The 63031-nt window shown below is 36.8% G+C and overlaps 2 protein-coding genes across 6 annotated transcripts; one reads left to right on the top strand and one right to left on the bottom strand.

Annotated features, from left to right (window-relative positions):
• Positions 1–26379: 26379 nt before the first annotated feature.
• Positions 26380–31588, bottom strand: LOC117612724. Of its 5 annotated transcripts, XR_004583533.1 has the most exons (9): positions 31534–31588; positions 30868–30891; positions 30460–30585; positions 29322–29385; positions 29109–29213; positions 28377–28417; positions 27237–27279; positions 27037–27082; positions 26380–26494 (listed from the first exon to the last, which is right to left on the bottom strand). XR_004583533.1 is itself a non-coding variant. In XM_034341387.1 (8 exons), the coding sequence occupies exons 3-7, from the start codon at positions 30550–30552 to the stop codon at positions 27070–27072; spliced, it is 318 nt and encodes a 105-aa protein (XP_034197278.1). In that variant the 5' UTR covers positions 30553–30585; positions 30868–30891; positions 31534–31588; the 3' UTR covers positions 26380–26494; positions 27037–27069. The 5 variants fall into 5 exon arrangements, 1 of the variants encoding a protein (XP_034197278.1); XR_004583532.1 differs by having other exon boundaries at positions 27037–27279; XM_034341387.1 differs by lacking the exon at positions 28377–28417.
• Positions 31589–32421: 833 nt separating this feature from the next.
• LOC117612725 lies at positions 32422–33993 on the top strand. The gene is made up of 2 exons (XM_034341389.1): positions 32422–32825; positions 33338–33993. Exons 1-2 carry the CDS (start codon positions 32476–32478, stop codon positions 33780–33782), a joined length of 795 nt encoding a protein of 264 aa, XP_034197280.1. The 5' UTR covers positions 32422–32475; the 3' UTR covers positions 33783–33993.
• The last annotated feature ends 29038 nt before the right edge of the window (positions 33994–63031 follow it).

The following is a 63031-nucleotide window of genomic DNA, read 5'->3' as shown; positions in this document are numbered from 1 at the left end:
GGTGGCATTTGGAAGTGCTTAATTTTTTTAAAAAGCAGTTTTAATAAAAATTTGTCATGGGTTGGGTGTTCTAGATAGATTTATAGGACATAGTGATATAACGTGTGTGAATGAACTTCGAATGGATAGAAAAACATTTGGCATGTTATGCGAATTACTTCGTACTCATGGAGGGTTGAAGATGTGTGGTTCAGTGGCCATTGAGGAGCAAGTTTGTATGTTTTTATATATTCTTGCCCATCACGTAAAAAATCGTACAGTTCATGATATGTTCGGTCAATCTGGTGTGACAGTGAGTAGGTACTTCAATTTAGTTCTAAATGCTGTCCTGAGGCTACATGAGATTTTATTAAAAGTGCCAGATCCTGTGCCTAATAATTGCACTGAGGAAAGATGGAAATGGTTTAAGGTATGTTTATAAGTTCATATTGAGGTGTTAATTGCGATCTAGTTTTTGGAATTTTGTTTCATGAATTGAACTATCTATGTTTTGTTTGTACAGAATTGCTTGGGAGCTTTAGATGGGACGTATATAAAAGGTGCATGTGCTCTATGTTGACAAGCCAAGATATCGAACAAGAAAAGGTGACATTGCCACTAATGTATTAGGAGTTTGTTCCCGAGATATGAGGTTCATATTTGTCTTACCAGGTTGGGAAGGTTCAGCATCAGACTCTAGAGTACTTCGAGATGCGATATATAGGCCACATGGGTTAAAGGTTCCGACGGGTAAGATAAATGTAGATTCCATGTAGTGTAGGTGTAAATCATCTTAAATTTGAATTATATTTTTTAATTAGCTCCTATTTATTGTTTAGGATATTATTACCTTGTGGATGCTGGTTACACAAATTGTGAGGGATTTTTTGCGCCCTACAGAGGAACGAGATATCACTTATCGGAATCGAGAGAAGGATGTGCACCCTTGAACCATCGAGAATACTTCAACATGAAGCATGCATCAGCAAGAAATGTGGTGGAACGTTGTTTTGGACTTCTTAAGATGCGTTGGGAAATCTTAAGGAGTCCATCGTTCTATCCAATACAAACACAATGCCGAAGTCTTTTACACAACTTAATTAGGAGAGAGATGTCTATAGATCCAATGGAGCAAGAAATACCATTGTCGCATTCGACCAATGGTCTACATGAAGGGATAATTTGGCTACTGAGATGTTTAATGAGTGGATTGCAAATAGAGCAACATAACATAAGTATTTGTTGATCATTTGAATGTACTTAAAAGAATTTTCGTGTTATTATTAATTTTGTGAATTTTTGGACTATTTTTATGGTTTCTTCATGTGATTTCTTATTTTTAATTTTCTATACATGTTTTTTTATATTAAATATAATTATTTCTGATATTAAATAATTTTAATAAATATTAAAATAAATTTTATTTGAACTCCAATGCTGTCCAATCCATTCTTGTACCAAACAACGGACTGGACTTTAGTCCAGTGTAGCCTAGTCCAACTTAATGTGCCAAACAACTTATTAAAGTCCAACCCAATCCAAGCCAAACCAGTCCAACACTCAAAACCCAATCCTAATCAGTCCAGTCCAGCCCACCAAACAGGGCCTTCAGTTGCTATTAATTCACAGCTTAGGCTGGTATTTAATTATTTTTATATTATATAATAAATGTTGATAATTTTTCAGGTCAACAAATATATACCAACGTTAATTTAGTGAAATAGTTCTTTGCTTTGGAATATTTGCTCAAAGTATGGGGTGTGACAAATTTTTTCCACATGCGTATTATTGGAATTTGACAAGGAATCTAAATTATTGCTTTGCCTACACTCGAACCAAACGAGCACTAAAACCACACAGCTCTGTAAGAGCAACTCCACTCATTTGCCCTTAGCCATGGCAAGGGGGGAGCTAGGGCAGCTACTATTCACGTGAATAGTGGTTGTCCTTGCAAATAGTGTTTTGTGTTTCCACCCATTGCCATGGCTAAGGGCAATTACTATTCATTTTTTTTGTTTTTTCCCCCCTATTTTTTAATGAAAATAATTAATTTGGATAATATTTTCAGATAAGATTTCCGAGTTCCTACGTGTCAAGACTATTCATAATCGGATAAAATTTCTGGATAAGATTTTTGGATTCAAATTTCGGATAAATTTCAAAATTCAAAATTCAGATAAATTTTTGGGTTCAAATTTCGAATGAATTTCAAAATTCAAATTTCAGATAAATTTGGGTTCAAATTTCGGATGAATTTCAAAATTCAAATTTCATACAAATTAGGGTTCAAATTTCGGATGAATTTCAAATTTCAGATAAGATTTTCATCCAATCAAATCAAGCCACATGGCATGTCTATCTTGCCAAAATTTTCTATAAAACCAGGGGCTCAGCTCATACCTCTCACACCACATCTTTCTATATTTTCATTTCTCAGAGTTTAGAATTCATACTTCATTCATTCTCAATGGAAGATTTTAGGAGATGCTTGGAGAGGCAAGAGCGAGAAACAAATGAGAGAAACCATAGAGCAGATGAAATCAATGAGTTGCAGAGACAAGTCGATGAACAAGTTCTTATAGCAGTGGCTTTGCAAGATGAAGAGAACCAAGGTCGCCGCCGTGGTTCACAAGTCGGCTGCCACCGGAATGTGGAAAGACATAGGCATTCTCGAGGTAAGAATCTTTTGGAAGATTATTTTATCCCAACTTCTTTGTACTTTGATGTTGATTTTCGAAGGCGATTTAGAATGCAACCTCATTTGTTCAATAAAGTCATGCATGATATTTGCAATTATGATGCATACTTTGTTCAAAAGTGTGATGCTTCTGGGATTTTGGGGCTTCTTCAGGAGCAAAAGCTTACAGCTGTTATACGAATGTTGGCATATGGAGCATTTGCTGATCAGGTGGATGAAATTGCCCAGATGGGGAAGTCCACTACGTTGGAGGCTTTGGTAAGATTTTGTCAAGCAGTTGAAACTCTGTACACTAGGGACTACCTGCGTAGACCTACTCCCAGGGACCTCCAACGGCTTCTACAAAAAGTCGAAGCTCGAGGATTTCCAGGAATGATTGGTAGCATTGACTGCATGCACTGGCAATGGAAGAATTGCCCAACTGCCTGGCAAAGTGATTACGGAAATAGAAAAGGCCAAAAAAGTATCATCCTTGAAGCCGTTGCTGGCTTCGACACATGGGTTTGGCACGCCTTCTTTGGAGTTGCAGGATCCCAAAATGACCTCAACGTGCTAGGTAAATCCCCGGTCTTCAACGATGTATTGAGAGGCCAGGGCCCCAATATCACCTATCAAGTCAACAATACAGTATACAAGACGGGGTATTATCTAGCTGACGGTATCTACTTGAGGTGGACCACTTTTGTCAAATCCATTCCGAATCCCCGATCCCAGAAGCAAAAATTATTTGCTACCTATCAAGAGGGATACATGAAAGATGTCGAAAGGTGTTTTGGCATCCTTCAAGCTCGGTGGTTGACTATTCGAGGTGCGGCCCGTATGTTTGATGAGGAGATCCTCAGAAGCATTATGATGACTTGCATCATCCTCCATAATATGATTGTGGAGGATGAGTACGATTATGATGCTTTAGAGGTCTACGAATCGGATCCAATGAACACGGCCTTGACACGGATTTATGAAAGGTCCATGGGGCCAAGTGGAGAACCGTTTGAGCCAGAACCGTTGGTGAGGGATGATCATTTGATGACCCGAATGATAGATCGATATACAAAGATGCAATCTTCATATATTCATGAAATGCGTCAAGTTCACTTGATTGAGCATCTATGGGTGGTGAAAGGCAATGAAGATGAATGATGGAGTATAGATGCTTTGGTTATGTTTTATTTAGTTATGGTTAGGTTGTGTTGTATTTTTATTTATTATGGTTTGGTTGTGGTTGGTTATTATTATTGTGCCTTGTTTGTACTTTTTTTTATTTTTATTTTGTTTTGTTTGAAGTATGGAATATGTTGAATAAAAAGGTAATTTATTGAATGCTTTGTTTATTAAATAACGAAATGTAATACAAGTCATTACGAATTACTACTACTAAAATAAAATACATGAATTACAACAACTTTAATAGAAAACATGAAAAATACAAATACATAAAAGGTATGCTAACTAATTTAATGGTTTCCATCATTTAACCAATCCGTGTTGCTAGGCCCATCATCCCGGAAAAGTCTTCTTCTCATAATATCCCTTCGTTCTAGCTTCCAAAATTGTTTTGTTTCAGGAGACATATGACTTGTATCCATCGCCATGGTTTCCCGATCCGTCTTGTCCATATCTTTTTTTTGCGCAAATACTCGCTTTCTTGTGCATACTCAGCTTGAAGGGCCAACTCGTTATCTTGGCGTTTTTGCTCCATTTTTATTCTTATGCCGTTTTGCCTTGCAATTTCCTCCAAAAATTTTGAATTATTATTGCTTGAATTAGCCGCTTTCTTTGCCTTCGCGCCCCGGCTCCTTTTCGATGGGTGAGTCTTGACTCATAGGAGAATCGAGAGGTGAATCCGATGTCATTGAATCATGGAGTGGCGTCTCGTTTAACACAACCTCCGGACCCGTCGGAATAATTATGAAGCGTTTGCAATATTTCACCACCTCCCAACATTCATGATGGTTGAAACTTTTTTTGCCACCCCCGGTTGCACCGAACCACATTTGTGTTTGAATAATCTATTTAACAAAAAAATGGAAATGCAATAAATATTTAAAATATATTGGATATGCAAGTAACAAAAAAAATAATAATGAAAATACAATTAACCTTACAAATAAATTAGAAGTGCAAGAAAATTAAGAAACAAGTGGAAATGCAAGAAATATTAACAACATATTGAAAATGCAAGAAATATTAACAAAATATTGAAAATGCAAGAAATACGAACAAAATATTTAAAATGCAAGAAATATTAACAACATATTGATATTGCAAGAAATATGAACAAAATATTTAAAATGCAAGAAATATTAACAAAATATTGATAATGCAAGAAATATGAACAAAATATTTAAAATGCAAGAAATATTAACAACATATTGATGTTGCAAGAAATATGAACAAAATATTTAAAATGCAAGAAATATTAACAAAATATTGAAAATGCAAGCAATATTAATAAAATATATATATTAGGAGATTAAACTTAATAAAACAAAAATTATAAAATACTTACTTCGTTAGTACGATTTCCCCAGCTTCTATAGTTGTCCATCGCTTTTGCTAGGGCAGCTCTCCATTTTCCCAACTCTTTATTGAGAATTTTCCACATACTGGATAATGCCATCTCTATACGAGTAGACCCCGGAATTTTTTCACAAAATTCGGCATGAATTTTTTTCCACATATAAAAAAATTTCATCTCATCTCATTGCCGGACACGGGACAATGACAAATTTGGAGCCAAGCCTCACACAAGGAAACATCTTTCATGGTGCTCCAAGCCCCTCCGGTTTCGATAGAAGAAGCCATAAAAATATGAAATCAAAATACAAGATGAAAAAGAGGAATGGGGCTCATCTCGCCTTCGGGTTGGCCCGAGTTGGTGGGTCCCACAAGCCCCCCGGGCTTGGGCTAGGCGGTGGAACGAAATTTTTTTTCCCCCCTCGCCTCGTGCTCGGCCCGCCCGTTGGAATCGCTCTAATGTCACTACATCGACCCCTCGGGTTAAAAAAGTCTGTCCGGTCCCTCTTTGATTAGGAAAGAGGGGTCCCTTTTTACAAGACTTCTCCAAGTTTTTTGGGTTTTTGGGTTTTTGCTTGAAAGACTTTCGTGAGTTAATCATTAGGAATATTGCAGATATAACAAAGACTAATAAATAAATCAATTAAGAAAATTATAACAAAACTAAGACAAATACGGAAAACATTCTGTCTTTGAAAATAGGGAAAGAGGAGAAAGGAGGAAGAGAAGATGGAGCAGGGGAGGAAGAACTGCGACTTCCTCCCTCCTAAAAATGAAAATGGCTTTTGGAGTGTTTATTGGACAGAGGGGAGGCTAGGATTTCTTTGATAATAGAGTCTTTTAGAATGCCCCATGATTATTGCAGATATATAAGACATTAACTTTAAAAATCAACTTATTTGAAGTTTCTTTTCATTGGTATCTTTAGGATTGATTTGGTTTGCCTAAGTTTGATTTTGCTTAATTTCTTTTTGGATTGTTAGTTTCTAATTATTTTGTTTTAATTAAATATACTCACACAGTCGAGATTTGAACAAAAAATGAAAATCTTGAACCTTTCTCCACACACACAAATTAAGTCCTTTTTTACAAGACTTTTCCAAGTTTTTAATTTTTTAATTTTTTTTTTTGGCTGGGAAGACTTTTCCAAGTTGATCATTAGGAATATTGCAGATATAAGAGTAATAAATAAATCCATGTATATAATAGTAACTTATTCCATTTTCAAGAGGTGGTCCATGCTCTCTTAGAAACAGACACGTTCAAAACATCTAGTCCCTCTTGCTAGTTGAACATAAGAACTCTACAGAGAGTAGAAGACTTTCTTTTGAGCTTTCATCAATGGCAGGTATGTACTATTATGATTAATATTTTTATTTGATTCAAGATCTTTCCTTGATGCGATTTCTACGTGTGTATAGGGTTTAAGAAATTTATGTAATTAAATAGTAGCTTCCATTTATTGAAAGATTCTCTACCATCTGATTTTGGAGTATTTGCCTCCACTTATTTGAATATCTTTCCATTTTGATCTTTGCATATATGTAAGATGGGTCTCGATTTCAATCTAAAGCTGAACAATTGAACCAAAACCATCAAAAGGGGGAAGAAACTGCTTTATCGTGAGGCAAAAAATACTGATGGAAGCAACGAGACCAACAATATTAATAATAATAATATCTTCGCAATTAACAGCGCAGATGTTGGGATTAGGAATGTTGGCAACAAGTATAACAACTCGAGCGTACCATTTCTTCTTGTTCTTCTTGTTCTAGCTTTATATATATATATATATATATATAGTCCCCTTCTATTGAGGGATCCCTCAAATAATTTTATTTGAGGGACACCCTTTAGGGTCCCCTACGATTTTTTTTTCAACGATCGAAACCATCTATTTTTTAAGTCTATATTCATAGATCATCCTTGAAAAAAATTAGACAAATCGGAAACTGTTTCGATATCCAATTGTGTCATACAAAATCAATGAACACGGTGCTTAAAGAAAGTACTAAAATTTCAATAATTCAATTGAGTGGTCAAATGATATCGGATTCAAGTGATTTTTTGGAGAGATGATCTTTGAATGAGTATCTACAAAAGATACTGTTTGGATTAGTGAAATACAATACAAAGTATGCCCTACAATGGTATCCCTCAAATAAGCTAATTTGAGGGATCCATCAATGAAATCTCTCTGTATATATATATATATTAATGGCGAGTAAGCAAAGCAAAAAATGAAGCAAGCGGCTTGATTGAAAAAGAAGGGACGACCAAGAAGAAAAAGAAGAGAAAAATCAATAAGTGAGAAAGAAAGATTCAGCTTGGAGTTTCCCGTACTATTACGTAGCGGAAGGGCTTGGAGATGTATGGCCACCAGCGCTCCTATACTCAAACTTTTCTTTGCGTTCCTTTCTCTGAATCTGAATCTTATTTCTCTTATATATATATTTATGTATTTCTTCATCTTCTACATGCCATAAGTATATTGATATCTGCTGAGTAAGTATTATTATTATTATTATTTTCTTGTATACATGCCATAAGTATTATTTCTTCTTGTTCTAGCCTTTTTCTTTCATTGCCACTAAAGTATATCAGGAGTAAGAGTAAGCAAAACCAGAAAGAGAGAAAGTTCAAACAGAGAAAGCAAAAAAAAAAAAAAAAAAAAGAGATTAATAAATGTTTATGGTCCGTTTAGATGAAGGAAAATAACTCAGAATTTAACTAAAAAGAGAAATTAACAATTTCCTTGTTTGGCAACTTAAGCAAGAAATTTATTAAATGACAGGCGGAAAAAATGGTAGAAATTGGGACATCAAATTCCTGAGTTTAATTAACTTCCACCAAAATAGGCGTTATTTCACAATTTCCATAGTGACATTTACAAAATTTTGTCATTTACAAAATTCGACATACATAAATCTAAGCACTAGAATTTTCAATTGCCATAAATTGAAATGCTGGAAATCTAAATTCTGTCATTTTAGAATTCAATGTAATTTTCAATTCCTTCATCCAAACGGAGGGTTAAAGTCTCAAACCATATCATTAATTCGTATAAGACAATTAGAGACGGAAGTTGAGTGTTGGAGTCTTGCTTTCCAAGGCAAATGCCCTTTTCTAATTTTGTTCATCAGATGATTTTTGGTTAGATTAACGATTTGATATCTGAAAATGTAGATAAATCATATATATATATATATATATTTCCATATGGATGCAGTGCAGCTAAAATACCTAAAAACTGAAAGTCATTTCCAGTACCATAAACAAAACAAGAAAGTTACAAATCTCTACAAAGAATTCTTGCTCATTCTAAGAAATATCTCATACAAATACAATACCCGCATGATAACTGACTTAAACACATATCAAAACATCATATTAATATACCGAATTTAAAAAAACTAATATCAAAATTCAGTTTTTAAAAAATAAAAAATTTCGAAACGAAGGCCACAACTAAACTATACCATTTATCTCATCTTATCCTTTTAAAAATACAAGTTTTTAAGTTCAGTCTGTTTATTTTCCAATATCAGTTTAACTCTTTAACATGACATATGAAAAATTAAATTTAATGTGTAAATAAATAATTACTCGTACATGAATAAAAGAAATATTGTCAGATCAGTTTTGTCAATAAACTGTCACACAACAAACCAAGGAAAGCAAAAACAAAAACAAAACAAAACAAAAAAAAGAAAGATAGAAAGAAGCAAAACTAGAGCAAAGTGCTCCACCTAACAAACATGGAAATTAACTCCAGCCTCTTTTTTTATTATTGTTTTGAACTACCAAGTAAGACTCTTTTTTTTATTTTTTTATGAGGACTTTTAATTTTATTTTGTTATGAGGACTTTTATTTTTATTTTTATTTGTTTGCGTATGCCTATATATATATGGACATATATTTTTTTATGCCCCTCTCAATTGTGGGCCCCGAAAGATGACCTAGTTGCCCTAGGCTGGCCCTGGTCAACACTGGTGATTATTCAAATTGCTGCTTTCCAAATTTGATGTACAATGTATTGTAGAATTTTTCCACAAGCATGGCCACTTAAAAAAGTCTTTCCTTGATGCATTAGGACAAGAGTGGTCCTTTTTTACAAGACTTTTCCAAGTTTTTTTGGTCTTTGCTGGAAAGACTTTCCCAAGTTGATCATTAGGAATATATTGCAGATATACCAAAGACTAATAAATAAATCCAAGTATATAATAGCAACTTATTCCATTTTCAAGAGGAGGTCCATGCTCTCTTGGACCCACACGTTCAAAATATCTAGTCCCTTTTGCTAATTGAACATAAGAACTCTACAGAGAATAGAAGACTTTGCTTTTGAGCTTCCATCAATGGCAGGTAAGTACTATATATTATGATTAATATTTTTATTTGATTCCAGATCTTTTCCTTGATGTGATTCTATGTGTGTATAGGGTTTAAGGAATTTATGTAATTAGTTTACAATAGTAGCTTCCATTTATTGAAAGATTGTCTTCCATTTGATTTTGGAGTATTTGCCTCCACTTATTTGAATATCTTTCCATTTTGATCTTTGCATATATGTAAGATGGGTCTCGATCTCAATTTAAAGCTGAACAACTCTCAATCTAAAGCTGAACAACTGAACCAAAGCCCCCAAGAGAGGGTAAGAAACCGCTTTCCTGGTCGCCCTAGAATGCTTTTTGAGCAAGATCCCTAAAGAGAAATAACTGAACAAGAGCTCCAGCAAAACAAAAATAGTGAGGCAGAAAATACTGATGACACCAACGTGACCTTCAACATTAATGAGAATAATTTCTACGCAATTGAAAGCACAGATGTTAGGATTCGCGATGCTTACAACGAAGAAGGTGGAGGTGGTGTTGATGTTCATCAACCAAGGAGGGGTAGAAACCACAACATTTGTGGCAATACATTTTATGCAAACAAAGGCGATCGTGTTGGGATTAGCAAAGTTGGTAACAAGTACAATAACAAGTCGAGCGTACCATTTCTTCTTGGTCTTCTTGGTCTTCTTGTTCTTCTTGTTATTGCTTCTTCTTTTTTCTTTTATTATCAATGGTGAGTAAGCAAAACAAAAACTGAAGCAAGCGGCTTGAGTGAAAAAAATGGCACGACTAAGAAGAAGAAAAATAAATAGTTGGCGAAAAACTAGATTTTATGGGGCAGGTCAAGACTCTACCACATGTTATGGGGCAGGAAAAGCTAGATTTCTCTATGGACTTGTTTTGTGGCAATCAATAAGTCAGATTTATTCGTTATTAGTTCTTTCTCATGCTCATAATTAAGCTTTCAGATGTTCATGGCATTCGAATGCAGGAAAGTTTCCTCTTCTCGTTTGCGCAAATTAATAATAAATCCAAATACACACAGATTACTGATGAGTATATGTTAGGGGTTGATCCTTCTATGATTTTGATCCCTACTTTTCTCATGTAGAACGTATTTTTCATGCTGAAAATCAATATATTAAATTCCACAGATCAACTCCAATACTATAACATAACAAACAACATTCAAATAGTAGACACTACAAAGAAACAAAGAACTCCAGCCTCTTTCTTTATTCAGCAGCTGAGCTCCCTTACTTTTTCTCTTATTTATTTTTACCAGAGCTTATATCATGGCTTGCTCGTTCCTTCTTCTTCGCTCGAGCTTCTTGCTTCGTCTTTCCTCGAGTTGTAGTACTTGTTGCCAAATTTGCCAATCCCAACAAACTCCCCATCTTTTGAATCAATCTTGTTGCCATCAATGTTGTAGTCAGTTTTGTTTTGACCCTTCATTCCTTGATGATGATCAACGGCACCACCTTCATGATATTCGTTGTTGAAGTTGAAAATCCCAACGTTTCTGCTTTCTGTTGCCGTAATTACATTCTCACGAATGTTCCAAGTCTGGTTGCTATTTTCTGCCTCACTAGTTCTGTCTTGCGGGAGCTGCGATTCAGTTTCTTTTTGTGGGAGCTCTGTTTCAGTTTCTTTTCGTGGGAGCTCTGTTTGAGTTTCATTAAGTTTTCTAGAGGAACCAGTAAAAGGTTTTGTTGCCATCTCCTTGTGCAGGTATTCAGCTTCATTTTTGGAGACCCATCTTGTATAGTGGTAAGGATAAAAATGGAAATAACCAAAAACCAAAACAAAAAAAAAGTCAAATATTAAAAAGGAATTTTATGTGGGTGGGAAAATTTCGTTTTTCCTATTGGTGTTCATGTTTCTTTCACAAGATGTGACAAAAAAAATTTTGTACATCCAAATTGAAATGGTGAAGGCTGCTACTAATATTAAATAAATTATCTTCGCAAAGGTAATCGCATGATGACAAATGCTAATTAATCATAAAAGTACGCACATGGCAGGACCACCCAGATTCCCTACCAAACCCAATATTTAAGAAAGAAGGATGCATGCACAATAGTAAGAAACTATATATCACTAAGATTCCCTAAACCACTGTGCATTATTAATTATACAGCAAAAATAGTGCATTTTGATTTCTAAAATGAAATACTGCGTACTAGACTCCATACCGACAAATCCCCTTTGCAATAGCTGTCAACGACTATAAAAACCCTAAGCAACCTAAGTTGGAAGCAAAAACTCTCCATAATCCTTTTGTTAAGTGACAAGACCCGATTCGAATTCTCCTTTAGAATTTATGTCGAACCCTGTTGTCCGTTTGGTATCTGCCCAATACCAGATTCACCTACTAAATTACCCTCTTTCCGGGGTTCAAGAAGGCATGGGTCAAGACGTCTATCGAAATTTCGGCAAAGTCTTTCTTGAAAAACAGACTTTTACCAATTTATTTTCACCTATAAACAGCACAAATAAAGTATCGCAACAGCAGCACACACAAACTTTAAAATGACCTCTAGCCTCAAATTCAATCCTTTAACAATGTGCCAGAATAAATCAAACGTTCAGCATACAAATTCCGTCCTTACACAAGTTCAAGGCGGTGCTAATGGACCTCGGGCTCATACAACATAATCCAAACACTGATACTCCCTTCGTTAAAAAAATAATAACTAAACAAGTAATCAAAAAATTCCCCAATTTACAAATGTACTACAACTAAACCCAATCAAGCATAACGAAACATGCGTAAAACACTAATCTCTTTGTAGGATGACATGCATTGCTTCATGATATCTTGTATACTTAATATTCATAGTATATATAACAGTTTAACTTAGTAGTATGCATCTCCTCAAGATTTCAACAAGATAAATCACCCTCTGATTATCTCAGGTTAAAAGTACTAACCCACAACCACATACTTGCATAAGATAGTTTTGCGCAAAGTCATATGAATACCAATATTCTGCTGTGTAAAGTGTACCAGATAAGTAATATCTTGAGAACACAACAAAGGACACCTAGGCTAAACTTGGCATAACCAAACCTGACAAATAAGCCTAAACTTGCGGTTGCACCTAGGCTAACCTAGGTCACTTACGTATCTTTATTGAGGGATAAAGCCACACGTAGTTCTTTTACTGATAAACACAATTCCTAAAATATAATATAATGTTGAAACAACCTTACGTTTATAACCCAACTCTTAAATTCTTAAATTTATTATTACAACACAAACCAAATAAAAAATCCACAACTTTTAAATCAAACCTTTTACCTGAAACCATACATGTAACCATATGCATAGCATCCTGCTATTATCCACCAAGGGGTATATGGAACATATAGTTTCATCCGAAGGCAACCGATATATTTTTTGAAGGCAACAATATAATTTTCGAAGGCAACCAATATATATTTTCTAAAGGCAACAGGGGAATGGGGGAAAACTAGCCAACCACCCATGCAGCCAAACCGAGTAGGTGGCTGGGGAAAGATCCTGGTCGGACACTTGCAGAGTAAACTCAATGTAAGTTCAGGCAATACACTGGCCGGACACCTACAGAGTAATCTCCATGTAGGTACATGCAAGGCAACTTAGGAATAGGAAATTGTCCAACCAGCCGTGTAGACAAATCGGGCAGGTGGCTGGGAAAAGATCCTGGCCAAACACCTACGGAGTAAACTCAATGCACTAGTTGGACACCTACAGAGTAATATCTATGTAGGCACAGGCAAACCACTGGTCGGACACTTGTAGTATAGCCTGACCACAGGTACAGGCGATACACTGGCTGGACTCCTACCACCGTAGGTACAGGAAATATTCAATCATGTACACAGACTTTACCGACGGCAACTGTATTCCAAAAAATCCTTTCTTCACTTTTCCTAGAACTTTAACTCACATTAACAACCCCAAATCCTATCAATCCCAACTCAAACTAAACCAGGCTACTCCAACTGTTTCTAACCCATAAGCAATACATTTCCAGATCTGTTCCCAACTGAATTTGAACACGTATAATATACTAATTCGAGACTGGTATTCATACTTCCACTAAGTCCAACCATAATTGAATGATAATAACAATCACAATAATAATAATAATGACAAGATACACACAGAAAAATCTCGTGTCACATGGTAAAGGCCGAAATCAAACCGATAGCACATTTGTATAACCTCATTAACTAAAATATCAATTATCAAACAAGTCAGTTTCCCACCAATATCACCACCATGCCCTATATCACAACATCATAACAAATCCAAGTTTTCAACATAATGCCATAACCACAATTCAAAGTATTTATCATTGGAAATCAACTCTAGTAATACTAACCAGTACTGTAAGGCCACAGTCAAGACATACACACAATCCCATAATCATAAGAAATCACATCATATGGATGTCGTTCAATACTTGGAAAAATAAGGCATCTTAAAAATAAAAGTCCACCCACCAATACTACTCATTAGTCGACCTCAACCGAGAATTTAAATTCAAACCCTACTTCCTGGAAACTTAACGTATGTGCACAACTTTAGAAAGGTCCTAAAGCCATTCTAGTAACTTCCCGTTTTTGGTCAACCAGGACCACCTGGGCCCATAGGGCCCACGACCTCATATTTCTTATCCGAACATTCCTAAAGGTCCCACAAGGTCTACATAACAAGTCTCGAGAATTTGGTCTCGATCGAGCGGTCGAATTGCTCTTGATGGCGTGATCGGAACTGTTTTACTTAATCCTAAACTTAATAATGCGGGGTATCCGAGATTCCGATTCTCAATATGTGAGTTCCAACATGATCCTAGAGGTATAGAGAACAACATGTTTGAAATTAGAACCGATCGAACAGTCCAAACCTATCGAACCCGGATATTGCCTAATAGGCGTAATATCCGTTCGATAGTCAAACGGTACCCAATTTCTAATCCGAGCATACCGTCATGCTCGGGCAATATGGGGAGTATTTTGGGACTCAATGGGTCAGCACGAAGTAGCCCATACGCCTCCACCCACCACGGGGAATGGTGGGTGACTTGAGTAATTTATGGCAATTGGAAAATCTCCAAACAGCCAATCAAGTCCTATACCAAAAGAATCATCTTAACTAGGGGAATGTTTTTTGGTCTTGGTCCCAGGCCAAAACCTAGCCGGAACTACCCAAAAACTTGATAAAAAAGCCGGCCAAATTGAGGGTTGACAATCGATCTCCCAAACTCAAAATCAGTCCACAATACATATACCAATAGCTAGAGCATAAGCAGAGGATGAAGATTGATACTTAGATTGACGGAAATCGTCACCAGAAACGCAGGAAAGAATTTGGTCCTTTATCGAGCTCTAGCACTGCCGTCAGTGGCCGTCGAGACTCGGCTCCAACCCAGACATGATCGCCAGACTCCGGCCGTCAGTTCCCGACTAGTCCCGTGTCTTGGCGTCGTCGGATGGGGCTGATCTCCTCGAAGCCGTCGCCCACCCCACATCGCGTTCGTCGAGAGAGAGAGGTATCGGGGAGAAAGAGATAGAGAGAACTGAGAGGGAACGGGGTCTACTCATGGGCCCAATCGGTTTTACTATTTTTTTTAATACAATTTTTGAAATGACAAAAGTGCCCTTTTCGTTTTTAGACCTCAAAATTGAGCGTGCTGTCTGTCTACGAACTGGTTTCAAAGAGCCGGACACAACGGTGCAACTGAATTCCCCAAATTCTTTCCTGAACAAAAAGTAACTTGAATACCCTTAACTCCAAGGGCAAAACTGTAAATTTAAAAATTAAATAATAATTAATTTGGGTCGGGATGTTACATTAAGATTTCACGGCAGTGTAGAGTTTTATATAAAAGGTCTCGATGCTATTAGTAGTGGAACTACTCATTGTATAGTGTGTTTGATTTCTTCAAGTTTCCAATGTGAGACTTCATATTCTTCAACACTCTTGGCCCTGTATGAATGTCAATATGCTTTCTTACTATCCCAAGTTATACACAAATCCTTGATGTCACCTCAAAATTGTGTCAAAATCCTACCCTCAATCCTGCACATCTCAATTTGAAACCTAGATTTCCCCCAAGGTCATTAATCCCTGAGTGCAAAGGTTTGACCTTAATCTTTTCTTCGAATCATCAAGAGTTAAGCCCTAATTTCCCTAACGGCACGAGGCACATTTACAACTTGACGAAAATTTGACACTACGTACCTAGATTTCTAACAATCATTAACCATTGTAATGAGTTTGTTAGAATTGATAGCATCATAAAGAAAAAGTAATTCAAAAGCCAATAAGTAATTCCTTGCTACTCAGTTAACGGAAGAATATCTTTAGATATTGAAAAAGCGTCCTTTTCCATAAGGGCCTGCAATTGCTTGTCCCTTCTTTTAGTTGACATATCATCCAATTTTCAGGAGTTTATTTTATTTTTTCAAATCATTCTTGACTATTGTTTTACTCTTATCATATAGTTTCTTTTGTTTAATATGAAGCAGTTGCGCATAGTGGCCATCCAGATATGTAGCAAGAGCTCGCAGGAATGTAATCGTCTCGCAAGAAGGCAAAGACTTTGGGATTTTCGACTTCAACAACGAATGTCATGAAAGTGGAGGTGGTGTTGAGATGAGCATCAAGCAAGCAAACAAGGAAGGGTTGAAGCTACAACATTGACGACAATAGAATTCGTTCAAACGGAGGCGAGCACATCATTTCTTGTTCTAGCTTTTTTTCTTTTTTATATGTTAACTGTTAAGGATGAGTAAGCAAAGACGAAAAAGATGAAGAAAGAATAAATAGTCAAGGGAGCTGCTGCAGAAGCTGGCTCGACACTACCACAAAAATCGCAATAGACGACGGGAATCCACCGTCGTGTAGACGGTTCTTAAACCGTCGTGAAATTGACTGCCATCTTTTGCTACATTAAACCACGACGGTAAATTACCGACGTTGTCACAACATACTACGTCATCTCTAAATAAAAACTGATGACTAATTATTATAAAAATAGCAAAAAAAGGCCAACTTTGATATGTGTCGTCTCAAGGAGATAACATGGCACAATTTACCCACGTCCCAGTGTAACACAGAGTAACTACGATTGACTCTAAATATTAACTTACCGCCGTGCAGAATCCCTTCCATGACAGTACATTAAAATAAACCTCTGTGGTGAATGAATATTCCACGACGCTTATAGTCCATGCCGACGTGCAAATGAAGTAGTAATGGCTGCAAATATGGAACGAACGTAGTTATTACTATATATGACGGCACTATTGGTTCACAATCGATGTCTAATTAATATAAAAAACAGCAAAAAAGACAACTTCGATATGCTTAAATGGCGCTTTTTGGAACATGGTGTCGTCTGAAGGAGATATCATATCACAATTTGTCCATGTCTCGTCGTAACATAGAGTAAACATGACCCTAAATATTACATAACCGTTGTTCAAAACGACTGTCACAACGATTATTTAAAATAAACCGTCGTGGTTAATAAGATTCTATGACGGTTTTGGTCATTATCGACTTGTAAACGCTGTAGTAACGACTGTAAATATAGAAGAACATAGTTATTACTATATACTACAACCCTAGTATTTACCTGGGCGTCGTTGTTACTTAACTTACCACGACACAGAGAATATAAATATAGACGTGGTTCCTACGCTACATGGTGCTTGTAACACCAATATCGTCGTGTGTATTTGTTGATGTAAGATCCCACATCAACCAACGGAGAGAGGGTGATGTGCCTTATATGTGCAACCCGCATCCATCTAGCACAAGGCCTTTTGGGAGCTCACTGGCTTCGGAGTCGTAGGAACTCCGAAGTTAAGCGAGTAGGGGGCCAGAGCAATCCCAGGATGGGTAACCCACTGGGAAGTTGCTCGTGAGCTCCCAGAAACAAAACCGTGCGGGCAGAGAGGAGGGCCCAAAGCGGACAATATCGTGTTACGGCGGAGCCGATCTCGGGATGTGACAATTTGGTATCAGAGCCACTCTGCCGTGTAGTGCGAGTGTGCCGACGAGGACGTCGGGCCCTTAAGAGGGGTGGATTGTAAGATCCCACATCAATTAACGGAGAAGGGGTGATGTGCCTTACATATGCACACCCGCATCCATCTAGCACGAGGCCTTTTGGGAGCTCACTGGCTTCGGAGTCATAGGAACTCCGAAATTAAGCGAGTTGGGGGCCAGAGCAATTCCAGGATGGGTGACCTACTGGGAAGTTGCTCGTGAGCTCCCAGAAACAAAACCGTGCGGGCAGAGAGGGGGGCCCAAAGCGGACAATATCGTGCTACGGCGGAGCCGATCCTGGGGTGTAACATTTTGGTATCAGAGCCACTCTGCCATGTAGTGTGAGTGTGCCGACGAGGACGTCGGGCCCTTAAGAGGGGTGTATTGTAAGATCCCACATCAACCAACGGAGAGAGGGTGATGTGCCTTATATGTGCACACCCGCATCCATCTAGCACGAGGCTTTTTGGGAGTTCACTGGCTTCGGAGTCGTAGGAACTCCGAAGTTAAGCGAGTTGGGGGCCAGAGCAATCTCAGGATGGGTGACCCACTGGGAAGCTGCTCGTGAGCTCCCAGAAACAAAACTGTACCGGTAGAGAGGGGGGCCCAAAGCGGACAATATCGTGCTACGGCGGAGTCGATCTCGGGATGTGACAGTTGAGACGACGGTAGGTGTCAGCTTACCAACGTTCAGAGGAACTCTCATGATAGATATTTAAACTGAGAAGCCTTTTGTGGTCCTTTTAGACGACAGTAAATATTTATGGGAGGTTGTAGTGAACTCGTTAAATACGTCGTTTTGTACCATTTACCGCAGTGTTATTACTTTTGAAATGTCGCTTTTATGAACAACACCGTCGTGAATTTTGAGTAGTAACAGCTTAACCTGACCGTCGTTGTTGGTTATTATTTTTTTCAAGGTCGCCTAATTATTATTTAATATCAATTTTAATTAATCGATGTGTTTTTATTTATTTCAAATAGTGGTTTTTATTTATGTACGGTCGTTTACATCGTCCATTCCATAACGTTTGTTAAAAAATGATGTCGGGTATCATTTAGACGTATGTTTTTGCAATTTGTTAACTGGACCATCGTATTTTACATCTTGAACCTAGTATTTTTAATACTGGAATTGTCATGCCCAAAATCCACATAATGAAAAAGCGATAAAAATAATGTCAAACAGAGCCATTTATTGCATAACTAATGTCATACATTACAACCATCAATCAATCCATATATCTTCACACTCATCTCTAATATTTTCACTCCTAAACTCACCCACTAGGTCATCAAATGTGTCAACATTGGGTATCCTTCTAGTAAATAGCTCACACTCAATTCTAACATGACACATCATCACCAATATCATCATTATATTCTCTATTAGGCATTGATAACACTACCGACCAACTATGATTCATTGGGTCGTCAACAAAAAATACTTGTTTGACTTGACAAGCCATAACAAATTGGGCATATCTTTGTCCAATTTTACTCAGATCTACAAGGGTAAATCCAAGTTCGTTGACTACTAGGCCTAAAGTGTTATCTATCCAATCACACCTGAAGACTAAAATTCTAAACTTTTGGTAGCAAAGATCCCAAATTTCTTGAATGACACCATAAAAACTAGGGGTGCGCACACAAACTGGCGAATCGGAAATCCGAGCTAAACCACACTGAACCAAACCGAAAAAAATCAAGTTGACCAAAAAGTCAACAATCCGTCAAAAATCCAACTGGACCGGTTTGGATAGGTTTCGGATCCTATTCCATGTCTTCAAAAACCAGACCGGGCCGAACTGAACCGATCAAATTAAAAAATATATAATTTCAATATATATTTATATTTAATGCTATATTTTTAATTTCACTAAAAAAAACTAATATTTATCCAAATTCAATTTCAAAATATCTCTCTTTTCTAACTTTAATATTTATTTTTATATGAAATTGAATAATTTGTTAATTTTCAAGTAAAAATATAATATTTCATTTGAGAATTGTATTAAAAAACTATTTAAAAAATAATTTTTATAATCCAGTTCAAAACCGAACTAGAACTGGAACCGGTTCAAACCGAACCAGATAGTTTTTGAATTTTTTTATTAAAACCAAACTGAACTAAACCGGATGAATAGTACCTGATCGGTTCTAATTTGAGGCAAAAACGGGTCCAAACTGAACCGTGCCCACCCCTAATAAAAACCTATATTGGAGATAATCGAGTTTTTGTCCTTGACACTAGCAACTTGCATAATATGTGCAAGTAAATAAACTCCACTATTTTGAACAGTTCGCACATCATCTTGTGCCTTGGTGTTAAATTAAACACTATTAATAAGATAGCTCATATATGATGGCACTGCCATGCTTGGACCAGCTACTAACCACCTCAACTTTCCTGATAAGCCATTATTGTCTTTCCCATTGAGTTCACTTTGAACTTGTACATTAATCATATCTTAATTCAATCTAACATAGAAAATAGAAAAATAAAAGTTCAATATGTTATTCAATAATGACCAAAAGCATCATGGAATCTTTCGAATGGATACATCCATCTAAAATAAAATGGCCCACATAGACGAACCTCTCTAACAAGATATACTACTAGATGAACCATGATATTAAAGAATGAAGGGGGAAAGTATTTCTCAAGCAAACATAACCTCACACGACATTATAATAACCGTCGTAGTACAAGAGCACTTCATACGTTGTTAAGACGACAATTACCATTGTGGTTAGGTACAAGTTAATACGTCAATGATGTAGATGAAATGTCATCTTTAGTATCTACGTTGGTTGCTTTATACCCACTGTCGTTATTTAGGGGTCAAGTGTTTACATAATCGGCAACTTCTGTTTAGCATGTTTCATAAGACAACGCTTATGAAGTTGTGGGCATTGTGTTTTAAAAATACCCTAGCGGATCTCGATTTTAAAAGTGTTTAAGTTACTAATCCACGTCGGTTTTCTATCAACGTCGTCTTTCTAAACACAACGACAGTATTTAGTTCTGCCGTCGTCGTTTTACTGTCGTCATTTTCCAACTTTCTAGTAGTGAAGATATGGGTTCTTATATATACGTTGTATATGAAAACCGATAATGAAAGATATAAATATAAAATGAATATAACAATACATATATAATTTATAAAATATATAAATAGCGAAATATTTCCTCCTGAAAATAAATACATATTTTAAAAAAATGGGTCTTTACACAAACAAACAAGCTCAAAAATTTCCATATCTATTTAGGAAGCAGCTCAACTCAGCTTAGCAATACTAACAGCTAGTCTTCATGGTAATAGCAACTTAAGTTTTTCACTCCATGACACCTAGATGCGTAGGTTAGAATCTACTTGGAACAATGAAATATAGATTCAGAAACTAATAAGATTGATGCCTTTAAGATCATACTAAAGGGCACCTTCTATAGTGCACCAGGTGCACCCATGCACCATTTGTCCTTTATAATATTTTCAAAATTTTTAAAAAATTGGTTACCGGTTATACAAGTTATCAAGTTTTCACTTTTTGAAAATGCAATTGCATAAGGGTCATGCAATTATACCTTTTCTGTTTGGCAATTAGCATATGATTAGATAGTGATTTATAGTAGTTTGGATATGAGAGTACCATAACATTGTAAAAGGATCCTAAAACTTATAAGTTACAAGATTTAGGTAGCGATTTACAAGTTTTTGAACAAGGATTACAACATTAGGGTTCACCTAATCCATAATGTTGTAAACGAAGTTATCAAGTTTTCACTTTTTTAACAATGCAATTGCATAAGGGTCATGCAATTATGCCCTTCCTGTTTGGCAATTGGCATATAATTGGATAGTGATTTACAGTAGTTTGGATATGAGAGTACCATAACATTGTAAAAGGATCATAAAACTTATAAGTTACAAGATTTGAGTAGTGATTTACAAGTTTTTGAACAAGGATTACAACATTAGGGTTCACCTAATCCATAATGTTGTAAATACTCATTTATAAGGATATGGATCCACATTATAAGGAATTGGTAACTCCGGATCATAAGGATGTAAATTGGGTCCTTATTCAAGTAAAATGAGGGTTTACAATATTAAGGTCTCGTATTACTCTTTTATGGATAGTTATGCTCTAGAAGATTGTAAAACACATCCTTAATGTTGTAATATTGTCATTTACAAAGAGAATGACGTCTAGTACAATATTAAGGTAACTAGGGACATTAGGAAAGTAAATTGGGTCCTTATAAGTGTAAACACAAATGTTTACAATTTTAAGGTCTTAGATTACTCTGTTTAGGACAGTCATGTTCCACAAGATTGTAAAAGTTATCCTTACTCTTGTAATATCATAATTTACAAAGATGAAGGCATGTAGTACAATTTTAGGGTAAGGGGGAACCTTGGAAACGTAAACTAGGTCCTTACACTTGTAAACTCGGATGTTTACAATATTAAGGTCTCGTATTACTCTTTTATGGATAGTTATGTTCCACAAGATTGTAAAACACATCCTTAATGTTGTAATATTGTCATTTACAAAGAGAATGACTTCTAGTACAATATTAAGGTAACTAGGGACATTAGGAAAGTAAATTGGGTCCTTATAAGTGTAAACACAAATGTTTACAATTTTAAGGTCTTAGATTACTCTGTTTAGGACAGTCATGTTCCACAAGATTGTAAAAGTTATCCTTACTCTTGTAATATCATAATTTACAAAGATGAAGGCATGTAGTACAATTTTAGGGTAAGGGGGAACCTTGGAAACGTAAACTAGGTCCTTACACTTGTAAACTCGGATGTTTACAATTTTAAGGTCTCGTATTACTCTTTTATGGATAGTTATGTTCCACAAGATTGTAAAACACATCCTTAATGTTGTAATATTGTCATTTACAAAGAGAATGACTTCTAGTACAATATTAAGGTAACTAGGGACATTAGGAAAGTAAATTGGGTCCTTATAAGTGTAAACACAAATGTTTACAATTTTAAGGTCTTAGATTACTCTGTTTAGGACAGTCATGTTCCACAACATTGTAAAAGTTATCCTTACTCTTGTAATATCATAATTTACAAAGATGAAGGCATGTAGTACAATTTTAGGGTAAGGGGGAACCTTGGAAACGTAAACTAGGTCCTTACACTTGTAAACTCGGATGTTTACAATTTTAAGGTCTCGTATTACTCTTTTATGGATAGTTATGTTCCACAAGATTGTAAAACACATCCTTAATGTTGTAATATTGTCATTTACAAAGAGAATGACTTCTAGTACAATATTAAGGTAACTAGGGACATTAGGAAAGTAAATTGGGTCCTTATAAGTGTAAACACAAATGTTTACAATTTTAAGGTCTTAGATTACTCTGTTTAGGACAGTCATGTTCCACAACATTGTAAAAGTTATCCTTACTCTTGTAATATCATAATTTACAAAGATGAAGGCATGTAGTACAATTTTAGGGTAAGGGGGAACCTTGGAAACGTAAACTAGGTCCTTACACTTGTAAACTCGGATGTTTACAATATTAAGGTCTCGTATTACTCTTTTATGGATAGTTATGTTCCACAAGATTGTAAAACACATCCTTAATGTTGTAATATTGTCATTTACAAAGAGAATGACTTCTAGTACAATATTAAGGTAACTAGGGACATTAGCAAAGTAAATTGGGTCCTTATAAGTGTAAACACAATTGTTTACAATTTTAAGGTCTTAGATTACTCTGTTTAGGACAGTCATGTTCCACAACATTGTAAAAGTTATCCTTACTCTTGTAATATCATAATTTACAAAGATAAAGGCATGTAGTACAATTTTAGGGTAAAGGGGAACCTTCGAAAGGTAAACTAGGTCCTTCTACTTGTAAACTCGGATGTTTACAATATTAAGGTCTCGTATTACTCTTTTATGGATAGTTATCCATAATGTTGTAAATGAAGTTATCAAGTTTTCATTTTTTTAAAAATGCAATTGCATAAGGGCCATACAATTATCCCTTCCTGTTTGGCAATTGGCATATAATTGGACAGTGATTTACACAAGATTGTAAAACACATCCTTAATGTTGTAATATTGTCATTTACAAAGAGAATGACTTCTAGTACAATATTAAGGTAACTAGGGACATTAGGAAAGTAAATTGGGTCCTTATAAGTGTAAACACAAATTTTTACAATTTTAAGGTCTTAGATTACTCTGTTTAGGACAGTCATGTTCCACAACATTGTAAAAGTTATCCTTACTCTTGTAATATCATAATTTACAAAGATAAAGGCATGTAGTACAATTTTAGGGTAAAGGGAGAACCTTCGAAAGGTAAACTAGGTCCTTCTACTTGTAAACTCGGATGTTTACAATATTAAGGTCTCGTATTACTCTTTTATGGATAGTTATGTTCCACAACATTGTAAAACACATCCTTAATGTTGTAATATTGTCATTTACAAAGAGAATGACTTCTAGTATAATATTAAGGTAACTAGGGACATTAGGAAAGTAAATTGGGTCCTTGTACGTGTAAACACAAATGTTTACAGGTAAGTCCGGACCATGAGGATGTAAATTGGGGTCCTTATTCTAGTAAAATGAGGGTTTACAAGATTAAGGGCCGATTTTACAATTTTGGGATACGACGGTACCTTAACGTCGTAAAGAGAATCCCTAAACTCGTAACTTACAAGTTTTTGGTAACAATTTACAAGGTTTTGCTAATGGATTACAACGTTAGGGTTCACCAAATCCATAATGTTGTAAATCAACCTTTTACAAGGATATGGATCCATATTACAAGGAATTGGTAATGGTGGACCTTAGGGATGTAAAATCCGTCCTTATTCTAGTAAACAATAGTTTACAAGATTAAGGACCGATGGTACCTTAACGTCGTAAGGAGAATCCCTAAACTCGTAACTTACAAGTTTTTGGTAACAATTTACAAGATTTTGCTCCTGGATTACAACGTTAGGGTTCACCAAATCCATATTGTTGTAAATCACAATTTTACAATGTTATGGATCCACATTACAAGGAATTGGTAATGGTGCACCTTAGTGATGTAAAATGGATCCTTATTCTAGTAAAAAAAAATATTTTACAAGATTAAAGACTGAGGGCACCATAACGTCGTAAAAAGAATCCCTAAACTCGTAACTTACAAGTTTTGGTAACAATTTACAAGGTTTTGCTCCTGGATTACAACATTAGGGCTCACCAAATCCATAATATTGTAAATCACCATTTTACAATGTTATGGATCCACATTACAAGATTAGGGATTAAGAAGAACCTTAAAGTTGTAATCATGCTGCAAAACCTCGTAAATCATACATATTTTTTTTCTTTCCTTTTTTTATGGTATCAAAAGCAATTGTCAAACATGAGACAAATTACCCTTAATCAATTCAAATGTTCCTTTTCGGAAATAAACTTATCCAAATATATAGTTTAATTTTATTTTGTATTTTCAAGATAAACTTATAAAGCATGCATTTGTAGGAATAAAATGTTAAACTTATAAAGCATGCATTTCTAGGAATATAATGTATAATATGATTGCAACCACATTTGCAAAAATGTGCATAAAATTCAATTGCAAGGACAGAAATTACGAATTGCATTCTATTAAGCAACGTTTTTATGCATTCTACTAAGTTTTTTGGTCATGGATTACAATCTTTTGAACATACAATTAATTATGAAGGATTTATCATTAGTGAGAAATACTACGTTTCATAATTGAGCAAAGATAATAATAACTGCAAGACTGAAATGCAAATGGGCTACCTTTTTTTTTATATTCCTTTTTATATAAATTTTTTTTTTGGGTCTCAATCGAGTGTCATTCAATAAGGAGGAGAGAGAAAAAGAAAAAGAAAGCACAAGCCAAAAAAAAAAAAATTTGAGGTAGAGATTTGGGAAAGAGAACATAAAAGAAAGAGAGGAGGGGGAGGGGGGACGAAGGAGAGAGGGGGAGAGGGAACCAGAGAAGAAATAAAGGGGGAGAAGAGGGAGAAAAAGCAAAAAAAAAAAAAAAAAGAACCAAAAAGAGGGAGATGAAGGAAGGAAGGGGGGGAAGGGAGGAAATGAGGAACAAGGAGGCAAGAAGGGGAGGGGAGAAGGGTCAATGACCACTTCCCCTCCTAGCGGCCCTAGAAGAGAGGGGGGGGAGGGTTGGGAGCTTTTTTTGCTTTGTAAAAAGCTTATTTTCAATGTCGTTGAGCTGTTAATATTGCCTTAGATGCAAATGGGACTACTTTAGTTCTCAATTGCACTACTAGAATGCAAATTACCCTACCTGTTTGTCAATTGCATTGACATATCACATATTAAATTTAAATTTTCAATTAATTGTGCACAGATAATGGCAATTGCTCGACTGGAATGCAAATAGTACTACTTTCTTTGTCAATTGCACGACTGGAATGCAAATGGCACTACCTGTTTGTCAATTGCATTGACAAATCACATTTTGTGTTTACTTTCTTAAAATAAAAAAGCCTGCCAATAACATGCATACACTAATCTCATAATACAACTTTATGGTACAATGCCCATTCACAATGCTAATGGGAAGATTGTTTCAATTGGCACATAAACTATGATATAACAGTCAAATTTACTTTAAAAGCTTATTCTCAATGGTACTATATCCTCATCAAAGCCAACATAAACTTCATTCATGTAATTGAAAGTATTGTTCAATACATTCACTCTACATAACCAATAATTATAAATCTAAAATCTTAAGTCATTATGTATATTTTTAAATAAAAAAAAAATACAATCTCCAGATACAATGAAAATATTACAAATTCAAGTAGCCAAATAAATAGACTCCAAAATAGTATATTAGTCTTGTACTTGGCCTAATTCTTTACCCCAACCTGAAAAACAATCACGAAACTATCAATAAAATGAATGGAAACATAAAGCAATATGCTAATATGAAAACAATTAGAAATTCATCATTGTAAACAAAAAAAGAACAAACCTACAACATAATTAACTTGAATAGAAAGCAAAATGCCAGTTTGGGGTAGAGATTTGTTCTTTTCTTTTTCCTTTTTTTACTTTTTGGATTGTATAACGATCATCAATCTTATAGGCTTTGAATATCAAACAAAAAAGTGCAACGAAAGCAGCCAAAAGCTGGGACCAGCTTCAACCATATCTCCAATGCAATGTACAATGGCCTGGTGTTTGTCTTTACGTCCTCATTTTGTGATTCCAAACTTAACTATTCTTAGCACTATGCCAAGATTAGGCAAATAATACCACTTCCAATGTAGCATGATAGTTTTTAACATGCAGTTCATATATATATATTCCTCATGCATTACTAAAATAAATAAATAACATCCTCAACCATTCACCAAAATGAAAGACAGAGACAGAGAGATAAATTTGAAGGAAAAAAAAAAATTACCCTTATCAGATGCTGGGAAGGGTGGATGGGCCGCTAGTTGGAATACCTGCAAATCCAAAATCAAAATCAAAACAATACCTAACTGAAAAACATAATCAAAACCAATTTGAAATTAAGAAGCACAAGAAGAAGAGTAAGTCCCTTTCCCATGTAGAAGATATAGAAGTCGTGTAAATTAGGACTCTTCATATGCATGGTACCATTGATTGCAGTGAAGTTTCATGTTCAATGGGTTGGGAAGTCCTGTAAACATGAAAATATACAAGCCAAATAAAACAATAGTTATAGCTAACTGCCCAAATAAGACTTTAGATGATGATAAAAAGAAACAAATAAATATCCAGTCTCGTGTACAAGTTAGTGCCTCAACATTTTCAGGTTTGAGAGCAATACAACCTTATAACTTAAGCAATACCACCTTATAACTTAAGTAAGAGTATATCAGCTAGCAAATGTAGTTTTGTATTGTAACCTGAATATCCATTGCTCTCATTTCCTTCTTTTAATATATATATATATATATATATAACTAACCCTATGATGCATAGGCATTTGTTTACACTGACTCTTTTCTTCTCAGCACTTGAAAGACTTAAAACAAGAGATGCTACAAGAAATCCCTTTTCTAACAGAATTGCTGGATGAACTGAATACAGAGGCGCACATCTCCTTTTTAATAGAATACTTAGACTATAAATCTAAGTCTACTTATCTAGCTTTTCGTTAGCTTCAATTGTATTTCACAAGGTATTTTTTTATCGAATAAAATATTATGAATTCTCCCCAATGTAAAAGCCAGTACCGAGTACTTTCAGTTCATGCTAATGAAGATTACATTTTCAATACCAAGAGATTTGTTGAAGACTAAGCTAACCAATTCCAAAATACTGTAAGATGGTCTTGGATGATAAGTGGCTATTACAAATATGAACTAATGAGAATCTAAAATCAACCCCTAGAAGGCCAGAGAGTTCAATGATTTCACACATTGCCAAATATATATATATATATATATAATATGAGAATCATCTCACACATTCAAATTCATACATAAAAGAAGATAAATTCAAATTCATAAATTCACATCAATGATAGCATTTTTGTTTTTTGTTTTTGTGAATGCAGAGAAAAAGTTGGGAAACAGAGGAGCACATTTGTGATGGTGGACGGCTCACAAGTCGAAGAATTAGACGCATTAAGAGACAATGATCAATTGTTTATCTTTTGAATATGAACATGAAAATGATGTATGAATGATCACTAATCAGTTTCAGTCACTTTATCAATGAAATTCTATAGCGTAATTCATGTCAAATATGAAGATTGGATGAAGAACTTACAGCACATACATTCTATGCTCTGTTGTTGAGCATCTCTAAAACTGCATAAGAAACTAAAGATATTACTCTACAATTCAGACTAAATTATCTCAAGCACAAAAATAATACATTATAAGAAGTCATGGATCTCATGGGTTGTAACGGACACCAATTTGCTCTATTGTCGTGGAGGACAATAAATGTCTCAATCCTATCTCAAGTTCTAGATCATTATTTTAACATTGAGATCTCAAGTAAACAGAGTACATAAAATGTCTCAATCCTATCTCCATCTTCTAGCATCTTCCTTCAAGAACCCAGTGCTTTTGGTTTGAACAATATGCAGTCTCAAGGCCATCAATTTAAAGTCCCATATCATTATCAAGAATGAACAACTCTCAAGCTTCCAACCCTCAAATTCAAATAATAAAAAAGTAAGAAATTAGCAACGATATATCTGAGAGGGAGAAAGGGGAGAGGTGGGAGAGAGAACAATTCGAAAGAAAAAAAAAACATAATTATAATTTCAAAAAATTACCAAATTCCTATATAAATCCAAAATATTACCAAAAAAAAATAAATAAGGACTTGCCATTCAATACCCAAATCATTAAGCCCTAAATTAAAATAGGACATATAAATCATTTTGTTAGAAAGTCTAGACCAAAATTCAAAGTTGAAATACTTTCTGCTATGATGCGAATCATCTAAATCGCACAGTTAGAAAGAGAGGGAGAAAATTAGAGTTCTTACCTGCCACAGAGAGGTTGAGAGAAAGCCAGCCACAGAGAGGTTGAGAGAAAGCCAGCCATAGAGATCCAGATGAGAGTGAGAAAGGGAAATCATAACTATGAAAACCTAAAAAAACAAAACAAAGAAACCAGCGATGAAGCAGCAGCAACAAGGAAGATACCCAGACCAAAAACCCTCGAAAGGAGAACGAAATGAAGAAGGAGCATGACCTACTTGAGAGGAGAGGAGATGTGGTCGCCGGCATCGTCTCGTCGTCACAGAAGGAGGAGAGGAGCTGCTGTAGAAGGAATCAAACTCGAAGATAAAGAAATGAGAAACCCAACCCTAAACTTGAAATGTCTCTGACTGAGAGAGCAAGTATTTTTTTATTTTTTATTTGGTTTTACCTACAGCAACCAATTTAACCGGTAACCAACAATCAACGCTTTAGATTACCCCACATGCCCCAACTACTCATCCAATGGTCTATAATAAGTGGCGCATCAGTGCGCCTGGCGCACTGTAGAATTTTCTCTAATGTACCTTCCAAATGTTCCACTTTACCTGTTTATCAATTGCAATTTTGAACTTACTATTTGTCAATTGCATTATTCAGTTTCAATTTCCCACTAACTGTTTGTCAATTGCATACGAGTCCTTACTATTGTAAACCCTTTGGTTTACAAGGATAAGGACCTAATTTACTTCTCTAATGTCCCACCTTCCCTTTATAAATTTATTTTCTTAATTTTAATATATTTTAAATACATGTTTACAACATATTTACAAAGGCCAAAAATCGCATTTTTTTGACCCAAAAAAAAACTTCTTCACTTTGGGGTTACAAAAGCATTAGGAATGGGGAATGGGAAGTGAAATCATGTGGAAAACGAAGTCAAAAGTGAAGAAAATAGGCACGCATGATAACTGCACGTTTACAATTTCCAACTTATTGTTTGTCAATTGCATTATTCAGTTTCAATTTCCCACTAACTGTTTGTCAATTACAAGATTACGGATGGATTTTACAATTTTATGAAACACAGCTGTCCAAAACAGATGGGTTTTACAATTTTATGGAACACTCAATTACAAGATTACGGATGGGTATTGCAATTTCGAACTTACGATTGCATTATTCTTGTTCAATTTCCAACTCATTGTCTCTCTCAATCACTTCATTGTCCTTCTTTTTCTTTTTCTTTTTTTTTTTGTAATAAGAAACATAATTTCATTAAGAAGAGAACATAACAATACAAGGGACAAGTTGTCCACTGGTCTAGCTATACTAGGTAAACAACTTAACAAAGATACATGGCACTAGACGAACAAAACTTGTAGTTGACAGCAGAATTCTAATAATACAATATACCTTGAAAGGAACAATCCTTAACTTCTGAAGATACCAACGGCCAAAGGGAATCCCAAAAACGAAGCCTATCCCAAATAAGATCCACCTCCACATCCCTTGCTCCGCTCCAAAATTTTCAACATATGCCTACATATTGAAATATGAACTAAGCACTTTTTCAACCACAATCTGGGTCATTACTTTCACTATCTGTTCATCAACAAAAATAATTACAGACCCATGTACCTATACATAGTTCGCAATAAACAACTCGGGGAGGCATTTCCCAGAAGCAGTGGATGAAAGCTTCTAATGGTTATTAAATATTTGTTAACAGGTTCTATTGACCTTGTTGCCAAGCTAATACTAATGAATGTAATAAAGGAAAAGGATAACACAATTGAGTTGAATGATAGGATGGATTCTAACCTGTGACTGAAAGATTGGTCAATCCTACAAAAGAAAAAAATAAAAACCAAACCATGACATATGTTATTATATGAGCAAAAATGAACTCTCAGATTACAATAATTGAAAGAAGATAAGAAAATCGATAGCAAAATCTCAGACTTTGCATGCAGTTTAACAACATAAATAGACTTTCCTAGATTCAATATACACAAATCAATACTCATTCTAGCAACTTCAGTCCTAAAATGGTCATTCCAACTTTATTCCTAAATCGTTCCAGCTCAAGTTCTTCTATGGATAGCATAAAGACCCATCTAACGTGTGAACCACCACTTACAATACGATAGTACCCCTAATCATCCTTTGACACTAACTCCCACTTCACCAACTGCACTTATTTCCCTCTCCTTGGCCTTGCCATAAAAATTCTCATATGAGCTTCTCAACCTTTCATCTATTGGGACTACTTATCCTAATTAATCACAAATTCACAATAATAGATCTATGCCAGTCATAAAATTTGAGTTTCTGGAACAACAAGGTCACAAAACAGGAACAGGGGAATCAAAAGAAACCCATTATCAAATTTAAACAAAAAATCACATTACCAACAAATAAAACCCAACTATCCAAAAAAAAAAACCAGAAACCAAAAGACAAAAGGAATAGAAAAAGCAAACTGACCTTTGATATTGGAAAAATCCCCAATTTTCTAGGGTTTGAACTGATGACTGAGAGGAGCAAAGAGAGGGGGACGAAGAGAGAGACGGACGAAGAGAGAGATGGACAGAGAGAGAGAGAGAGAGAGAGAGAGGGACCAAGAGATTTAAGATCTTCTCAATTTCATCCACAGAATCAAGCGATTCACAGGTAGGGGAAGAGAGGGAGAGATGAAAGAGAGAGTTGGTGGGATTGCTTCAGTAGTTCAACATCGTCTTTGCCCTTTCTCCCTTATCGTTCTATTTTTCTTTTCTTGTTTTGTTTTTATTTTTTTGTTCAATTTTTATTTTATTACTTTTACCTACAGCAACCCTTTTCGGTTACAGCATTCAATGGTGTGGATTTAACCCACATCTCAACTTACTTATCCAATGGTTGATAATTTGGGCGCATGGATACACCACGCCCATGGTAGAATTTTCCCATACTAAAGATGTCTGACTCAATGCACTTGGCGACCAATCATTGAAGCCATAATAAAACAAAAATGATTAAGACGAAAGCCTACAGCTGGCAAGTTTTCTGGGCATTGCCTGTTTTTAATTTGAAATTTATTGTTTTCTGGGCATCGCCTGTTTTGATTTGCTTTTCTTTTCTCGTATATCAATTTGTTGGATATATTTTTCTGCGGATTCTGACTTGGGGTTATAAATTTTTTGGATATATCAACAGACGAATGGCAAATTAGTTGGACTTGTTTATTTTGGTCCCACATTTATCTTCTCTCTCAGCCAATTGCACCCTTCGAATAAAGTCATTCCACCTACTCTTCTGAATGTAGAATGCAAGTTACAACTCCGAGACTTTTGACTATACCATTCATCTAGCTGTTTTGAAATATTTGCCCGTAGACCCTTTCCATTGTTATTTTTGCATCTCCGAGACTTCCCATCTTCTCAATATAAGATGGGTCTCCAAAATGAAAGTCAACAACTGCACGAGGAGATGGCAACAAGAAGTGAAAATAGTGATACTGAAAGCAACGAGACCTGGAACATTTCTGGCAATGAAATTAGAAGTGAAGGCAGTGAAGTTGTGTTTTTGGACATCAACAACGAAGTTATTCGAACAATATTGATGACAACAGGGAGGGGTGGAACCATCAACATTGTTAACAATAAAATTTTTTCAACCAAAGGCGGGCGTGTTGGGATTGGCAAAATTGGCAAGAACTACTGCAACTGGAGGGTTTTAATATTTCTTCTTGTTCTTATTTTTGGATTGGCAAATTGGGAAAAAAGTGCTGCAACTCAAAGGTAATATTTCTTCTTGTTCTTTTTGCAGATTTTCTTTTCTCTCTGATACTTAGAACGAGTTTAAATATCTCAGTGTGTATATATATATATTCATATAATCTCAAGCTGTGATCAGATGATCTTTTCCTAATTTGAGCTCAGCTTGGTTCGTGTTGTTCGTGGAATGAGCTTGATTGTATGTTTGGCTCGGCTCGGCTCATTTTTTAAATTAGTGAAACTTGGTTGTAATCTGAAAAATGAGTTTTTATTATAAATAGCAAAATTTACCTTCCTAATTTCACAAATGTCAGTTTTCATAACTTTCAAATATAGCAAAACAAACACAAATGTCAGTTTGCATAACTTTCAAATATAGCAAAACAAACATGTAAATAGAAGAAATTAGACATTTCATTTTTGTTCCGTAGTTAAGTAGCTTTCTAACTTTTATTTTTGTATTGACACTTGTCAGAATATTGTTATTCAATGTGTTCATTGTTTTTTATTAACTTTTTTTTTGGCTTACTTTTCAGTACCATGTCTAGATTGACAATTTTAATTAGCTATGGAGGGAGTTGGGTTCACTCAACGTACACAAATGGCAAAATTAAAGGAGTACTTGTTTCAGAGAAAATTACATTAGAGAAACTTCGGAATAAAGTGTATTATATTGCAAATCTGGACCCAAATGAGTATGAAATAACTATGAAAGTTATATATGATTCAACGAAAAATGCTTGGCATGTAGATATAGTCGATGATGATGATGTGAAAACTTTTATTACTGAAAATATTTTAAAGTCTTATAAGATTCCATTGTGCATTACGTTGAAGCGGAGACTAAGGAATCAACAAGCTACAGTTGACTTCAGACAATTACCAATGTCTGTGGACCTCAACTTGGGTACTCGAGCTGACTTAGAAGATAACAATCAATATCGTGATTCAGAAAATTACTTGGGAGAAGAAGAGCTTTAGTTCTCTACATATGATGCGGAAAAGAGTACAACAGAACTAGATAAGTTGCTTTGCGAGAACATACAATGTGAGGATATGGTGTACGTAAAGGCTGATAATATGAGTCAGGGTTTATTTAGCTAATATTTTAGCTTTTCTTGACAAACTTGTAAACTCATATGTAATCAATCAAGCTCATTATATTTAGACTAGGTTACTATAGTATCAAGATGGCTTTATGGCTGCGTTCAAATGTGGCAACTTGCAATGAAACTCTCAAGGTAAATAATGCATTGCGTGTATTAATCTGCATTAGGATATGACTAGTCAACATGAATGACTAGTCATCTAAAAAACTACCACCTCATTTATTTTTCCAACTGTAGTCTTTCTATCCAAATGATTTTTGTCTTATTATAAAGCCAATGATAGTTGCTAGCTGGGGGAGTTTTAGGGCAGACTTGTTTTGGTAAAAAGGAGGGTACAACATTTGGTCGCCGTCACTTACCTTAGTAAGAAAGGGAGTTTTTTAAGGGAGCTTGATTTTTGGCTCCGCATTTTCTCTTTGTTAGTGAGTTTTGTGTGGGAGGAAATAAATTCAGCGTCCCATTTGGAGGCGCTACGTGAAAAATAAGCTAACCCTAAAAGTATATTATTTAAACCAATAAATCTAGTTTGATAATATATTTATTTGGGAGGTTACCAATTTAAGTTAATTGAATATATCCCATTAATAGAAAAGGACTTACAAAGATGGAAGACTATTTAAACAAGAGGACAAAGAAGGTAACCTTAGAAAACCCTAAAAATTACACACTCTCTCTCTCCCCCTAGCCGAATTCCCCTCTCCCTCTCATACTTACTTTCTACCGCCACCTCTCTTCCTTACTCGGCGTCTGCACTACCCTCCCTCATGTGACAGAAAACTCTGTCCTTTCAGTATTTGCTACATCTCACTGAGACCGTTTAACCGACTTAGGTATCAAAGGGCCCTTGGCCACCACCACACCTGTGGTTTTCCAATTACTTTATTTTGTCTTGCAGAGATTCTAGGAGGGGAACGATCAAGAGAGAAGATTCATCCACAAATATTCTCCCGTGAGAAACTTTCCCATAAATTTTGGTACTTTCATTGAGAGCCTCGAAATATACTTAAACTGAAGCTCTCATAAATTTTAACAAGGAAATCCATTTCCGTTTCAATTACCAATTTCGTTCAATGCATTCGAAACAACCATGGTGAAAAGTACCACCACAGGAAGCAAGACGGTGGCCACGAAATCCACCACGACACAAAGTCTACACGGTGGTGCCCCCAAAACTAGCAACTCCCATGCCTCAACTGCCAAACTTGGACAAGTTTTGGAGTAGGTGTTGCCACACCTATCTTTGCCACCACAATCCCTAAATGTTGTGCCTATTCGTACCTCCCAAGAAAACCTAGGTCGCCATCAACTTGGTGTCACACTTTCTCTCCTACCTGTTCAAACAGCCAAGTTCTCAATTATAGGGTAGATGAGCTGACTAGGAGGGTCCAAGATCAAAACAACTTGGTTGATCGACTACTCAGGCATATTGACTTGGTCTGTGACGATGGGCTGAGATTCGATGGCAAAGAGAGAATGATGGGTTAACGCATAGGCAGGCAGCATGAAAGATCCCAAGGAGATTAAGCAAGGGCCAACATGCATGAAGGAGGACATCACAGTGCTGATCATTATGCTGGCATGTCGTGAGCATCAGCAAGCTGCGACCAAATCAGGATAAGCATCCGTTCGAGACTAAGCCCACAAACTAATGTGCATTCAAGGCTGGGGGCACAGTCCGATGGCCACACCTACCTAGGTTCGCAAGGAAGCATCCAGTCGAGGTTAAGGAAACCAGTTGACAGAAGACACTCGCCATCTCATACTAAAAGAGCAGATTCCAAACCACAGGTGGTGGAGAACCCTTCATAAGCTCAATCTTCCAGTATGTCACGCTGACAAGTCAGCCGAATAGAACGGCCTCCTTCAGTTGATGAGGAGGTTGACCAGTGACGCCGACACTAGAGACATCCTCAGCAAGCACTACTACATTTTACGATTTGCGCGATGAAGAGAATTTCGTCGCGCAAAGTTACTTCTAGTCGCACAAATTTCAGCGCGACAGAAAATGCGTCGCGCAAAGAGCGTGAAGAAAGACTTTTCGCGACCAAGTTGAGCGACGGTTAACCTTCGTTGCACAAAAGGTTTAGGGACGACACAATTGTTCGTCTCACAAACCTTTGCCTGATGAAAGCATGTTCGTCGCGAGTACACTGCGCGACGGATAATATTCGTCGCGCAGTTCGTGTCGCAATTATTTGTGTGACAATCTTTTCTTCGTCGCGCAATTCGTGTCTCCAACATTTGCGCAACGAAATATTCGTCGTCGCGCATATCCTTTTCAAGAGACGAATGTCTTCGTCGCGCAAGAATAAAATATATGTATTTAAAATGTAGTTTTACGTTTTTTTATTTTGTAAAATGTGAATTCGCCCTACGAAAAACATTTTATCCCGCAAAATAAAAATATATATTATGTTGTAAAAACTAGAGAATTAAGGAGAGAATTTAGGAGCAGAGAATTGAGGAGAGAAATGGAGAAAGCAGAGAAAAAACTCTGCAATCCGAATTTTTTCATACTGATCCGTTCATCCAATGAGTTTTGTAGACAAACAGCATGTGGGGCCCTTTCCAACATGCGGGCTCCACACTCAATTATTTACAACATATTAATTAAATTTAATATTACTTTTTTTATTTTGTAAAAAAAAAAAAAAAAAATTTGGGTAATAAAATGAAATTGCAATAAAAAAAATGAATTGAAGGGAACAAAAAATTATATGAAAGAAAATAAATGTATACTACAAGAGATATGTTTAAAATATGATAATGAAAATAAAAAACTAATCAAATAATGTTTCAAAATCTACTTGGTCGTCAGGTATATGCAGCCCGTAGGTCTGGTGGTCCATAGGGGCAGAGGTTTGGTGGGCATGCTCGGGGTGGACGGGCTCGAAGGTCGACGTATCAAATTGCGGGACTGGAATGCCGGACCGCGCGAAGGACTGCAGAATCATTGACATCTGACCCTGAAGCTCGGCCACCTTTGCTGTCAAAGCAGTCACCTGACTATTTGACTACTCTGATGAATGGGGTCTAGGTTCCCTCCGCCGGGCATTCCCCATCCCTCGACAATATGTCCCCGGCCTCCTCCCGAGCCTCTGATCCAACGTCTCCATCAGGATCTAAAATCTAGCATCCTGTGGAGGATCCACAGACTTAATCGGAGTATCGGGAGGAAGTTGGGAGGCGGACTCCTGAAGAACCAACTGGCTCCTCTCCACCATCGTCATCTATTTAACATAACATAAAATATAAATTAAAACATTCATATAATAACCCTGAAACTTGAATGCGTAACATAAGAATTAAAATTAAATAATACTTACATGAAGGGACTCGCCAACTCATTCCCAGGTCGAGCATAAACGTCGCCAAAGACGTCAATATCTAGGAATTTGGAGCCCCCCTAAATTAAACAAGAGAAGAAAAATGTTAATACGAGAAAAATAAATTAATAATAATGACATATTAAAAATTAAATATAAACTATTTTATAATTATCCGCCGCCGTGCATCCATCCTATATGAGAAGGCCCTGGAACCTGAATAGTGGAGTAGAGTCTTCTTCGTCCTATTGTCCTTATTGACTTCGGCTTTATTCTGTTATACAAAAAATAAAACGTATTAGTTGAAATTGAAATGAAATATAAAAAAATTAAATAAACATTAGTAAGAAATATGTAATAAATTTGAAATTAATATTAAAAAATACCACAAAATCGAGCGCTTGAAAATGAGTGCAGAGCCACGCCCAACTATCCTCCCGCCCCTCAAGCTCCTTCAGACAACCCTCCTGAAGAGCGACTTGCGGATCATCAAACGCCTCAAAATGGTGGTGCAAGTCGCTCTTCCACCGCTTGTACCTCTCAGTGAAGAGTCTGTTGACGTACGCCAATGACTCGGTGTCGAGGTCCTCTAAGTTGTAGTTCGTTTGCAATAAATTAATTATATGCCTTCAGTAATAGAAATATATAAAGTTTGAAAGAAAAAGAATTAAAAGGTAGGATACATACCGACAACTGGTCGCGCACCTCCGTCTTGATCTCGTCAGGCATGACCTTCCAAGACTTCCATTGCATCGGGCAATGGGTCCGAATGACGTGACCAATGTCTTGGGCCAAGGAGCTATGCAACTCCGCCGTCGATGCAGCCAGATGTCACTAGTCGTATCCGATGTTGATACGACTGTTGGTCACCCGGGTGACCTTCGCCGTCTTCAACTGCCGACACAGCCGTCGGGTGTTCTTTTTGGCTGCAAAGAAATATAATATTAAACAAATTTAACTATAAAATACAAAAAAAGAAAAAGAAAAAAAAGAGAACTGGAGTTGAAGGAAATCTATACCTGGCTGTGAAGAAAATGTGGTGTCGGTGATGCTGGCTGGTCGGTGATGTCGCCTGGCGCTAACAGGTTGCGCCACCGATGAAGCCGATGACGCAGGCGCCTGGGACCCCCCTGGACCAACTGGCAAGTGGTCCATCAGTGCTAGAGCAGCAACAGCATATGACCGCTGAGCCGGGGGAGGCGAACTCTATGCAGTCATCACCGCCTTATGACTTCTAATCAGGTTTAACATCTGCACAATTTCATTAACACACATAAAAATCAATCCAATTTAGCAAGATATAATTCTAAGCATAGGTTGACTTACGGTGTGCGATTTCGAAGTATCTAGGACTCCAATCCACGATCCGTTGAATCTGATACGATCCTAGAAATACAAGGTGCAACATACACGAGTTTGATTTCGATCCAACGGTCCGAACTATCAACCCCGGAAATCACACAATAGGCGAAATTCGTTTGAGACTCAAAAGGTAACCAAATTCAAATCCGAGCACACCTACGTACTCGAGACAACGAGGGGATTGCACTGGGACCCAATGCCCACTGCTACATTAACCCACGCTCCGGCAGTGCGTAAGTGTCCAAAGCGATAACATGTCGCCAGAAAATTCTAAAAATTTAGGGCCAAGGTTCCTACCCTAGGTTTAAAACATGAATTGGAGCCACTTTTGTTCTCGGACCTACCCATAAAAATGGCCAAAAGTGGCCGAAAGTGGCTGAAATTTTAATTCAAAAACTGGCAAAACTTAGGGTTTAAATTCGAGATACCAAAACTAACAATTAATCAAATCTTACCCAACCATCAGCTAGAGCACGAAAAATAGTCTAGAAACCATACCTCAGGTGTCGAAATTAGTGGTCGAAGGAGAGAGAACCAGGCCGGAGAAGAATCTGCGAAAACATGACCAATTCCGGCAAGAGGTGCGGCGGCGACGGCAGGGAAGGTCTGGGCTTCGAAGGTGGTGGCGGCCTGGTCTTTTTTCCTTCCGAGAAGTGGGCATATGTGAGGCAGCTGACGAAGGAGAGAGAAAGAGAGGAGGTTTAGGGAAAAATCTGAAACTGAGGAAGAAGGAGGCAGTCGGGGATTCTCGCTTTCCCCATCGACTTGACTCAATAATAAAAATAAATTTATTTTTTATTATAATTATATATTAATATTATAATTATTTATTAAAAGAAGGGTTCGTTGAAACTAAATTTATTCGATCTTGCAGATTGAACAACAAAAAACGTTTCGCAAGATATTTTAAATACACCTTGCGCGACAAAACATAAATGATGGTGTCGCGCAAGGTAAGTTTTTCTCCCAAATTTGCATTTCATTGCACGAGGAAGAAACTAAACCGTCGCGCAAGGTTGTGAGTCTGCCAAAATTTGGGATTTAAGGTTTAGGATCTTACTGATATTGCACGATGAATAGATAGAGGCATCGCATAAGGTTGTGTTTTGTACACTTTGCGCGACGAAGAGGCCACTCTTCTGTCGCCACGGTTGTGATTCCGCCAAAATTTGGGGTTTAGGGTTTAGCGGGAGAGAGAGAAAGTGAAAAGGTCTGATTGACTTTACGCGATGAAGAGGCCACTCTTCCGTCTAGCAAGGTTGTGATTCATGTGGGGTTTGGGGTTTAGGGTTCATGAGGGAGAGAGAAAGTGAAAAGGTCTTACTGATATTGCGCGATGAACAGATAGAGTCATCGCGCAAGGTTGTATTTTGTACACTTTGCGCGATGAAGAGGCCACTCTTCCGTCTTGCAAGGTTGTGATTACGCCAAAATTTAGGGTTTCGGGTTTAGGGGGGAGAAAGAGAAAGTGAAAAGGTTTGAATGATATTGTGCGACGCAGGAACCTCTTATTCGTCGCACCAACCCTAAATCCTAAACTAGCTTCAGTAATCCAACCGTCAAACTTGTTTGTTTATACTTCGAGATCATATACGCCAAAAATAGGAAAAAACAAACATTCCGAGATTAAGTAATGGGACAAAACTTTTCGACGGTTATAAATGAAAAGTCATGATTTAACGGTTATTTTAACTTGGATTTTGATGATTTTTTACAGTACACTTCTTGACCCTATATAATACAATAACTGAATTTGATCTTCAATTTAAGATATTTACACTAGTGGATACCACACAATCTTATGTTATATTTAAGGATTTTTCGCAGCAATGGTCCCTCAACTATACCCGTGGTTGCATTTGGGTCATTGAACTCAATTATTAGTTGCAGAGATCACTCAACTATGTGTTTCGTTGCACCAGTAGTCCTTCCTTTAAGTATGGCTAACCTGGTGTCAATTTCATGGGCAAATTTGTCTTTCCAAGTCTACAATGTCCAACCTCCCAATATTTTCACATCAAACCAAAACTCCGTGGCTGCCAATGCCTTCTGGGCTCTTACTCATCTTCTTCTCTATCCCCAAACCCAAAACCCTCAATAAAAACCCACCAAAACCTCTCGCTCCATCCTCAATTTCCTCCCACCTCTCAACCACGGATGATAATGATGAAAACGATAAAACCCAGAAACCCAATTTTGGTTTCCTCAAACTTTCTGTAACTCTCACTTTAATCTCTATCCCTTCCCCAAATCCCAACAGGCATAGCCGCCATCAAAGAGAAAAAGCAAGTGCCCAAGAAGTCCACGCTCAAAAAATCTGAAGCTTTATCTCATCAAGAGCTCGAGTCTTGGTCCCAAGGCCTCCTCGTCGTTTCCAATCGAATTCCGTACACCCAGCTCTTGATATTGAACCAGGAAGGTAAGCTCAAACATGTTATCAAGCCTCCTGGTGTTGAATTGCAAAAAAGGGTAGAGCCCGTGGTGGTGCTGCTCTTGTTGGGCTTGGGAGAGCTAACTGAAAAGTCAGATTTGCTCCTCACGAATTTATGGGATTCTCATAGATGCTTGCCACGTCATCATTTTAAACGGAAAAAACTAACGGACTTGACGGAAGGACTACTGGTGCAACGAAACACATAGTTGAGTGACCTCTGTAACTAATAATTGAGTTTAGTGACCCAAATGCAACTACGGGTATAGTTGAGGGACCATTGTTGCGAATAACCCTATATTTAACGAAAGTATAAATAACCTCTTAGTTGTTGGTGAATATATTGTTTTGATGGCATACGCAATATACGAAAGTAGTTTCAATAATCCAACTGTTAAACTTGTTTGTTTATACTTCGAGATCATATACGCCAAAAATCGAAAGAAACAAACATTCCCAGATCAAGTAACAGGACATAACTTTCGACGGTTATAAATGAAAAGTCACGATTTAATGGTTATTTTAACTCCGATTTTGATGATTTTTTACAGCTACACTTCTTGACCCTATATGAATACAATGACTGAATTTGATCATCTTCAATTTAAGATATTTACACTAGTGGATACCACATAATCTTACGTTATATTTAACGAAAGTATAAATAAACTCTTAATTATTGGTGAATATATTGTTTTGATGGCATACATAATATACGAAATTAGTTTCAACACTCCAACCGTCAAACTTGTTTTTTTATATTTCGAGATCATATACGCCAAAAATCGGAAAAAACAAACATTCAGAGATCAAGTAACGAGACATAAATTTTCGATGGTTCTAAATAAAAAGTCACGATTTAATAGTTATTTTAACTCCAATTTTGATGATTTTTTACAGCTACACTCCTTGACCCTATATGAATACAATGCACTAATTCAATCATCAATTTCAAATATATATATATACAGTCCTGATCTCTTGGACCCCTGTAGTCCAAGAGATTTATGGTCACTCACCATTGGATGTAAATTCAACAGTTGACTTGAATCGGGTAATAATCATTTATGTCATATTGCATTTATATATATATCATTTTGAACCATTGGATTAATATCCAACGGTGGGTGACCACAATCTCTTGGACTCCTGTGGTCCAAGAGATCGGGACTGTATATATATATATGTATATATTATATTAAATTAAAATAAATATATTTGCGCGACGAGTATCTAAATAGCTTTACATGAAGAAAGTATAGGTTGTCGCGCGAAATTGTAACTTTACGCGACGAGAAATATATTTGGCCGTGCATAATTACAACTGTTGCGACGAGTAACTTCTTCGTCGCGCAAATTATGCGCGACTAGTCTTGTTCGTCGCGCAAGTATTTGGTGCAATAATAGGTCAAATTGTGTCTCATTTTCATTTTTTAAAAATGTTTTGTACAAATAATTTTCAAAATTTGTATCAAAAGGGTTTGGATATATTTATTTACCAATGTTTTGTAACTAAATTTTTTTTCCATTTTCCATTTTCTTGTATAGCTCAATTTATTTAACAACGTTTCATTTCTCGACATATATTACGTTTGGATACAACAAACACATATATTCAAACAAGCATATTTGCAAAAATCTGTACACTAACTGTTTTCCCAGACGGTTAAGCTGTTCGAAGATCTCATCACTGGACCATTCTCTAGGTCTGAGGCGACGCTCTGTTTTCCCGTCGAACTCTTTATCTTTTTCCCGCTACTCGTGGTCCCATGGCAACCATCTCCGATGACCAAGGTAACAAACCTTTCCAGCATGCCAACTAAAAGTTACATCTTCCTTGCATATAAGACATGCCATATAAGCCTTTGTGCTCCACCCAGAAACCATTGCATATGGGGGAAAATCATTCATAGTCCACATAACTGCTGTCCGCAAAGTGAACATCTTCCTAGTTGATTTATCGTACGTGCGCACACCGTTTGTCTATAAATCCTTCAGCTCATCAACCAGCGGCCTTAACTAAACATCGATTGACCTGCCAGGATCCTCAGTTATCAAAACAGTCATCATCATGTATTCTTTTTTCATGCATTTCCAAGGCGGCAAATTATATGGGAATACGAAAATCGGCCAAGTGCTGTGGTGTTGGTTTAGAACCTGTTTGGGCCTGAAATTAGCACGCCAAAAAGTTCAAAAAAAACGGGCCCATGGTAAAGCTACCTGCCCAGCCCAAAAAGACCAAACGTGGAAGCTGTCATTAAGGCTTCAAGGATCAGCCCACAAATTATTTGGGCTCAAACCCAAGAGATCAAAAACACACCCACGTGGCTACCTCAGCCTTGAAAAGTCAGCAATTCCAACTAAATTTTTTATATGAGAGGAGACGTCTCTGAAACACTGCCAACAGAAGATCAAAAGCCCATCTGTATTCAGAGATTTTGCTCCAAAGCAATACACCATCTTCCAAGGAATTCACGGGTCATGATTTCTAAAAACAGGGAGTTGTTCAGAAAATACAAAAGAAAAAAAAACCAAACCGCCATAAAATCAGCCCACACAGACGATGGCATTGAAATAGAAAGCTGCCACCCAGGAAACCAGGGAAGGGATTGCTTTAGGAGGTGACTACTGAGAGCCTATCTGCCATGATTGATAAAAATCCTTTCTACTTTACATTTTAGGAGATCTTTTTGCCGCCCCATTATTTAAAATTAAAACCACCTCCCCAAGAAGGTCTCTTATAAAAAATGGAAGTAGGCAAGGAAGAAGGGGCACTCAATTCATCAATCAATCAAAAAAAAAAAACAACAAGAAGAAAACAACCAAAAGCTCACTTGGATTCCAAGAGAAACCAGCTTTAGATCAGAATTCCAAAGTTCAGACTTAGAAAATAAGTCTTCTAAAACGAGATTTCTCGTTACAAATTTGGTTCAGCAAAAGCCAAAACAAGCAGAGTTTGAGTTTTCACAAACGTGGAGACCTCAGCGAACCCATGAAGAGTCCTGCTCAAGTAGAACAACGCTCGTAGTGCAATCTCTAGCCCATCAAACCCTCGAATAGCCACTTCTGTCCCCTTCAAACTGAAGAAGCTGCAGTTCTGCCCATTCAAAGGCCTCACGAAGCCTGAAGTAAACATAAAGCTCTGCCAAAATCAAACTTTGGTATCGATTTATAGGTCAGCCTAGCATCTGAAGTCACGAAGCAAGTACGGACCGGCCTAGGCGCGTCCAGTCCAGCCCAAAGTAGAACCTTCCATCCAAACAGAAACGGAGTTCCGGCCATCTTTTGACCTTCCTAACGTCGATATACCTATTTATTGTTTTGTAAAAGGGAGTTCTGCCTAAAACAGTCCAACTTCTATCAAATATTTCTGGCCAGAACAGCCATTTGATACTGAGATAAATTATGAAAGTCCTCACCAGTCTGAGGCAAGAAAAGAACTTACTTGGGAGATATTCCTCACCCAAATTCATAGTCATTTGTTTTAGAAGTCAGTAACTTGGGGCGCAAGTTATCCACTCTAAAAAGAAGTCTGCTAGGATCTACATTACTAGCAGTGGCACGCTCACACACCAAAGAAAGATGACTTGTTGACCAACAAATGGTCTCCAAGCCAGTGGGGAACTTCGCCCTTCCATCCCAGGAGTAAATGCGAAAACGGGTGAACAGAACCCCATATGGATTGAATCCGTCAGTGGCAAGTCCCAATCTAACATTTCGGGGATTAGCAGCAAACTCAGGGAATGTCCATCGAACTCTTTCCATGCCTCTTCATCTGCAGAATGCCGCATCACATCATTGTTTACCCGTTTTTCCTTATTCCATCTCATGTCTGTGGCAGTATGCGTCGACATATACAATCACTGCAACCCAGGTTTCAGGGGCAGATAACGCATGACTTTTTGTGGGATCTTAGTCGTTCTATTCTGAGATGTCATTTTGAACCTCAACTCATTGCATATAGGGCATGTATCCAACGTTTCATGCTATTTGTAGAATAACATGCAATTGTTTTTGCCAGCGTGAATTTGTTCATAACCCAATACAAAACCCCAAAAAGTAATTGAAACACAGGTTCGACATATGATACTTTATTGTTCGACATATGCATTAGCTCCACAATGGCTGTGAGAACGGAAAATCTCTAGCACCCCAGGTATAACTCTTGGTTGGAATTTTTTAACAGTTTTTCATATTGTTCGAATTCTGCACTGTCCATTGGTGTAGGCACGTCATCTTCCCCTTCTTGATTGATGTTGGTCGATGCAAATGGAAAAGCATCGTGTATAATATCCATGACTTGATCATTAGGATCCACAATAGGTTCAACATTGTCCACTCTTGTGGCATTTGAAGACGAAGCATGGTCTAATTGTTCCCCATGAAAGTTCCAAATGCTATATGTCCCATTCCTTACTAAATGAAATCCATCATTTTCAATTGTCTCCTACAACGTGCTGTTACACATTCTACAAGGACAACGGATTCTAGTTGCACCTGGGTTGTGTGTACGTGCAAACGCAACAAAATCCTCGATTCCATCCAAGTATTCGTCTGTGCATCTATTCGAGTTCTGTATCTACCTCCTACTCATAATTCCTGGAACTATAATGGTAAGGGCCCTATCCCATTCGAGAATGCATAGTCATGTCACATAATATATGGCTACATGAGATTAGATTTCGATGTGGATGAATTTTGGCAGCATCTCGATACAGTTCTTAAGGTGTACTGCAGGTATAAATACCTACGTACCACCCGAAGAATGTACAGAGATAACACCGAAATCTCCATAATTGAAACCTAATCATGTAGCCGTACATTACGTGACATAACTATGCATTCCCAAACTGTCCAAATAATGGGACAATTCAAGAATTAATTGGACCGCAGTCATGCTTTACGCATCTATGCACGAAATCCAACTAATTTCGAACGGGAAACTAAGTGTTACTAAAAACAAATATAAAAGTATGAAATTAATTTCAATTAACATCGTACATCACAACATATTGTTACATCACGCACAATTTAACAACATAATATAAATATAACTTCACCAAAAAAAAAAAAAAAACATAACAAACTAAGTTTAACATAATGTAATTAATTTAACATTTTTGATATATAAAATGAATAAAATACATTCTCAATCGTTCTCCAAAAATCGCTAATTACAAATATCCCTAACGAGAATGAAATTAATAGCGTTAGTACGAATTTACATTAACACTTTTAAACTAACGACAAAAAATACTTACACAATGAATGTACTGAATTCCGAGCAGAGGGAGCGGCAGAGAGGTGCAGAGAGAGGCAGAATGCTTTTTTTTTGCATTCTGCCTCTGCAATGGCAGAATCCAGAGATGAAGAAGAAGGACTTTGTGCGACGAACCCGTATTTTTGTTGCTCAAATTGCAAGCTTTTTCATCGCGCAAAACTATTTTTTGTCGCAAAAGTCATCCATTTCGTCCTGCATGGTTGTGTCGACACCACACTTTTGCGTGATGCAAGTTTTGATTCGTCGCAAAAATTCTAAATGTCGTCATGCAAAAGCAAGCTTCCGTCGCGCAAAAATGTGCTAACATCAAACTTTACGCGATGAACTAGATTTCAGCCGCGCAAGGCTTTGGCGCAAAAAAAAAAAAAATCCCACGTTTTTTTTTACATGACGATAAATCATGTCATCGCGCTAAGTTGTCTTTTGCAATGACAACTATCATCGCACAAGTTTTTGCCGCCAAATAACAAAACCCATTGTTTTATGTCCATCTTTACGCGACGAAACGTCAACCGTTGTGCCAAAAAAAAAACCCACGTTTTTCTTCCTCACTTTGCTTGACGAATAAGTTTTCTATCGCGCTAAGACTTTTTGAGCTACAAAAATTTGGGTTGCGCTAGTTTTTGGTGGTTTGCGCGACGAATAATTTTTTCTGTTGCTGTAGTGCATTTTGCACGACGAATTCTTATTCGTCGGCGCAAAACGTCATCGCGCAAATAGTAAATCAAAATCATGAATGATTAAATCAAAATCCTAAGGTTCATAGGAGATTTAGAGGATGCCCTGCGTAAGGAAGTAGACCAAGTGAACTCCTCACCATTTTCCTTTCAAAATTGAGCAAAAGATCCTACTAAGGAGGTTTTCAACACCTACCTTCACACCATTCAAAGAGGACTCTAATCCTGGAAGCCACCTTAAGCATTTTAGGAGTGTCATAATGCTGTACAAAGGCAATGATGGGCTGATGTGCACGGTGTTCGCCATTGATTAGCAGTTTCAGAGAGTTAGCCGTCGCCTTCACGAAGGAGTATACTTCCTATCGAGTGATCAAGAAGCAAGCTGACCACCTCTTCAACCTAAAGAAAAAGAACGATGAGTCTTTCTAAGACTACATCCAGAGGCTTAAGGTGGAAAAATCCAACATTGTGGGGAGTGATGATCAAATCACATCGCATTCAAGATAGGCTTGCCAACCGAGCATGACTTATACCGCTAACTAACCATTGCTCCAAGTCAAACATTGGCTGACATCTTCGCAATAGCAGAACTTTACGCCCTCTGGGTGATGATAAAATCGTGTCAAAGAGTTTAGGCAAACAAGCTGACCAGCCACCAAATGGAGTAGGATAGAAAGATGTCATATCGCACCATGAGAACAATCCTATAATTGGCAAGACAAGGAGAAGAAAAGGAAGATTAAGCAAGCAACTATAATCTCTCAAGTCTATGCCAGTTACACAACAGTGGAATACGATCCTATAATTGGCTTCTAGACGAAAGATTTGTTTCGGACTCGATCTTGAAGGGAAAATAGTGTGTAGGGATTTCTAAAATTCCCATTAAAACATAAGAGAACAATTTATCTAGCACATGCATATCTAAAATGAAATTAAAATTTAGCGGAAGCAAGAACAAAAGCTAGAGGTTCATACAAGTCCTATTTTAGGTCCCAATCTTTTTAGGATTATGAAAACTTGCACCAAGGACTCTTTAATCTAGTATTAAGAGAAGGTTGGAAGAAAACATACACTTGGAGCGAATCTTGAAACAAAGAATGGCGTTCAAGTAAAGGGTTTGATCCCTTAGATGTTGATTCTCCACACTTCATCTCTAAATAGGCACACAAATGATGCACCTCCCCAAAGAGAAGGACAAAGGATAATAGGAGAATAAGGAAACTTGGAGAGAATATGGGTGCTGGCCTCTTCTTCTCTAAGTGGCCAATCAAGGGGGAGTTTAAGAGAGAGGCTTGATTTTTCCTCTCTTCCAAATTGTCAAACTTGAAACTCTAAAGCGGTGTTATGTTATGGCTTCCTATTTATAAAGCCACATGTGTCACAACATGAGTCCATATTGCACCCCTTTTCTATGGCCTTTCTTTGGGCTCTTTTGGTCTACCACATTTGTCTCATAATGTGTCACACATATGTCTAAGTTTACATGGTCTATTTTTATAAATTTCTAAGTCATGTGGGTGCTAAACTATAATTTCATAACCTTAATTGAATATTTAAACTAATCTAACTAATTTAATTAGTTTAATAACCTAACAAAATAAGTCACTTACTTGTCTAATAAGTGTTGGTCCCAGTCAACTTTCAGGTCAACAATTTGACCTTTGATTTTGACTTTGAGAAAGATGCAAAAACATTTATTCTCTTCTTAATTCTCAATCCACTCCTTTTCAGCGTGCAATCTTATAGGTTCTAATTAGGGAGGCTGTGGGTAAGAATAATTTATTGTAAATCGAATGTGTATCATATCCATCCATACAATTATCCCTATTGGCGAAGGCTAATTATAATTAGTCCTTATAGGACTTCCACAACCATGAGTGACACCTAGCATTATGTCATGGTCCATGACTAAAATATCAATAATATTGACGAAATATCGAGGATATTATCATTTTTTCTGGTCTAGGAAATTTTAGAACATATCCATACATATTGTACAAGTATCGATGATATTGAAAAATATCGACGTCGATAATTTCTCTCACACTCTAGCAACATTTGGCCAAAGGATCGCTATAATATCGATAATATCGACATGATAAAGACAATGAAAAATTTGAAGAGTTATTTAAATTAACACCCCCTGAGCTTTCTTATGTTTTCACAAAACCCCCTCCGATCTAAAAAATTACACGAACAACCCTTGAGGTTTCAGTTTGTTTTCACAAAACTCCTTTTCGTTGATTGTATTGATGATTTGATTGAAGAAAAAAAAAACTTATGCAAATGACAAAATTAACCTTAATGAAGTATATGCAATCTAATCTCAAAAGTCAACTTTTTCGTTTGGAGAATTGTTTTTGTATAAAATCATCAATCTTTGGATGAAAAATCACTGAAAATGAGTTTTGTGAAAACAATTTAAAACATCAATGAAAATGAGTTTTGTGATAAAGTAATAGATAATTCACTAAATAAAAATCATCCAAAGTTTCAAGAAATTTTTTCAATTTTTTCATACAATTTTCGTAGTTTTTATTCTATTTTTATCTACATCGATAATATCCTGATATTGCCATCGAAATTTCTAAATTTTTGGACTACCGATATTTTCGAAACCATCGATATTTTAAACCTTGGTCATGACTACCCAAGCTAAATATAATTCATTTAGAGAACCCAGTATGTTTGTGATGACAATGGTCCTTTTCTAACACAATACTCTATACCGTGTTGTTTGGATATGGTTAACTCATGTCAAATCCTTAACATTACATTTTTAGATTATATGATTCACTTGGATGTAATTAAAAGTGTTCTTGTTTCAAGTCACATCCTATACTTAGCAAAGATTCAACGAATCATATCTTTAGAGTATTATCTCTTCAACTAATCATATCTTTAGAGATTCCTTGTTGTACATTCACATGCCTCTGTGCATATGCTAAGTATCCTGAGGAACACATTTAAGTCACATCCTTTTTTGATATGACTGTATGGTGATCTCAAAGATAAATAACTCATACAGAAGACAGCTGTGATATTTCAGGTTTGAGGACTAATTTGCATTATCGCAACTTAGAATTCCTTGTTTAATACTTGTGAGTAATACTTCCATAAAGAATTCTTGATTTGACCACGTTCAGTGAACTCCATATCTATAGAGCACCTACATACCTATCTCAGTGTCTCCACATGAATGGCTTAAGACTAGTCATCCTTCCAATTGAGCAGACATAGTGTGTACCAATCTTTGCAAGTCACCATTGTCCAAATGGTGATCCTATGACCAGGAACATTTTAGAATACGATATACCTATGATGCAAAGGGCTCGTGAATTTAATTCTTTAGACTGTTCTTCATTTATATCTTTATCCATGGACTTATTACTTTGTATACATTATGTTTCTTAAAGTAACATTTAGGCCCATTTTGATTGTATTTATTATATTATATCCTTAGAATTTTTCACTTTTATATTGGTTTCTAAGGCATATATCTAATAGTCTCCTAGTTGCATATAAAGCCAATTAGGCACATAACGTATTTGCACTTGAAACGCTTATCAGGCCATATTATATCAACTTTCTTTGCAACTTAGAGATGATCAACGTCATGAGTTACCAATTCATTTATGTAACGTCTTCTCTGAATTTTGGATGCCTGATGAGACTTGAGTTCCTTGGCTTGATAGTGCCCCATGAGTATTATCTTCTTTTAAGAGCATTGATCTTTCATGGCAGGAACTACTCCTATAAAGGAGATAAAGGGAGTTAGCATATCAACTTATGTTTCATAGATATGTACTGCTCTTGGTCATGAACTAATTAGTATTACGACGTCCAAGATTGTCTAGAACCAGTAGGATCTGATTAGAGTCATACAGGTGTACGTTTCCAGTCTGATGCTCTAATACTATCTCTCTTCGTTAATTTTGCCTTTTGTCTATTTGTGTTCTTCTAACTTAAAAAGATATACTTATCAGTTATCCAGGGTTCTGATCCTGGGGTTCTACAATGTTGTCCCTACTGTATGCTAATATTAAGTGCAATTTGTATCTTGGCCATAGCGTATATGATACTATACTTATAAGATCTCCATTGGTGATGGCGTTTTTCTTTTTGACTTTTAACAGGGTCCCACTTTTCATTTTGGAATATAGCAATTTCTAAAATGCTTATTCAAGATACTCTTTATCTTGGATGTTATTCATCTTATATGAGTAATCCAGCTGCTTAGTTGAAGTTCACACTTCATGTCATCATCATATGATCTCATTATGATCAAGAAAGTTACTTATTAACTTTTGCCACATCTATATGGTTAGTATAATACACCACTTATGATCATATCTCAGAGCTTAAATGTGGTGAGTAGATAAAAGGAGTCACTACCAAAAAAACCCCATTCTGCAACAACTGGATGCTGTTGCCAAACTTTAAAATTTGTTGCCTGAACATATAGGCAACGAAAAATTGTTGTTGCGACGATTGTTGCATTATACCCGTGTCCTAATGGAATACGCAACGAACTACCTGAGTTGTTGCTCGCGCACTGATGCAACGATAAAGTTACACGTTGGCATCTGTCTTAGAAACGACCGTGATGTTGTTTCCTATTCTTGTCTCCAACAACTTTTATGTCGTTGCATATCACGGAAAGAAACCACACCTAACTCGTTGCTTATTATTATAGGGAACAAAATTTTTAGTCTCCTATAATATTCATGAAATACAATTTCTAGAAATAATAGGAAGGACTTGGTGTTGCCTATTGCAAGTTGAAGTTGTTGTCTATTCCATATATTTTAATTTTTTTTAAATTTGTTAATCAATTAATTCTTTTGCTGGTTATATAACATATGTATTGATATACACAGAAGGAAGCACATTACACCAAAGTCAGTATTTATATTCATAAAGTCTTGAACCTTGTTCCATCACTTCAAAATATACAAAATGTGCAATGTTTGCATGCGTAAGTGGTCAAAGCTTTTTACAAGTTGTCATAACAAAAGTTGAACACTATCTATTGGGTGTTTACCAAAATAAGACACTAATCCCAAGTATTTGAACACTATTGAAGGTTGCATACTCCCTAATGATATTTTACCAAAATAAGACACTAATCCTAAGTGTTCAACAAAGTACATTTTTTATCAACACAAGTTCAGCAAAATATCTTAATTGTTCATACGGATAACTTTGTAGCATCATGCGCTATATTCATCACTGTTTGCGGGTGATAAATGGTCATATGCATCATCTCTTGATGGGCGGCGAATTTGGTGTTGCTGCTGTGATGATTCACCACTGCTTTGCCCATGAGATCCCTTGATAGCCTCTAATTCAGCCCTCAATTTTTCATTCTCTTTTTGAAGAGCAGAAACACTACCCACAATTTGGTTTGAACTGAGTTTGCATCTCAGTCCACTGACCCATAGAAGACCCAGAACAAAAAGCACGAGTAGATGTGGATTTTTGCATCTGAGGAAATGAACCAAGACCACGAATGGTCCTACCCTTCCTGCCAAGGTCCTCCGCCATGATCTGGAACTCTGATTCCAATGGCACCTCAATGGAATCAAATGGAGTACCCTCAGGAGCCTCATCAATTAGCCTTGCCTTAAGGTCATCTGGTTTCTGCTTCATTTTTTCCTGTAAAGTAAAACCATAAAGTAACCAAGTTACTTCCACATTAAATCTCTGATACATATAAGCTAGGATTCAATCTGAATTATAATAACTTGAAATGGTATTCATATTTTCCATGCGTCAACATTTGCAATATGTAAATGGGATGGAGGATAAATAGAAAAGACAAGAGAAAGTGCACCGAATCTACTCTATAGACACCCTATCCAACTAAAACATCAACCAGGAGAACCATATAAATAAATGGGTCTTTTTTTTTCCTGTTATCTTTTTATCTTTTTTCAATGCTTCACCAAATAACATAACAAAGCAATCATTACATCATATTTACTCATTATTGACTTACATGTTTCTCTTGGACAGCCTCACTGATCCATTTTTGATTCTTGTCTAGGTGTAGATCCCTCCAGTTGTCAATGAAAGATGGGAGCTTTCCATTCTTTGTAAATTGAAAGAACGAGTAGTCATCAAATCAACAAATCAGTTTTTAAACATCTAATATTGTACTTCTCTTTCAATTTTCGTGTTCTATTCATTCCTTAAAACTTCCATCATATAAATTCATTGTATTAAACAGAATTTAAATTAACAGCTTAACTTTCAGTAAAATACATACTTTTGCTTTTGCTTGCACATGTTGTACAAATGGTTGTGCTCCTCCTCTATGGCTATATTTTTGTTGTTTACGATTGTTTGCATTAGCCATACAAATTTTCCGCATTTAAAAATTATATTGCATTGCCAAATTAAACATGAATGGCAATAATAATTCATTATATAATATTATTAATCAATGAAACACAAAAAAATACAGATGTGTACCTGATAATTTGGATCCTTAAAAAAATCGCAGAGCCAATCAGGCTTGGGGAACTAGCTCGACCCTCTTCCGGCGTCTTACACTTTTTATAGTGGTTGTGCAACCTGTGCTTGAAGCGAGTGTAGGCAGTGCTCATCTTATCATCTATATAATGAATTAACATATCATCTTTTGCTAAATCCAAATCAAACTTAACCTGTATAAAAAATTAATAAATTTATATTAGTACTTCAAATTATCATAATAAAAACTGAGATTCATTTAAATTATAATGTTACCAGCAAAGCCTCCCACAACTTTTTCTTGTCTGTCTCTGAAACTTTTTTCCATCCATCATGACATACTGGTGCATGACTCCTCACAATACAACCCACCTCAGTAGTGAATTTTCCTGACATTATGCGATTAATTGGGACCTGCAATATTGAGTTAAAGGGCAATGTAACCCTCTTCCCCCCATTGGCCTCAACATATTCAGGTAGACCTTTTCCGCATGATTTTCCTCGTGTTCGTTTCTTGTTAGAATCTTCGTTTAATGTCTCTGCATATAAATCAAAATGTAAACTATAAATATGACAATAAACAAAGTTAGGTAGCTGTTAATTATTATTAATTCATTGTTTAGGGATGCCATCATGTGTAGTTAAAAAAATTAGCAGCACTACTGTTAATAATGTGAACATTGTAAAATTTACCTGAACTTGGAGTTTGTGGTCCTTTCTGAGGTGCAAAGTGATCATCCATAACATCCTCAGCTCCTAATTGAGGTGGTGAAGGCTGCTAAGGAAGTGGTACTGCCTCTTGAGTAACATTTGGAAGAGGTTGTAATATGTGGCGCTTTCTTGTCTTTATCCTCTTTCTTGTTGCTCTGCCATCTACATTTAAAAAAAAAAAAAAACCAAATAAAGAACTCTTTCTATATCATCGTCAATAAAATCAGTTGTACTTAGTATGATTCTTTCCAAACTAATATTATCTACAACAATAGTTTCAGGTTCTTCATCATGTCTATATAATGATGAACCAGAACCATCATCATCACAATCCTCAACATCTGCATCATCATTATCGTTGTTACCAAGCTCGATTTCTTCATAACCATCATTAATATCGATATCTACTTTTTCTGGAATATCCCACAAGTGCCTATGCTCAAACCTATGAACAACTTTCCATCCAAGACCTAATTTTGGGTCATCCACATAAAACACTTGATGTGCTTGAGTTGGCAGAACATAAGGATCATCCTTGTACCACTGAGTATTTACATTTACTGATGTGAGATGAAAATCATAGATAATTCTTTTCCTCTTGGTATTTGTATTGTACCAATGATATTTGAAAAGAATGACCTTATATCTTATGAATTGGATCTTAACGACACTAATCAAATTACCATAAAAATTACAGTCCTTTCCATCATGCGATCCTATTGTTCTGACCCCACTATTTTACGTTGTCTTGTATTGTTCCATATGTTTGATTGCCAACAAACCCCATTCGCCATAGAACCAGTATATTGGACGCACCGCGAATCCGGACCTTGAGCTAATGAATACAACTCTTCATCCACCAATTCAGATCCTTGACTATACAAATAAGCCACCCGAGCTCTAAACCAATTAGGAAATAATTTCCTATGTCTCTCTGCTAAGTTATCAAGAGTCTCTCTTTCCAAAATCTGGTAATGCTCGCTGCAAGAAAAAAAATTGGCAATTAGAGTTAATTCAATTAATGGAAAGAAAACATAACCAAAAAAATTGTATATTGTAAACATTACTTTCTAAAACTTTCAATCTCATCACAATTATCCAAGATATACCAATAAGATGCTTCCTTCTCTTGTGAGGACATTTCAACCATTACGTGAGCACCAAATGTACACACTTTCTGTGCAAACACAGATAATTTTGCATCGGGTTCACCCCCATCGTCATTTCGTTCTGCTCTAGAGAAGGTTGTTTCAACATTACTTAGATACACGGAACAAAAAGTTAGTGACTCATATGCTATGTATGCCTCCACAATGGAGCCTTTTGGTCTAGCTTTGTTTCGAACATATTTTTTATATGTTCCCAACAACCTGAAAAAGAATAGAATAATTGGTTATTGGCCACAATGAAGAATCTGCCCAGACTTTTAATACTCAATTAAAACTGAAAAATAGAGTTACCTGTCAATGGGATACATCCACCTATATCCCACTGGACCACCAAGTTTAGCCTCTTGTGGTAAGTGCACGGCTAAGTGAACCATGACGTCAAAGAACGTTGGTGGAAATATTTTCTCGAGCTTGCATAGTGTCATTACAATGTTTTCTTCCAACTTATCCAAATCTACAACTCTCAATGTCTTTGCACATATTTGTTGAAAGAAACTTGATAACTCCACAAGTGGGCTATATATTGATTTTTTCAAGTCTTTTCGAATTCCACCTAGAAGAAATCTTTGCATTAGCACATGGCAATCATGGCTCTTCAAACCTGAAACTGTCCCCTCATTAACATTCACATTCCGTGATATATTTGATGCATACCCATTAGGAAATTTCATAGATTTTAAGAATTCACAAAAAACTCTACGCTCAGCTGGTTTGAACACATGAGTCCCTTGAAAATTTTCCATCCTATTAGTCTTATCCCCCTTTGGCTTTAACCACAAGTGTTTCCTAATTTTCTTGTCAGCCAAATCCAGCCTTGCCTTGTACTCAATAATGTCCCAACAATGTTGTCACATATATTCTTCTCAATGTGCATAACGTCAAGATTATGTCTAATTTTTAACATAGGCCAATAATCAAGCTTGAAAAATATACTTTTTTTTCGTCCAATTTAATTCAAAATATTCCCTTCTCTTTCTGTTTTTGTTGTCTGGATTCTTACCAGGATTCGAAGGTAAGATGAGATCTAATTGCTCAAGTATGTCATGTCCAGAAAATTCCTTTGGAGAAGGTCTCATCTATGACTTTCCATTAAATAATGGACTTTTTCTAAATGAATGATCCATAGATAAGTATCTGCGATGTCCAGTAGATGATGCATCTTTATTGCACACGAGGCGTGCCAAATAACCTTTGGTACTCCAACCGGATAAATTTGCATAAGCCGGAAAGTCATTGATAGTCCAAATCACAGCTGCACGCATATTAAATGCAGACTCACTCACTTTATCATAGGTCTGAATATCATCTTCCCATAGTTCCTTAAGCTCATCAATTAGTGGCTGCATATACACGTCAATGTCTTTTCCTGGTGCTTTTGGTCCAGGAATTAACAAAGTCAGCATTGAATATGGTTTTTTCATGCACATTCATGGCAGCAAGTTGTATGGTACAAGTATCACAGGGCACATACTATAAGATGTGCTCATATTCCCAAAAGGATTAAACCCATCAGTTGCAAGGCCTAATCTAACATTTCGAGGGTCTTCAGCAAACTCAGCACATGTTTTATCAAATTCTTTCCAAGCAATAGAGTCTGCAGGATGCCTCATAACACCTTCTTCCTCAATTCTTTTATCTTTGTGCCACCTCATAGCACTAGCAGTGTGCCTGGACATGAACAGTCTTTGTAATCTGTCCTTAAGTGGGAGATAGCGCAACACCTTTTGGGGAACCTTTTTTCTTTGCTTGCGCTCACTGTGCTTATACCGTGGCTCATTACAAAAAGGGCACTTGTCTTTTTTCTCATGCTCCTTATAAAATAAAACACAATCATTTATACATGCATGAATGTTTTCATACCCCAAGCCAAGACCTCTCAACATCTTCTTGCATGCATTGTAAGATTCAGGAAGATAATTAGGTTTAGGACACATCCGCCTCTTGATTTCTAGCATCCTATCAAAACACTTGTTAGTCCATTGACTATCAACCTTGCAATGAAGCAACTCCACAACAACGGTCAAAACAGTGAAATCAGTGCATCCGTCGTAAAGAGGTTGTTGAGCCTCATGAAGCAACCTCTCATAATTATCGACATTCCCTCTATGGTTGGTTGCTGCAACACCCATTATACTATCCTTATTGCCCATTATATAATTTTTCTCCTCCATCGGTTCTTTGTCACCATCCATTCTATGAAAAACATCATCAAACATATTAGACAAGCTACTATTCACTTCATTAGTGTTGGAATAAAAAAATCACAAAAATCACAAAATATTGGAACGTGGGATTGGATAGGTGGGGGGGAAGTTTGGAAAAAGGTGGGGGTCTAAACCAATGAAAACGTTTAAGAGAGTTTAGTGGCTCCTATTTTTGGGGGAGCTGATTATTCAATTTTTAGTATAAATATTCTGCACTAAAGAGAAAAAAAGGAGGACAGGGAGGGAGGAGAACACGACAGAAGAAGAAAACTGTTGCAGAAGGAAAATTGCAGGAGCACAAATACAAGCGGAGACATTTTCACAGGTATATGGATCCTGTCAATTAATTCTTGTTGGGTGGCAACCCTCAAATCATTTTCTTGGATGATGAATCCATATTGGGTCGCAACCCTAAAATCATTTTCTTGGATGATGAATCCATATTGGGTGGCAACCCTCAAATAAAACTCTTGGATGATAAATCCATAATGGGTGGCAACCCTTAAATCATGAACAACAAATCCATGAGAGGATTCCTGTTTAACAAAGCTCTGCCGAGCAAAAGGAAATCCTTTGAAATGGAAATGGTGTTTGGAGGGTTAATTCAAAAAATGTACAGAAAAAAGAGAGCGTGAATTACCTCTTGGGCTCTCTCACCACTCCTCTCCATCTCTGCTTAAGAAGGCCTTTATTTTTCTCTCTGAGCAAACTACATCAAAAAAATGCAAAGGATGTTAGTCATGAAGAAAAGAATAGGCAGAGAAAAAATGGAGATCTGTAAAAAAAGGGGGAAAAGAAAATAGAGGCCATGTTTTTCTGTCACAGCCTCTCTCCTCTCTCTCTCTCTTAGATGATCCTCTTGTTGGGCACACAATCACAACAGACAAAAAAATTAAAGCAGGAAAACAGCCACTGAAAAAAAAGGAAAGGAAGTGGCTGAGCGCCACTTCGTGGGTGTTGCTGGGTTAAAGGGAGAGAATGGTGCTAGCCAAAAGAAAACATGGGTGTAAAAAAAAAAAGAGAAGCAGAACTTGGGAAGGGCCACGTTAGAGCAGCCCATGCTTTGAATGCCCTATCTTTTGGTTTCATAACAAACAACTAAAATATCTGGATGTATGACAATTAAAAAAAAGGGGTTTGCTTCAGTCATCAAAAAGAAGAAGAAAAGTCAAAACATGAAAAAAAAAAGAAAAAAAAAAAGAGAAGAGGGTGGCTGACGCCACTTTGTTGAAGTCGGAAGAAAAGCAAAACAAAGGGGACAAGGACCATGGTTTGCAGAGGAAAAAAAAGAAAAAGACCAAAAAAGTCTGAAACCTCTTTGGTGTGTTGCGGCAGTTTTTCTTCTGGCTTTCTCTTTTTGTTTGCAAAGGCTGTGTACAGATTGTGACTTCGTGTATTTTCTTCAGAGACTGAACAGTAAAAATGTTTGCTCTTAATTCGGACTGATCACAGGTATTCCAGATAAAAAATGAGACTACAAGGTTTGACTTTACTTGGAAACAAACTCTATAAAGAGTTGGATAACTATCAGGTTGTTTTAATCGCCTGATGGACCAAAGTTTTTTTTTTGGGGCTCCATGCTCATGGGCTAACTATCAACAAACATCAAAAGCCCAAAATAGGATCATGGGCTGTCAGAGAATAATTATCCATTGACTCTCAAAAGCCCATATAATTAATGGGTAACCCAAATAATTACCCATTAAATTTCCTAAGGCCCAAATTCCCTATCATATGGTTAATGGATTAATTAAAAAAAAAAAATCCTTGTAGCCATATTTGGGTCCAAGTGCAAATGTCAACTTTAGAAAATTAGTGGGTTAATCAAAATTGCTCATTAATTTTCTGGGACATTGACAAAAAGAAAAAGTGGTACAAAACCATCCAAATTTTTCCCATGGGTCATCTACCCATGAAAATTCCAATGAGATTAAATTCAAATATCTCAAACACAAATTCTCAATTAATGGGCCACACTTACCCATTAATTTCAAAATTTTCCCATAGGTCACCTACCTATGAAAATCCCCAAATTATCTCAAAGATACAAATTCTAAATTATTGGGTCATCTACCTATGAAAATCTTCAAATCGTCTCAAAGACACCAACTCTAAATTATTGGGCCACACTTACCCATTAATTTCTAAATTTTTCGAACTACGTTGGTTTGATCCCTTTAAAAGGGTACGTAGGCAATCTAGAGATTCAATCTAGATGCAACCATCCCAAACATATTTCCATATCGAATCCCTGGTTTATTCAGCTAAATTCACTCAAACTCCTCAATCAAACCCATTCAAATTCTTCGTTTTGTGATGAGTCATTTATTCATCATGAATCTTTGAACTACGAGTGGCTTGATTCCCGCAAAGGATACGTAGGCATCCTGAGGTTGGACTTGGGAGCAGCTGCAAAATCAAACACACACGTTCTGTTTCTTTATGATGGAATCAAAGGGTTTTCCCTTGAAGCAAGGGATTGTAATTAAGAGACTTGCGTCTCGAATGGGTCGAACCTAAAATAATAAAACCCCATTATTTAATTAGTGGTGGTGAAATTATATTAGGAAGATCACCATTTTCCTTCAACATAATTTTTGGCACGCCCAGTGGGACCCATTTACCTTTTCATCTCCAATCATAAAGTGACTAATGTTTGTTTTATTTATTTGTGTTTTTCACAGGTTAACAAAACTACATATGATGGCACCACAAGTAACGATTTTCTTCCACAAAATTGAAACTACCAAGAATGCGTGCACCAAACGAGTAGGGTTCAAAAAGACTTTCATTGTTCGTGAGAGCCTCGTCAAGTGCACTGTGCCAAAGCCCATTCAGAGGGCTAGACCTCAAGTCATTCCTAAAGTCGTCAAGACCCTATTGAAGAAAACTCCATCCAAGAACGCTCTCCGAAATGGAAGAAAGAGGGCTGCGCGTGCTTTAAGAAAGAAAGAAGCAAAAAAAGAGTCTATTGAGGCAATCTTATCCCAGCTTTCTGGGACAAGCCCAATAATGACTGAGGGCAAAAACACCTTAACCACCCTGGCTGTGCCGACTCCCAAGAGAACAAATACTTCCCGAATTGTCCAAATCATGATTGGATCAATTCCAGTCAACCTATATCCTACAGATTCTGTTCTGATGACTTCCACCAACGAAGCTAGAGATGAAGGTCAAAAGGACGACTTTGTGAAGAACGTTGAGGTTCAAGGGGCCGAACCTCCATCAAGCCTTAGAGCCCATGTTGTGGAATCCACATTACAAGAGGTTTACCCATGTTCTCCTAAGGGTAAAAGCAGAGCCATCGTCATGAAAAAGAAGGTGGTGAACATACCTCATCCACAAAGGAAACGCGTGGAAAAGGTGAAGATAACTGATGTTTCAAGGGATCAAATTCCCGTATCACAAGGGGGAGTCCCAAAACCTCAAGATCAGTCGAGGACCTACGTGGGTCCATTGACTCGTTCTAAATCCCGAAACATGGTTGGGACAATTATTCCCGAGTTATCCAGTCTAAGCTCAACCTTGGATGATTATTTGCAATGGAATCCTCTCTATGATGATCCTGTATTTCAAACTCAAGAGAATGATTGTATATCATCCCAAGGGGCCAAACTTCATGAGGGAGTGGAAAGCATGCAAGTCATGATGACTGGTACTTCTAATACTGAGGACCAGTTACCTTTAATCCAAGAAATGATGCAAGACCTGCGAAGGGAAATGCAGCAGAAGTTGGCAGAAAAAGACGCGGAAATAGCGTTATTATCCGCTCGGCTGAAAGGAAAAAACATCATAGGTGAGCAAGACATGGGCAAAACAAATGAATCGACCGCCCAAGAACAACAAACAAAAGAGGAAAAAGCAGAAAGCTCTACGAGCACAATTTCCCCAAATGACATAAAGGTGTTAATTGCTGAAGGAATTCGTGAGTTCCAATTGTCTATAGCATCTCCTGTTCAAGGGTATCGAAAACCTTTCCCTTCTCACTATGACGCCATACCATTCCCGAAGGGTTATCAACGGCCTATATTTGATAAATTTGACGGCATAAGTAGCTCACCCCATGAACATTTGGCACATTTTTACTCAGCCTGTGGCGAGACATCTCAGTCAGACGCTCTTCTGGTGCGTCAATTTGTCCAATCCCTAAAAGGGTCAGCTTTCACTTGGTATACACAATTGCCGCCAGGTTCTATTCTGACATGGGACGACATGCAAAAAGCATTTTTGGCACAGTTTGTCAGTTCAAAGAAGAAGGTCTCGATCATGGACCTAGCTCAAACTACCCAAAATCCAGGGGAAAGTGCTAATGACTTCATAATGAGATGGAGGAGCCTCAATCTTCAATGCCCGGAGAAAATTACCGAGCAATCATCCGTGCAAATGTGCTACAACAACCTCATACCAGATATTGCGACTTTTGTTGCCACTGCTGAACCCCAATCATTTGATGCCTTGGTGTCAAAGGCGAGCAATGTTGAAAGACAAATTGCTCGTCAAAAGTCTGCGACCCAAAAAATTCAATTTGGGGAGAAGAAAAATGACAAGAAGTCTGCAAAAGGAGAGTCATTGGCCACTTTTGTTAAAACAGAAAAGAGAAATGACAAAGGCCAAAGCAAAGACCCACCCAAAAGGCTCACTCTCAAAGAGCGCAAAGAGGTTAAATATTCTTTCAACGATGAGGATGTAGAAGAAATCTTTGACCAACTTTTGGCCTCCAATAGTATTGCTTTGCCAGAATCAAAGCGTCCTGCTGAGGCTAACAAGACAAATGACCCTAGGTATTGTCGGTATCATCGCCTCATCAGTCATACGCTCAAGGATTGTTATATCCTGAAAGACAAAATTCAAGAGCTCCTCAACAATGGTGGCTTGGTGATAGACTCTTCTCCCTAGCATCATTCAGCTGCGGCAAATATGATAGAGGAAAAGCTCACACCTACCACTACACCACTAGACGGAGTGAAACTTGCAGGTATTAATACTGACAATGGGGGTACAATTGTACATGCCTATCCAAATGCACCGTGGTCTAGTGATCTTCAAATTCCCGCTCTTCATGAGCTTATGACTGCACCCAGTCTAGAGGTATGGGAAGATTCTTCGGCCGACGAATCTGCTGAGGGGTGGAAGACATTTGTTAAAAGAGCCAAACATATGGCCAAACATTTCCCACCCAATCACAAATCTGTTTCTCGTCCTGGTGTCAAGATTCGAGGCATGCCAGCCTTAAAAAATAAAAGGAAGAAGAAGAAGGTGCAAAAGAAGGTTCATATCCCTCAAGAGGATGAATATGAGCAACCCGCAAGGGTCCCTGTCACACTCACTGAATTCTTGCCAGTTGAGTTCTTCTCGAGTGAATCCGAGGTTGAGGAAGAAATTATCCAATGCAATATGGTTTCTGTGGGAGAATATGAGGTTGACACAGAGGTTAATGAGATTAACCTCCGCTCCGGTCGGAGCATCCCATCTGCCAATAAACA

This window comes from Prunus dulcis, unplaced genomic scaffold, assembly GCF_902201215.1.
Source record: "Prunus dulcis unplaced genomic scaffold, ALMONDv2, whole genome shotgun sequence".
NCBI lineage: Eukaryota > Viridiplantae > Streptophyta > Magnoliopsida > Rosales > Rosaceae > Prunus > Prunus dulcis.
Note: the sequence above shows the minus strand (reverse complement) of the source record. Positions and strands in the feature narration are given on the sequence as shown.

Bases quoted from the DNA above. Each gene is read 5' to 3' on its own strand.
- LOC117612724 (XM_034341387.1), bottom strand. From the start codon at position 30,552: ATGTGGAGGTGGATCTTATTTGGGATAGGCTTCGTTTTTGGGATTCCC. The intron at 29,386-30,459 runs GTATATTGTATT...TTCCTTCTACAG, and splicing joins TAAGGATTGTTCCTTTCAAG to CAGCTCCTCTCCTCCTTCTG. The intron at 29,214-29,321 runs GTAGGTCATGCT...TTGTTTTTTTAG, and splicing joins CACATCTCCTCTCCTCTCAA to GTTTTCATAGTTATGATTTC.
- LOC117612725 (XM_034341389.1), top strand. From the start codon at position 32,476: ATGGGTCTCCAAAATGAAAGTCAACAACTGCACGAGGAGATGGCAACA. The intron at 32,826-33,337 runs GTAATATTTCTT...CTTACTTTTCAG, and splicing joins AAAAGTGCTGCAACTCAAAG to TACCATGTCTAGATTGACAA.